Consider the following 72089-nt stretch of genomic DNA (forward strand, 5'->3'; position numbering starts at 1 on the left):
GCAGCACGTACTCCTCCATGCTTCCTTGCCGACTCAATTCTATCAATATTTTCTCCCCAAAGTGAATTAGGTTCTAAACATGTTCCACATATCTGTAACTAATATTCCCGAGGCACCACAACAAAGTTCCAGAAATAAATTAAATCACGTGAGAAAACAACTCTTATTTTACTGTGTTCATTATTATTTGATTTTGGATCTTATAGCGTATATCTCAAAATTGTAATAAAGAAAAATATAAGTCAAATAAAAATGGAAAGGAAGGATGATGGATGGAAAGAAGAATCACAAAGTATGACATATCTCAGTTTTTGAGTCAGTAAATTCTTATATGTCATCTGAAGACAACATCTTTCAAATCTAGATTCCTACTCTGAATTTGAAAATCAGCCCTAACCAGTTTGGCTCAGTGTATAGAGCATCGGCCTGAGGACTGAAATGTCCCAGGTTTGATTCCGATCAAGGGCATGTACCTTGGTTGCAGGCACATCCCCAGTAGGAGGTGTGCAGGAGGCAGCTGATTGATGTTTCTCTCTCATTGATGTTTCTAACTCTCTATCCCTCTCCCTCCCTCTCTTTAAAAAATCAAAAAAATATAATTTTTTTTTAAAAAAAGAAAGAAAATCACATAAAAGTTCCTATGTAAGGTAGGATAGTAAAGTCAGCTTGCTAGGCTGTAGTTCAACTCAATCTCAGCCTCTTTTTTTTGAAAAGTGAAGTGAGAAAATAATCTCAAAGAAATGTTTTCAAGACAAAATTAAGTCATTCATGTGAAGAAACAAGTAGCATCCCAATATCATAAGCAGGTTGTTCTGATTACTGTATGATTTTAATATATTTTCTCCTGGAAAAAAACAAGCAAACAACCCAATTAAGGTGAAGATCAGCAACATATGAATACAACATTTTGGGAAACTAAGTCAGTGCTTGATATGATAAGTGCTTTAAATTAAGAATAGCTGCAGGAATGCTGACTAAACATGGAACATTGTGGACACCATACAGGGAAGAAAAGTAAAAAAGGAATGCAGAAGAGAGTTGTTGAAAAGAAACTATTACAGAAACAAACAAATGTGAAATCACACATATTTGGAAATAAACAAAATCAAGTCTGTCTTTGAGGTGTGAAAAAGAACCAGATATTTAAATTTGCAACATTTACCTTTGGGCACACAATGACACTTAGTTCTGAGGACAGTGATCCATCACAGACAAGATGCTGGTAGGTTGAGGAGCCTTCTCAGGGCGCCCTTCACATCCTTGTTCCTCAGGCTGTAGATGAACGGGTTCAGCATGGGGGTGACCACAGTGTACATGACTGAGGCAACTGAGTTGTGTAGGGAAGAATGGGTCAGAGCAGAACTGAGGTAAACCCCCAGGCTTGTCCCATAGAACAATGAGACCACGGAGAGGTGAGACGCACAGGTGGAAAATGCTTTATATTTCCCTCCTGCAGAGGATATTCTCATTAAAGAGGAGACGATCTTAGAATAAGAAAAAATAATTCCAGTAAAAGGAAACACAACCAATAGGACAGCAGCTACATACATGAAAATGTTATTGATGAGGGTATCAGAGCAGGCCACCTTGAGGATCTGAGCCAGTTCACAAAAAAAATGTGGAATTTTTGTGCCCATACAGAATGTCATCTGCCTCATCAATAGAATATGAACAAGGGAGACCCAGAAAATGATGAGCCAAGACACAAGAACCAGAAAACCACAGAAGCGTGGGTTCATGATGACCATGTAGTACAGGGGTTGGCAGATGGCCACATACCAGTCATAGGCCATCACAGTCAGGAGGAAGTTGTCCATTCCAGCAAAAATCATAAAAAAATACACCTGAATGAGGCACCCAATGTAGGAGATGTTTTTGCTCTGTGCCTGGACATTCACCAGCATCTTTGGGATCGTGGTGGAGGTAAAACAGATGTCAACAAAGGACAGGTTGGTGAGAAAGAAATACATGGGGGTGTGGAGGTGGTAGTCAGAGCTGATGGCCGCAATGATGAGCAGGTTTCCGAGCACAGTGAACAGGTACATGGACAGGAAAACTCCAAAGAGGAGGGACTGCAGTTTAGGGTCATCTGAGAGACCCAGGAGCAGGAATTGTGACATTTCTGTGTGGTTTTCTGTTTCCATGCAGCTGGTGTGTCTTATAAAGAAAAAACCCAAGACAACATTCAATAAACAGCCAAGTGGCATCTCCGTTACTCATCACATTTTGATTCACCTTTGCATGAACATCGTACATGATCTAGTAGTCATTCCTATGCCAGTGACTCACTCATTCAAGTGGTAATCCAATTTTATTTAAAATTGTGTAATTATTCAAACTTTCTTTAATTTAGCAGAAATCTTTCTCTCTCTCTTTATGTTCCCCTCACTAATTCTATTATCCAAATTTGTGGACATATACCAATTTCTTCTTTCATATGAGCCTTAGAAAATAACTAAAGGCATTTAAGGTCTTTTCTTTGATAATATCATTTTGTAATAGTGATTAAAACATGTGTTTTCAACTCGTGTAACCTTAATTCTGTAACCTGATGCTTTGTATTGATGGCACAATTAACTCTACATGTGCCTTCCTGTGTTTCTTTTTAAAATGTGGTTACTGCTATTACCATCTTTCTGAGGTACAAAAATGCCTTTAATCACAGTAACAACTTGATAAAATATAGCTGTTATTATCATTATTAATCCATTCCTTCATCTCAATTATTATTTTTTTTGTTAAGCCTCATCCGAGGATATTTTCCCCATTGATTTTTAGAAAGAGTAAAAAAGAAGGGGAGAGACAGAGCGAGAGAAAAACAACAATGTGAGAGAGACACATTATTTGGTTGCCTCCTGCATGCTCCCTTGCAATTGAGGTACATGGCCTGGACCAGAATTGCACCGGTGACCCTTTAGTCAGTCGGCAAACGCTGTAATCACTGAGCCAAACTGGTGAGGGCTCAATTATGTTTGATATATAACTCTTCCAAAGTACAGTATAGAGCTGTGATTTAGAAAGTAGGATCTTGAGTCAGAATTCGTGGAATAGAATTTCGTCTACCATGTTATATGTCTGTGACCTTGACAAAGTTATTTAATGTCTTTCAGCTACTAATACCTCACCTACACAATGACATTAGGAAATGTTTTCCATATTGTAAGACAGATGAGTGATTAAATGAGGTGGTACATGTGTATAATTTTTCTAGTGTAGTCTCTGTGGCATACAGTGGACACTTGATAAAAGTGATTTCTGTTGTTAACATCACCATAAATCTGTCTTGCATGGTCACCATTTTTAGTATTTCTCTTAAACTGGGCAGTCATCATTATAAAACAACAGGTCTGCTATCTTTCTTTCTTTTTTTTTTATCACCACACAACACTTCTAATTAGTGAAGATCCTTATGGCTTCTTATTTCAGAGACTGCCTGCCAAGTAGATTCTTCCAAGAAGAGGAAGATGCATATGGACTACATAAATACTAGGGAAGAACAAAAGCACACTACCTTAAAAAAATAGAAAGCATGTGTGAGGTCATGTGTGCATGTGTACATGCTCTCAAATGGAGATGTGTTTATTAAAATCAGTGGAATTAATTGAAAAAATAATGTAATTCATGTAAAAGTATTCAAAGTGCCTATGCATGTAATCACCCTAAAAATTAAAAGGCAAATTTAAGATTTGAAAATAAAAAGGCAACCAGTCAAATGGGAGAAAATATTTGCAAGCAATATCTACAATAAAGCTGCTAATATCCAACATATATAAAGAACTCATTTAGCTCAACTACAACAAAAAAAACCTCAAGCAGTTCAATTAAAAAACGGGCAGACAATTTTCCCAAGAATACATGCAAATAGCCAATAGACACATGAAAAAATGCTCAACTTCACTAGCTATTAGGGAAATGCAAATAAGATCCACATTGAAATATCACTCATACCTGTTAGAATGGTCATGATCAATAAGAAAAGAAATACGTTTTTAAGACCATGTGGAACGTGGTATCAGAAAGGGTTTCAGAGAACCGTGAGATAGAGAACAGGTCCTTAGGGTCAGGAGGGACAGAATGTGTGAGTCCCACAGTTTGAGCATTCCACAATATTCCTTAAAGTGCCTCTCAGGTTGGTAATTTTAAGTTCATTTGTGGGTTATAAGTTGTAACTATTTTTGCTCACCATTGTCCTTTTAGGGACCTATCTGGTGCCTGGCACACAGTAGGTGCTCAGTGTATGTTAGATGTATAATAAAGTTTGAGACCAAAGTGTCAACTATAACACAAAAGGGAAATCTTCCAGTTCATCATGTAATTAATTGCTTTCCTCCTGCTAAATGAGGAAAACAGTGGCAATTTCTTAACTCAATACCAGCTGTTTTAAAACTGTAGACAATAGAAATCAACAGATAAAGAAACAAAACAAACTTATAAACATGGACAATAGTATGGTGGTTATCAGAATATTCTACATTAACTCACTAGAATAGTTGTGCTAAAATCATGAACAGACTAATGCAGTAAACTTCATCTTCAATTAGTTGCTATTCTGCTGTACATCTAAAGAGATTGGTAAAATGAGGGGGAAAACTTGCCTGAGTATTGACTATCAGAAATAATTATATTAATTGTAGCTAATATTGTGGACACTAAGGTGAAACAACAATAACTTCAATAGAGAACTACTAAGTGATGTCAGTGAGTCAGATCTGCTGCAAAATAGATAAGTAATACATTAAAGAGACTCACTCACATTGGGAACAGCATAGATAACACCTCATGCATAGATCTCCAGTGAGCATTTAATGAATAAATGATTGAACATGGAAATCAAGAAGAGCCTACAATTATGGGAAAGATTAGAATAAAGCTGGAGATACTCAGGAAAACAATTCTCATTGTGGAGATGTCTTGATTCTGAAGACAGAGAAGGAAACACCAAAAGCTGGAAAAGACAGGGTTCAGTGGAAACTAAAATACCTTCAAAGTACAGCGACTTCATTGTAGTAAGCTAAATAATACAGGACTGTCCCAGTCTAATTATTTCAGAGGTAAAGCCCAGTACCCACTTGTCTCATTTCCTTTTCATTCCAACAGCCCTCACTGGAATACAAGGACCTTCTCTGCAGGATACTACTGAAGCCTTCTGTTCTCCAAGGTCTGTCCCTGGGAAGCCCAGTTGAGTTTTTATTTGCCTGGATTCAGAGAATTAAGGAAAGCAGCAAAAGGTACAAGTTTAAAATTTCCAGCACCTCAAGGGTTGAGTTCTCAGAGCTCCTCATTAAGAAAATTGTTCTATTGTTGGTTCATCCTCCAAACAATTCAGATCCCAGGGGGAGCAAAGATGAAAGAATGGAAAAATTTTCTCTGATGCTGTGTCTGTATAAGCATCAAAGGTGGGAGATTCATTTATTTTCTCTGAGGAGAAACACTTCTTTCTTCGATTTGACTGAAAAGTGGCAAGGTGTCTCCTAAGGAATGTTTAATGGTCTCACACACCAATTTTCTCTGATGTTCTTCCTTTGAAGAACATTTGGAGTTTCATGGATTACTTGGTGTCCACAATATCAACAAAGCAAAGAGGTCCTTTCACAGGAGAAGCAGAGCTGTAAATAGTTTGGTTCTGTGGAAAGGACCTGTCAAACAAGGACTGAAAAATGTCCTTGGCATTTCCTGGTGAGATGAACCTGTGGACGTTAATGAGGGCTCCACTTACTACCTCTAAATATAGAACCAGAGACAGAAACAATCCAGGTAGAGGGGTTTGAAGAGTGAGAATTGGGGAGAAATAGGTGACAATATAAACCACTTATCATGTTTGTGGGAATGGGAGGAGAGAGTATAAAGCACAGTGCAAAGGCAGTGTGGAACATGAGAGGGTTTAAGAAAAATTTAACAGAACAGGTTCAGCTTAAAACAGAATGACCAAATTTAGTGCAGGCATTTGAATACACAGGAAGTGCTGACTACATAATCCACAGGATGCAGCCAATAGAAGTCACTGACAATCATAGTGTGCGTCATCTTTGATTTACTGGATCAACTTCTTGCATAAGTTCTTGAGAAGCTCTTCCATGGTTACAGTAGGTCTCTTTTAGGGGAGAGGTTGAGTGAGATGCATTAAAATACAGGATGATCAGTGGAAAGAATTATAGCTTCTGCTATTGTAGGGGGTATTAAAGCCACACTGATACTCAATGTATCTCTCCTCTGCTATCCATTCTCAACTCTCCTCAGCCTTAAGTATTATCTGTGTTATGAATGACTTACCTGGTGGGGTGATCCTAACACTCACCCCCTAGGGTTAACCACTGTCACCCAATAAATTAAATTTAGAAAATTATTCCTATGCTTTTTATTCTTTTTGTTGAAATGACAAAAGGAATTGCTGTTTTTCATTTCCTTCTCTCTTTTGTTTTTTTTTTTTTTGTACGATCCCATTTATAGGAAATGCCCAGAACAGAATAGACACAACTATAGGCAGGGCGCAGATTAGTGATTGCCAGGGCTCCGCTGGAGGAGGGTGCTGGGAGTGACTGCTTCACTCCTGGAGTTTCCATGTGGGGTGATGTGGGGTGATGAAAATGTTTTGGAACTAGACAGAGGTGATGGTTTTATAACACTTAAATGTCCTAAATGCCACTTAATTGTTCACAACTGTTCATTTTGTTACATAAATTTTATTTCAATTAAAAAAATACACGATTATAAAGGTTTCCAAACACTATCTCCTCACCAGGCCCCTGCGTGGTTTTCTTCTCTTCCACCCAATTAGAGTAGGCAGAGTAGGCCCCGCTGTTGGGGAGGCTAATCCAAGGCCCTGCGATGCTGATGCTGCTGTCCCCATTGTGGTCGTCACAGAGCCATCTCCTGAGTGGTAAGTCGTCCTCCAGGCTTCAGCAAGCTTGCTCATGGTGCTGGAGGTCAAGGCACTGTCCCTCTCTGAAGACACATCCGCCGGATCTTTTTCTTCATTTCTTCATTTCCTTTGCATATTGTTTGTTTCAGCTGTCAATCCTCATCTTGCAGGACATTGTTTCCCATCTCAACTGATCTGTTATCCATTTTCCTTCCATAGCTTTTAACACTTTTTGAAATTCTTCCTGCTTGCTTTTAAATTGGCTTAACTGTTCCTTCTTGTCTAAAAACCGCTCATAGTCGCGGCTGTCGAAGAAGACGGAATCACCTGAATGCACTTGGCACAGCTCAGCCACTGGCGGGTGGTATTGCACAGTGGACACTCTGCACTGCCAGGTACAGCCCCACTGCATCCACTGAGTCCATCAAGTCCCTGGAGAGTGGCCAGGGCTGCAGCCGGGAGCCTCTGGTGCCCTGTGTCCCTTCCCACTAGTGATAGCCTGAGAGCAGAGCCAGTCACTCATTTCCTTTTCTAAAGTGTTATTATTGGTAAACTAGAAGCCTAGTGCATGAAATCATGCAAGAGTAGGCCTTCCTTCTCCTGGCTGCCAGCACCAGCTTCCCTCTGGCACCAGGACCCAGCTTCCCTAGAAGCCCTGGCTTTGTCCAGAAGGTCACCCGGAAGAATGTCCAGTCTAATTAGAATGTTATGCTTTTATTATTATAGATTATTATAGATTAGAAAGCAATGGATTTTTATACATTGGTTTTATATCCTGCAAATTTACTGTATTTGTTTGTTGTTTCTAATAGTGTTTGGTGGAGTCTTTAGGGTTTTTAATATACAGAATCATGTCATCTGTAAAGTGTGACACTTTTACTTCTTCCTTTCCAATTTGGATGCCTTTTATTTCTTTCTCTTGCCTGACTGCTCTGGCTAGGACTTCTAGAAGTATGCTGAGTGAATGTGGTGAGAGTGGGCATCCTTGTCTTGTTCCTGGTTTTAGAGGGAAAGCTTTCAGCTTTTCACCATTGAGTGTGACATTGGCTGAAGATGTGTCATACATGGCCTTTATTATGTTCAGGCACGTTCCTTCTATTCCAATTTTATTTAATGTTTTAATTATAAATGGATGCTTTACCTTGTCAAATGCTTCTTCTGCACCTATTGATAAGATCATATGATTTTTATGCTTGGTTTTGTTATTGTGTACTACTGATCAATTAATGACAATGTTTGCTTTTGGGGGACAAGTATGCAGGGCAATGACATCATGCAGGGATTTAAGGAAAACAAATTCTAATGTTTTAAATCTCTATAAAATATGAATTTGGAAGCAAATAATGTTAAATGCTCATATTTTAAATATTAATGATAGTTATAATAGATAAAGGTTAATTGAACAATTTCTAAGTGCCTGACAGTATTCTAGGGAGTGTTACTACCACTAAGAACTGTAGAGATTATTATTTAATTGTTTCTAGGCTGTGATGAGGCATCAGTACATTTTACAATATTCACAGGTAAACATGATAATCAACTAGGACTGATATCCACTTGTCCAAGTACTTTAGGTTTAATTTAATTTCATTTAATTTCTTAAAACAACTCAATAAACTAAGTTCAATTATTATCCCCATTTTACTGATGTAGAAACTCCTTAGGTGTTTGTTACATCAATTTCTTTACTTTTCTCCTTTGTATTTTGTCCAAAATTAAATCATAGTGTGACCTGGCAAGAGAAATAATGATCAAAGTTGGCTTTAGCGAGTTGATTTAAGGAAAATTGTCTTTAAGAAAAATTAATTTAAAATAGAATTGGGTTAGCACTGGCTGGTGTGGCTCAGTTGGTGTGAGTTTCGTCCCAGACACAGAAAGGGTGCTAGTTGGATCCCAGTTAGGGGACATAACCAGGTTCTGGGTTTGACCCAATTTGGGCTCATGGGGAAGGCAACAGATCAATGTTTTACTCTCACATTGATGTCTCTCTCTCTCTCTCTCTCTCTCTCTCTCTCTCTCTCTCTCTCTCTCTCCAATAAAAGTATGTCCTTGCAAACTCAATTCTATTAACATTCTTCCCCCAAGTGATTTAAGTTCTAAACATGTTCCACAAATGTGTAACTATTATTTCTAAGGTACCCCCACAGACTTCCAAAAAAAATTAAATCATGTGAGAAAAAAACTCATTTTATTTTACTCACTATTACATGGGTTTGGATCTCAGAGGGTCTATCTCAAAATAGCAATACAGAATAGGAAATAATGGTCAAATAGCAAAGAAAGGAAGAGAGATGGATGGAAGGATCACAATGTATGACACATCTCAGTTTTTGAGGCAGTAAATTCTTATATGTCATCTGAAGACAACAGCTTTCAAATCTAGATTCCTACTCTGAACTTGAAAATCACACATCACAGTTCCTGTGAAAGGTAGGATAGCAAAGTCAGCTTGCCAGGTTGTGGCTCAATTTTAACGCAGTCTCTTCTTTTGAAAAGTGAAGTGACAAAATAATGTCAAAGAAATGTTTTAAAGATGAAATCAAGTCATTCATGTGAAGAGACAAGTAGAGTCCTGATATCCTAAGCACGTTGTTCTAATTACTGTATGATTTTCATATAATTTCATCTGAAAACAACAACAACCATACAATCCAATTAAGGTGAAGATCAGCAACATATAAGGACAAATTTTGGGGAAACCAAGTCAGCAGTTGATATGATAAGTGCTTTAAGTTTAAAGTGAGAAATCTTAAGAATAGCTACAGGAATGCTGACCAAACATAGAACATTGTGGGAACTATAGAGAAAAGAAAAGTCAGAAAGGAATTTCTGAGGGAGTTGCTGAGAAAAGCTAATACAAAAACAAGTGAAATCACACATGTTTGGAAATAGAAGAAATCAAGCCTATCGTTGAGGAGTGAAAAAGAACCAGATATTTAAATTTGCAACATTTACCTTTGGGCACACAATGTACACTTAGTTCTGAGGCCAGTGATCTATCACAGACAAGATGCTGGTAGGATGAGGACCCTTCTCAGGGCCCCCTTCACATCCTTGTTCCTCAGGCTGTAGACGAAGGGGTTCAGCATGGGGGTCACCACAGTGTACATGACTGAGGCAACTGAGTTTTGTAGAGAAGAATGGGTCAGAGCAGAACTGAGATAGACCCCCAGACTTGTCCCATAGAACAAGGAGACCACAGAGAGGTGAGAGCCACAGGTGGAAAATGCTTTATATTTTCCTCCTGCAGAGGACATTCTCATTAAAGAGGAGACAATCTTAGAATAAGAAAACAGAATCCCTGTGAGAGGAAGCACACCCAGGAGGGCAGTAGCCACATACAAGACGATGTTATTGATGAGGGTGTCAGAGCAGGCCACCTTGAGGATCTGAGCCAGTTCACAGAAGAAATGTGGGATTTCAGTGCCGACACAAAAGGTCAGTCGCCTTATTAGAAGAGAATGAAGAAGAGAGACCCAGAACATGATGAACCAAGATATCAGAACCAGAATGCCACAGAAGCGTGGGTTCATGATGACCGTGTAGTACAGGGGGTGGCAGATGGCCACATACCGGTCATAGGCCATCACAGTCAGGAGGAAGTTGTCCATTCCAGCAAAAATCATAAAAAAATACACCTGAATGAGGCATCCGATGTAGGAGACGTTTTTGCTCTGTTCCTGGACATTCACCAGCATCTTTGGGACCGTGGTGGAGGTGAAACAGATGTCAACAAAGGACAGGTTGGCGAGAAAGAAATACATGGGGGTGTGGAGGTGGGCGTCAGAGCTGATGGCCACAATGATGAGCAGGTTTCCAAGCACAGTGAACAGGTACATGCACAGGAACACTCCACAGAGGAGGGGCTGCAGTTTAGGGTCATCTGAGAAACCCAGGAGCAGGAAATGTGACACTTCTGTGTGGTTTTCTGCTTCCATGCAGCTGGTTTTTCTTATGAAGAAGGAGACAAAAGCAACATTCAGTAAACAGCCAAAAGGCATCTAAGGGAGTCATCAACTTTTAATTCCACCTTTGTGTGGACATCATTCATGATCTAGTAGTCATTCCAATGACAGTGATTCACTCATTTAAGTGGTAATCAAATTTTATTTTAAATTGTAGTAATTATTCAGACTTTCATTAAGTTAACAGAAACTTTCTCTCTTTTTATGCTCTACAGACTGGTTCTAATTCACTTATCTGAATTTATGAACATTAACCAATTTCTTCTTTTATATGAACATTTCAAATACATAAAGATATTTAAGGCATTTTCTTTGATAATCTCCATGTTTCTTTTATTTCATAATGGGAATTAAAACTTGTCTTTTCATCTCAAACATCCTCAATTCTGTGTGACTTGATGCTTTATATTGATGTCACAGTTAACTCTCCATGTGCCTTATTGCATTTCTTTCTAAAAATTTGGTTACTGCTCTTACCACTTTGTGTGGTTCAAAAATGTCTTTAATTTTTGTAAGTTCTCACTAAATACAGTAATTTTTATCATTTTAATTTACTCTTTCATTACAATTGTTTTTGATATGTAACTCTGTCTAAATACAGTATAGAGCTTTGATTTAGAAAGTTGGATCTTGAGTCAGATTTCCTGGAGTAGAATTTAGTCTACCATGTTACATATGTATGGCCTTGACAAAGTTATTTAATCCCTCTTACCTGCATATACCTCACTCACACCAGGGGAGTAGTAAATATTCCTTACAATGTAAGATGAAGATGATGTACATAATTTTTCTAGTGTAGTTTCTGTGACAGAAAGTGGACATGTGACAAAAGGGAATTTCTGTTATTAACATCGCAATAAATTTCTCTCGCATGGTGATCATTGTTAGTATTTCTCTTAAGCTTTGGCAGTCCTCATCATAAACTTAACTGGTTTGTTACCTTTATTTTTTACTGCCATGCAGCGCTTCTAATTAATGAAAATCCTTATGGGTTCCCCTTTCAGAGACTTCATGCCAAGTAGAATCTTCCAAGAAGAGGAAGATACATATAGACTACATTGGTACTAGGGGAGAACAAAAGCACACTACCATTTTAATAAAGTAGAAAGCATGTGTGAGGGCATGTGTGCACGTTTAAATGCTCTCAAGTGGAGGCGTGTTGCATTATAATCAGTGGCATAAACTTAAAAAAATAGGCTTCATTTAAAATTATTCAAAGTGTCGCCTGACCGGTTTAGCTCAGTGGATAGAGCGTCGGCCTGCGGACTGAAGGGTCCCAGGTTCGATTCCGGTCAAGGGCATGTACCTTGGTTGCGGGCACATCCCCAGTGGAGGTGTGCAAGAGGCAGCTGATCGATGTTTCTCTCTCATCGATGTTTCTAACTCTCTATCCCTCTCCCTTCCTCTCTGTAAAAAATCAATAAAATATATTTAAAATTATTCAAAGTGTCTATAAAGGAAATTATCCTAAAAATTGAAAAGCAAATTGAAGATTTGAAAATAAAAAGGCAACTAGTCTAAAGGGAGAAGATATTTGCAAATAATACCTCTGATAAAGGGGCTAGCATTCACAGTATATAAGAACTCATACAATTGAACAACAAACAGTATAATTAAAAAATGGGCTGCGGACCTGAACAGATACTTTTCCCAAGAAGACATACAGATAGCCAATAGATATATGAAAAATACTAAACTGCACTAGCGATAGGGGAAATGCAAATAAAGTCCAAATGTGATACCACCTCATACCTGTTAGAATGGCTGTTATCAATAAGAAAAGAAATAAGTTTTGAGACGCTGTGGAGAAAAGTGAAGGGTTGTGGGAATGAAAATTGGTGCAGCCTCTATGCAAAACAGTATAGAGATTTATAAAAAATATAAAGAATAGGTTACCTAATCACCCAGGAATTCCTTTTCAGAGTATCCAACTGAAAAATTTGAAAACACTTATTGATAAAGGTATATGGTTGCTCCAGTGGCGCAATCGGTTAGCGCGCGGTACTTATAAGATAAAGGTATATGTATGTATCTTTATGCTTATTGCAGCATTATTTAAAATAACCAAGACATGGAAACAACCTTAGTGTCCTTTGATAGATGATTGGGTAAAGAACATGAGGTGCATATACTTCTCAGACATTAAAACTATGAAATACTGCCATTTGTGCCAACATGCATGGATCTTGAGAGCATCCTGCTAAGTGAAATAAATCAGATGGAAATTGACAAAAACCATGTAACATTACTCATATGTTGGATATAAAATAGAAATCAACAAATGAACAAATAAATCAAACTCATATACATAGATAGCAGTATGGTGGTTACCATAGGGGGAGGAGGTGATGGGGGGGGGGAAATAAAGGAAGTAAAATGGAGTCAAATATTTGGTGATGGATGGAAACTAGACATTGAGTGGTGAGCACACAATATAATATACAGATGATGTATTATAAATTTTACTCCTAAAACTTATGCATTGTTATTAACCAATATTATCCCAATATTTTTAATTTAAAAAGAAAGTAAATGTTTCTATTTTCAATGATAAAAATGTTCCACTATTACTAATGTCTAGAGGATACAGATTAAATAAGGAGAGAAAAAATATTACTGAGGATCCATTGAGTTTGTGGAGATGGGTAGAAAAGTCTTCTCTAAAATATGAATACTTGAACTATGAGAGGAAGGATGGATAATTGTGAATTAGGAGGACTTCAAAAAACACTGAGAGAACCGAATATCCATTTGCACTTGGGTTGGTGAGCTTGCTAACAGAAGGGATTTGAGAGACCAGTGAGATAACAAACAGATAATTGGGGTCAGGGAGGGCAGAGTGTGTGAGGCCCACAGTGGGAGCATCCTGTACTATTCTTTAAAGTGCCTCTCATGTTTGTCACTTTATGTTCATTTGTGGGTTATAAGTTGTAACTGTTTTTGCTCACGATTGTCATTCCAGGGACTTATCAGGTGCCTGGCACTTAGTAGGTGCTCAACATATACAAATGTTTGATGTGTAATACAGATTGAGACCAACAACATCACCTACAAAAAGAAATCTCCAAGCTCATCATATAGTTGGTTTCCTGTTGCTAAATGAAGAAACCAATGGCAATTTCTTAATTCAATAAAGAACAGTTGTTTGAAAGCGGCAGATAACATGATATTATACATTAACTCACGAAAATATTTTTCTTAAATTCACTAAAAGACCAATACAGCCAGTTCCAAATTCAATTACTTGATATTCTGTTGAACATTTAAGAAGCGTAGCAAAATGAGGCGAGGAAATTAGCCTGAGAACTGAATGACAGAAATAATTATATTATTTGTAGATAATATTGTGGACACTGAGGTGAAACAACAATAACAATGATATAGAACTATTAAGTTTATCAGTAAGTCAAATCTGCTGCAAAATAGATAGGGAATGCAATAAAGACACCCAATCATATTAATAACAAAATAGACAATACCTCAGGCATAGTAGATCTCCAGTGAGTAGTTAATGAATAAATTGTTGAACCCAGAAATCAAGAAGAGCCTACAGTTATGGGAAAGGGTAGAAAAGAGGTGGAGATTCTTCGGAAAACAATTTTTATGGAGGAGAGGCTCTGGACTCCAAAGAGAGGGAGAAAAAATGAGAACAAAACTGTAAAAGACAGGTTTTGGGGAAACTAAAGTACCTTCAATGTATAGGGACTTCATTGTAGTAAACTATATAATACAGGACTGTCCCAGTCTAAGTAATCCAGAGGTAAAGCCCAGCACCCACTTTGTCTCATTTTCTTCTCTTCCCACCAGTGCTCTCTGGAATACAATGACCTTCTCTGAAGAATATCACTGAAGCTTTCTGTACTTCAAGGTCTGTCCAATTGTGTTTTTATTTGGCTGTGATCAGGGAATTAAGGAAAGAGGCAAAGGGAACATGTTTAAAGTTTCTAGCATCTCAAGGGTTGAATTCTCATAGCTTCTCATTAAGTAAATTGTTCTATTGTCTGCACTCTCCAAACAATTCAGATCCCATGGGGTGCAAAGATTTAAAAAATGGGAAAACTTTTCTCTGATGCTGTGTCTGCATAAGCACCAAAGGTGGGAGATAAATTCATTTCCTCCAAATGAACAGGCAAACCTCAGAATAGGAGAAAATATTTGCAAATCATATATCTTATGAGAGGTTAATATCCAAAATATGTTAACAACTCATAAAACTCGATAGCACAATCCAAAGGATCTAATTGAAAAATGGGCAGAGGATTTGAATAGACATTTTTCTGAAGATGACATACAGATGGACAAGAGCTACATGAAAATGTGATCGGGTCAAGGTGGGGGCACAGTAGGTGCAAGGTACACTCATCCCGTCCCAGGAAAAAACTGGAATTACAACTAAAATATAAAACAATCAACCTGAATAACCAACTTAAGAGTAGCTGCACGGAAGTCTTATAACCAAGGATTTACGGAAAAAGCTCCATCCAGACTGGGAAAAAATGCATCAGGCAAGAAGGGAATGGAATGAAATATACAAAGTCATGCAAAGGAAGGGTCTGAATCCAAGAATACTGTACCCAGCAAGGCTATCAATCAAAATTGAGGGTGAAATCAAGAGCTTCATAGACAAAAAAGGACTACGGGAGTTTATTACCGCCAAACCAGCAATGCAAGAAATGCTAAAGGGTCTGCTGTAAAAAGAAAAAAATAAGAAACAAAGAAGGAACACGAGGGTAAAGAATAAAAATGGCAACAAACAAGTATCTATCAATAATAACTTTAAATGTAAATGGATTAAATGCCCCGATCAAAAGAAATAGGGTAACTGAGTGGATAAGAAAACATGACCCATATATCTGCTGTCTACAGGAAACCCACCTCAGAAAAAAAGATGCACACAGACTGATGGGGAAGGGATGGAAAAAGGTTTTTCAGGCGAATGGAAATGAAAAAAAAGCCTGGGTAGCAATACTTATATCTTACAAATTAGATCTCAAATTGAAGGACATAAAAGATAAGGAAGGCCACTTCATAATACTAAAGGGAGCAATCCAACAAGAAGAAATAACTCTGGTAAACATATACGCACCCAATATAGGAGCACCCACATACATAAGAAAACTTCTGGAGGAGATCAAGGGAGAGATTGACAGCAATACAATCATAGTAGGGGACTTTAACACCCCACTATCACCATTGGAAAAATCCTCTAAACATAAAATCAGCAAAGCAACATCAATCCTAAATGACTCACTAGATCAGATGGAATTAATTGACATCTTCAGAACATTTCACCCCAAAGCCACAGAATATACATTCTTCTCAAATGCACATGGGTCATTTTCAAAGATAGACCATATATTGGGTCACAGAAAAGTCTCTTCAAATTCAAGAGGATAGAAATCATATCAAGCATCTTCTCAGATCACAATGGCATAAAACTGGAAATCAACTACAATAAAAACAATCCAAAAAAATCAAACACATGGAGACTAAATAGCATGCTGTTAAACAATGACTGGGTTACCAGAGAGATCAAAGAAGAAATAAAAATCATCATGGCAACAAATGACAATGAAAACACAACAATCCAAAACCTATGGGACACAGCGAAAGCAGTCTTGAGAGGGAAGTTCATAGCTCTACAAGCCTACTGCAAAAAATAAGAAACAATGATACTAAATTACCTAACCCTACAACTCAAAGAGTTAAAAAGAGAGCAACAAGAAAAACCCAGTGTAAGCAGAAGGAAGGCAATAATAAAGATCAGAGCAGAGAAAAATGACATAGAGACCAAAAATAACAATACAAAAGATCAACAAAACCAAGAGCTGGTTCTTTGAAAGGATAAACAAGATTGATAAACGTCTATCCAGGCTCACCAAGAAACAAAGAGAGAGGACCCAAATAAACAAAATCAGAAATGAAAGAGGAGAAATAACAACAGAGCCCACAGAAATACAAAGGATTGTTAAAAAATACTATGAACAACTCTACTCCAACACACTAGACAACCTGGAGGAAATGGACAAATTCCTAGAAAAATACAACATTCCAAAACTCAATCAGGAAGAATCTAAAAATCTCATTAGGCCAATAACTATGGAAGAAATTGAAGCAGTCATCAAAAAGCTTCCAGCAAACAAAAGCCAGGGGCCAGACGGCTTCACAGGGGAGTTTTACCAACCATTCAAGGAAGAACTAAAACCTATCCTCCTCAGACTACTACAAAAAATTCAAGAGGAAGGAACACTTCCAAGCTCATTCTATGGAGCCAGCATCACCCTAATACCAAAACCAGATAAAGACAACACAATGAAAGAGAATTACAGGCCAATATCCCTCATGAACATAGATGCCAAAATCTTCAACAAAATCTTAGCAAATCGGATCCAGCAGTACATCAGAAAGATCATACACCATGACCAAGTAGGTTTTATCCCAGGGATGCAAGGATGGTACAATATCTGCAAATCAATAAACGTAATACATCACATAAACAAATTGAGAGATAAAAATCACATAATCATATCAATTGATGCAGAAAAAGCATTTGACAAAATCCAACACCCTTTCTTGGTAAAAACTATCAACAAGGTAGGAATAGAAGGATCATACCTCAACATAATAAAAGCCATATATGACAAACCCACAGCCAACATCATAATCAATGGGCAAAAACTAACACCATTTCCCCTAAGAACAGGAACAAGGCAGGGATGCCCCCTCTCACCACTCCTGTTCAACATAGTACTAGCCATTGTGATCAGACAAGAAAAAGAAATAAAAGGCATCCAAATTAGAAAAGAAGAAGTAAAACTGTCCTTATTTTCAGATGACATGATACTGTACATAGAGAACCCTAAAGACTCCATCAAAAAATTATTAGATGTAATAAATGAATTCAGCAATGTAGCAGGATACAAAATTAATGCCAAGAACTCTATGGCATTTCTTTACACCAATAGTGAACTTAAAGAAAGTGAGACTAAAAAAGCAATCCTATTTACCATCACACCAAAAAAAATTAAGGTACCTAGGAATAAACTTAACTAAGGAAGTAAAAGACTTATATGCAAAAAACTACAGGACACTGAAAAAAGAGATAGAGGAAGACATAAATAGATGGGAGAACATACCATGTTCATGCATTGGTAGAATCAACATCATCAAAATGTCCATACTATCCAAAGCAATCTATAAATTCAATGCAATCCCCATTAAATTACCAACAGCATATTTCACAGATCTAGAATGAATGTTCCAAAAATTCATCTGGAATAAAAAAAAACTTCGAATAGCTACAGCAATCCTGAGAAAGAAGAACAAAGTAGGTGGGATCTCAATACCAGATATCAAGCTGTATTACAAAGCCACTGTTCTTAAAACAGCTTGGTACTGGCACAAGAACAGACATATAGATCAATGGAATAGAATAGAGAACCCAGAAACTGACCCAAACCACTATGCCCAATTAATATTCGACAAAGGAGGCAAGAGCATACAATGGAGTCAAGACAGTCAATAAATGGTGTTGGGAAAATTGCACAGATATATGCAAAAAGATGAAACTAGACCATACACAACTCACACTATACACAAAAATAAACTCAAAATGGATAAAAGACTTAAATGTAAGATGGGAAACCATAAAAATACTAGAGGAATCCACAGGCAGCAAAATCACAAACATCATGCCAAAGGAATTTCTTCCCTGATACTGCTCCTAGGGCAATGGAAACTAAAGAGAAAATAAACAAGTGGGACTACATCAAAATAAAAAGCTTTTGCACAGCAAAGGAAACCACCAACAAAACAACAAGAAGGCCCACTGCATGGGAGAACATAGTTGCCAATGATATCGCCAATAAGGGTTTAATCTCCAACATTTACAGGGAACTCATGCAACTTAACAATAGGAAGATAAACAATGTAATCAAAAAATGGTCAATGGACCTAGATAGACACTTTTCGAAAGAGGACATACAGAAGGCCGAAAGACATATGAAAACATGCTCAAAGTCACTAATTATACGAGAGATGCAAATCAAAACAACAATGCGGTATCATCTCACACCTGCCAGAATGGCTATCATCAACAAATCAGCAAACAACAAGTGTTGGAGAGGATGTGGAGAAAAAGGAACCCTTCTGCACTGCTGTGGGAATGCAGACTGGTGCAGCCACTGTGGAGAACAGTATGGAGTTTCCTCAAAAAACTAAAAATGGAACTCCCATTTGACCCAGTGATCCCACTTCCAGGAATATATCTCAAGAAGCCAGAAACACCAAGCAGAAAGGATATATGCACCCTTATGTTCATAGCAGCTCAATTCACCATAGCTAAGATTTGGAAACAGCCTAAGTGCCCATCAGCAGATGACTGGATTAAAAAACAGTGGTACATCTACACAATGGAATACTACACTGTGGTAAAAAAGAAGGAATTCTTGCCTTTTGCAACAGCATGGATGGAACTGGAGAGCATTATGCTAAGTGAAATAAGCCAGTCAGAGAAAGATAAATACCACATGATCTCACTCATTTGTGGAATATAGAGAACAACATACACTGATGAACAGGGATAGATCCAAAGACAGAGAAACAGTGATCAGACTATCTCCAGAGGGAAAGTAGGGGAGGGTGGGGGTAAGGGGAGGAGATCAACTAAAGGACTTCTATGCATGCATATAAGCCAAACCAATGGACACAGACAACAGGGGGATGAGAGCATGAGCGGGGGGCGGGGGGGGGGTGTGAGGGGAGAGGGGGGATGAGGACACATTTGTAATACCTTAACCAATAAAGAAATTAAAGATTAAAAAAAATAAAACATAAACTTATTGAAAAAAAACCCACAATCATTAGCCAGACTCATCAAGGAAATAAAAAGTGGATCCAAATAAAGAAAGTCAGAAATGTAAGACAAGAAGTAACAACTGACTCTGTGGAAATACAAGAGATAATAAGACAATATTACAAACAACTGTATAGCAACAAATCAAACAATCTGGATGACATAGATAAATTCCTAGAAACATACCATCTTCCAAAACTAAATAAGGAAGAATATGGAAATCTAAATAGACAGATAAAAGTAATGAAATTGAAGCAGTAATGTGAAAAGCTCTCAACAAACAAAAGTCCTGGAACTGATGGCTTCACAGGTGAATTTAACCAAACATTTAAAGAAGAACTAACACCTACCCTCAAACTATTCCAAAAACATCAAGAGGAGGGAAGATACTGAAGCTCATTTTACAATGCCAGCATTACCTTAATTCCAAACGCATTTAATGACATTACAAAGAGAGAAAATCATAGCCAATATCTCTGGTGAACATAGATGCTAAAATCCTCAATAAAATATTACCCAATCTAGCAATACATTGAAAAGCCCATGCATCATGACTAGGTGGGATTTATTCAAAGGATGCAAGGTAGGTACAATAAATACAAAAAAGGTGATACATATATCACATAAATGAAATGGGATATAAAATCACATGATCATATGAATAGATAAGGAATAAAACATTGGATAAAATCCAACACCCATCTATGATATAAACTCTCAGTAAAGTGAAATAAAGGGAACATACCTCAACACATTAAAGGCCATATATGACAAAATCAGAACCAACATTATACTCAACAGACAAAAACTAAAAGTGTTTTCCTTAAGATCAGGAAGAAGACAGGGATGTTTACTGTCACCAGTCTTATCAGCATACTACTGGAAGTCCTAGCCACAGCAATCAGACAAGTAGAAGAAATAAAAGACATCTGAATTAGAAAGGAAAATGTAAAACTGTCATTGTTTGCGGATGACATGATACTGTATAGAGAAACCTAAGGATCCACCAAAAAAACAACTAGAACTGATAAATAAATGCAGTAAATTAGAAGGGCAAAAATAAATATCCAGAAATCAGTTGCATTTTTATATATCAACAATGAACTATTAGAAAAGAAAATGAAGAAAACAATCTGATGTACAATTGCATAAAAAATCCCTAGGAATAAATTTAACCAAGGATATAAAAGACCTCTACTCAGAAAATTATGAGACACTTAAGAAAGAAATTGAAGAAGATACAAATAAATGGAAGCATATACTGTGTTTTTGGGTAGGAAGAATTAACATCATTAAAATGTCCAAATTACCCAAAGTAATGCATAAATTCAACATCATTCCTATCAAGATATCAATGGCATAGTTCACAGAACTAGAAAAAATATGGAAGTTCAAAAGATCCCAAATAGATAGAGCAATCTTGATAAAGAAGAACAAAGTTAGAGTAATCATGCTACCTGATATCAAATTATACTGCAAGGCTATAGTAATCAAAACAGCATGGTACTGGCATAAAAACAGACATAAAGGTCAATGGAACAGAATAAAGAGCCCAGAAGTAAACCCATGCTTTTATGGTCAATTAACACTTGACAAAGAAGGCAAGAACATACAATAGAATAAAGATAATCTATTCAAAATGGTGTTGAAAAAATTGGACAGATATCTGCAAAAAACCCCCAAAAAACCCAGATCTCCTTCTTACATTGTACAGAAGAATAAATTCAAAATTGATTAAAGACTTTAATTTCAGACTCAAAACCATAAAATTCTAGAAGAAAACATAGGCAGTAAAATCTCAGACATTTTTCGGAGCAATATTTTTCTGATATATCTACTCAGGCAAGGGAAATAAAAGAAAAAAAAGAGAAACAAATGGACTACATAAACCTAAAAAGTTTTTGCACATCCAAATATACCATCAAGAAAATGAAAAGACAACCCCCTGAGTGGGAGAACATATTCACCAATGATAGGTCTGCTAAGGTTTACTAACCAAAATTTATAAACAACTTAACTCAACAGCAAAAAAACAAGCAAACAAAAAAACTAAACAATCCAATTAAAGGTAAAGGACTTGAATAGACAGTTCTTCATAGAGGACATAAGATGGGCAGTAGACATGAAAGGATGCTCAATGTTACTAATCATCAGATAAATGCGAATCAAAACCACAATGAGTATATCACTTCACAACTGTCAGAATGGCTATCATCAATAAATCAATGAACAATAAGTGTTGGCCAGGATGTGGAGAAAGGGAATGCAGGTTGGTACAGGCACCAGGGGAAACAGTATGGAGTTACCACAAAAAATTTAAAATGAAACTGTCTGATGACCCAGTGATTCCACTTCTGGAAGTGTATCTGAAGAACCCCAAAACACTAATTTGAAAGAATACATGCAACCTTTTGCTCATTGCCACATCCTATAATAAAAGTATAGTATGCAAATTGTCCCCTCAACCGGGAGTTCATCCAGGAGGTGGGGCTGGCCAGGGGAAGAGAGGGAGGCCCCTGCAGCAGCAGGAGGCTGGGGAAAAGGAAGGAGTACTGGCCAGCAGCTGGCAGCCTCTAGGGACCATACCAATGCAGGAATTTCATGCACGGGGCCTCTAGTTATTTATAATAGCCAAGGCTTGGTAGCAGCCCAAGTGCTCATTAATATATGAGTGGATAAAAAAGCTGTGGTGCACTTATGCAATGGAATATTACTCTGTTATATCTTTTTTAAAAAAGGAAATCTGACCCCTTAGTTATTTTTTCTTTCTTTTTTTAAATAAAATGTTTTGTAGCAAGAGAGTATTATGCTAAGTGAAAAAAAGTACCATGTAAGTCAGAGAAAGACAAGTAATCATATAATTTCACTTTTATGTGGAATCTAATGAACAAAATAAACTAACACACAAATTAAGAACATACTCACAGATACAGAGAGCAGACTGACAGTTATTAAAGAAGAAGGGGGAGAAGGAGGTGGGCAAAAAAAGTGAAGGGATTAAGGAAACAACAACAACACACAACCTCATACACAGACAACAGAATAGTGGTTACCAGAGGGAAAGGGTTGTGGGGGGAAGTGGAAGAGGGTAAAGGGTCCCGGCATAAATGGTGATGGAAGGAGACTTGACTTGGGGTGGTGAACACACAATTCAATATACAGATGATGCACTACAGAATTGCACACCTGAAACCTATATAATGTTATTAAGAAATGTCACCCCAATAAATTCAATTTTAAAAAAGACAAAAAAGACACAATGACTGCAGCCCTACATTTAGAACACAGACATCTGTGAAATTCCCTGTAGGATTTAAGAAAATTGTCAATTGGGTATATCAAAATAGATGGTTGTCTAATGTAACAACACACATAATTTCTACAGAAAAAGTAGAACTGTGGATGTCTTTCAAAATAAGAAAAGAAAAACCACATCTCAACACATGAAATTCAAAAGTTCTTATTGAAAAAATGAGGGCGTTTTTATTTAGAAACATAAATCTTAAATGAGAAATAGAAATTAAATATTATCCTGGGTATAGGAAACATAATTATCCCTACATAGAATGATCAAGTCAATGAATGTGTAGACATACAAATTACACATTGCTTTTATTAATTGAAACAAAATTGTTTGAATTTATAAAATCTCTGCAACTTGGAAGTTGGAAATGAGAAGTACAGGGGAGCTTTCTCCTGAGAAGAGGAAGGGCCCAAACCCTTAAAAAGTGCATTCCCTTTTCCTCTACTATTAACAACAGCAAGTCCTCAGAGATTGGGATAACTCAGACCATTTGACTATTTATGAGCTCTGTGCATTGAGCTCCCAGGGCCAAGCAGCAATAGATAAGCAGCTGTGCCTCCAGTCCTTCAGGTTCCCGTCTCAGTCCTGGAGGCTTCACATCTGAGTCTTCTCCTCTCGCATCCACTGCATCAGGAGCCCATGACTAACTCTGACGCCCTGCCAGTCTTGATGGAAGCTGAACCTTCATTGCTTGCCAGGCAGGACAGGGGCAGTGGATTCCCACTCCTTGGTCAGACTCCAGCAGAGACAGAACTGCCCAGTGAGTACTGTGGAGGCGATGGATGGAGAAGGGATTGCCAGGAGCATTTTTTTTTCATCATTAGGACAAACAGGGGAGTTGGGACAAACAGCTGGGAGGGCACCCATATAGAAAGGTTCAGATATTTGTGACCTTATAGGTCAATGAAGGTGAACCTTTTGAGCTCGGCGTGTCAGCATTTTGAAAAACCCTAACTTAACTCTGGTGCCGTGTCACATATAGAAATTTTTTGGTATTTGCAATCATAGTAAAACAAAGACTTATATTTTTGATATTTATTTTATATATTTAAATGCCATTTAACAAAGAAAAATCAACCAAAATAATGAGTTCATGTGTCACCTCTGGGTGATAAGGCTTCCAGACACTCAGTGCTGTCTTTTCAATAATTTCCCTCCTTCCAGCAATGCCTCCTCTCCTGGGGCTGGCAGAGGATAAAACAGTGTTTGTGTGCATGTATGTCAGGGATTTTCTAAGAAACCTATCATTTCCCATTTAATAAAATCCACAGATTTAAATACAAAGAAAAATGGTGGAGATTTTCATAAAAATAAAAAAAGATAGGAAAAGGAAAGTAAATCTTATTGTGTGGACTGAGACACATTTTAGGATGTCCACTCACTCCATGAGTGAATTACCTGGGACAAGATAGGCTTCTACCTCTCTCTGCCATATAATAGGATAAAATGTCCTTCATTTAAAATTTCCTGGGATTGATTTTCATCAACAAACCCAGTATTTCAATGTGATTTAAAACATGACTGAACATTTATTTAAAGGCAAACTTCTGTTTGCTGCCACATATTTGCCAGAGATGGGTGCTATTCTCCCATTCTATGTAAGAGATAGCAGCACAGACAGGTGGAAGGATTTACACACACTTCTCATTTAGTGTGTGACAGCTGTGGGACTCAGACACAGGCCTCCTGATTCCCAGCCAAGGGCTCTGTCTCCTCCACTGCAGCACAATGATTGTTTCTTTCAAAACAAGGGCACCACCACCAATTCTTTCTCTTGGGATTTAGTGAGTTCATCTGTGGTTTGCAAGGACCTTTTTGAATGTAGGATCGTAGGGTTTCCTATGGATAGTAATGCATTTTTCAGCACATTTTGTAAACCCTAGATATCAAAACATCATTCCTTATACAAGATGGGTATTTTCATGGCTCTATCCTGAAAAGACTATTGCTAGTCAGACTTCAGGGAACTTTCTAATTTTATACCTTGGTAATCAGAGCATGTAGTTGATTTTGTCTAATTATTGGGAAAACTAGTGTAAGTAATAGTAAAATTGCTCATATATCAACATTTTCAACTTAAACAATGATCTTTTATGCATATGTCTTTAGAAAATTCTCACTTGTGTGATATGGAGAAGAGGCTTTAGAATTTTCTTAGTGCTATCGTCATAAAAAAATTGAAAATAAAATCAAGTCTATTCCTCAGGTAACACCAAGCATCATTTAAAATGCTGAAATCTATTTATGTATTTCACAGAGAGACTTGAAGTGCAATGATGTGGTAAATGAGAACTTAGGGAATAGTATATGTAGTATGAGCATATTGAGGTAAGTTATCAAGAAAACTGCTTATGAATACATAACTCAATACTAATGTTATAAATATATTGAAATGAAAATGCATCCACCAAATTCATGACAGTATTTGTCTTTTAACAACTGAAGTGCAGGGGACGATCATGCAGGGATAGCAAAATACTCTCAAGTTTTATCAATAATAAGTATGAGTTCTGCCTGGCCTGTGTGCACAGTGGATTGAGTGGATTATTTAACTAGAGGCCAGGAGATCACAGTTAATTCCCAGTCAGGGCACATGCCAGGGTTTCAGTCTCAATCCCCAGTAGGAGGTGTGCAGGAGGCAGTGGATCAATATTTCTCTTCAGTGTTTCTATCTCTCTCTCTCTCTTCGTTCCTCTTTCTCTAAAAAACCAATAAAAATATATTTTAAAAATATGAGTTTTATAGCATATTTTGAATATTTACATTTTAACATGATAACTGGATAAAAATGTACTGATAATAGTAGGTAGTATTAATACAACATTTATTAATAGCCTGGCAATGGTTCCCTACACTGGCTATATGTTAATATGCCCAAAGGACTTATGTGCAGAAATTCTGGTTTAATTGGTTCTAGGTTATAGCCAGCCCATCATTAAATTTTAAAAGATGGATAGATAATCATAATGATCAAATACCATTGATAACCAATGTTTAAGTATTTTATATTTATAATTTAATTTTATTTTTTTACAACAACCCTATAAGGTCAGTTCAATTAATATACCTATTTTACAGATGATCAAACAACTCAAATGTTTGCAATAGTAGTCTTTGTTCTTTTATCCCTTTTAATTTTTCCTAAATTTTAAAAATGCAAAAATAGTTTATTATAATATTGCTTACTTATGTAAAGTTAGGTAGTATTTACAAAATGGAAATGATCAGATATATCCATAGAGATCTAGCATGTCACACAAAAGAATAAATATTTTGACAAAGGCCCTGACTGGTTTGGCTCAGTGGATAGAACGTCGGCCTGTGGACTAAGGGGTCCCGGGTTCGATACGAGTCAAGGGCATGTACCTTGGTTGTGGGCACATCCCCAGTAGGGGTTGTGCAGGAGGCAGCTGATCGATGTTCTCTCTCATCGATGTTTCTAATTCTCTATCCCTCTCCCTTCCTCTCTGTAAAAAATCAATAAAATATATTAAAAAATTATTTTGACAAAGTAATACTTCAGTAATTATATCATATTTTGACCTGACAAAAGAAATTATCTGAGTTGCCTTCAGGGGGCTGAATTTAGGAGAAATGCAATCCCTCTCTAAGGAAGAACTGGCTTGGAAAGCTCTTAAAATGGCATAAAAACGCCAAAGTAAGATTTGAGACCTGGCTTTGGTCCTAAATTTCTCAACTGTTCATTGGAGAGTTGGTTTTGATGAGAAATCAACCCTTCACAAATGTTTGTGATTAGAGACAAATTTAAGAAGTTTTACCAATCCATTCCGAACCAAAACAAAAAAGTGCAAACTCAATCTCAAATGTTTCTTTGAGATTCTGTATCACTTATGGAAAATAACCTTTCAAAAAAGAAAAGTAAGTACAGAGTATTCATGAAAGTTATTATTTAACTAGAGGCCCGGTGCACAAAATTCATGCATTCAGCAGGGTGGCTGGGAGGGGAGTCCTTTTGCCCGGATTGTGAGAGGGCGCAGGCTAGGCTGAGGGACCCCACCAGTGCATGATTAGGACCTGGGAGGGATGCAGGAGGTTGGCCAGCTGGGGAGGGACCATTGGAGGGCCCCACGGCTTGTCTGGCCCATCTGGCTCAGTCCCGATCGACCAAACCCCAGCAGCAAGCTAACCTACCAGTTGGAGTGTCTGCCCCCTGGCGGTCAGGGCACGTCATAGTGATCAGTTGAGAGGCCTTAGCATATCATTAGGATATTACGCTTTAGTTGGTTGAACAGACAATCGGATAACTGGATACTTAGCATATTAGGCTTTTAGTATATAGGATAATTGATGCATTCTAAATTAATACCATCTACAGGATCAGTGGTGCTGTATGATTTTGTGCATTTAACACAAACATATTTTTCAAAATGTAAAGTCCACCAAGAACAAATAATTATATGTGAGTTATATTTGAGTGGACTTTGACCAGACAATTTACACATTTAAGTGCTTACTTAAATGGAAAATGGATTTCATACAACCAAATAAACATGAAAACCTTAATGATAACTGCCATATCAAAGTGCTATCTGATTATGAATATTTTATTTTAAGTTAGAATACAGTTAATGTGGTTTTAGCTCCTCTATACTACATTCCAAGTTAAAAGCATTTCTTATACTGCATTTGGGTGAGATAAAGTACATTCAATCTCTTAGTATCTTTCAATTACAATGATTTTTGTCTTAGAAAAGAATATTTCTCATTCCATATTTTCCCTTCAAAAGTGAAAGGCTGATATTTTACTCTGTTCATGGACTTATAGTCTCAAAATGTTCTTTTATCTCTAATATTTATTGACCCAGTGTCTCTGAAGTGAGCATATATGGAAACAGGTGAATAGCCCAGACATTAATAAGAAGAGTTCTAAAAAAGTTAGCAACTGAGAAATGTCGCTGAAGGTAATAAAAGGAGAGGGTGTATGCTCCTCAATTGTAAATACTTTATTTATGAATTGCTTGAATCCAAAATATGGTCACCTGTACACTTGTTCCATTTATTTAATACTCTCTTCTTTTTCAAAATGTGTCCTATCTGTGTAGAACCACAGAATCGGACAGCTGACTCTGAATTCCTCCTCCTGGGACTCTCAGATGATCCAGAACTGCAGCCTCTTCTGTTTGGCCTGTTCCTGTCCATGTACCTGGTGACCATGCTAGGGAACCTACTCATGATCCTGGCTGTCGTCTCTGACTCCCACATCCACACACCTATGTACTTCTTCCTTTCCAATTTGTCCTTGGCTGACATCAGTTTCAGCACCACCACAGTTCCCAAGATGCTGGTGAACCTCCAGACACACAGCAAATCCATCACCTATGCAGGCTGCCTAACTCAGGCTACCTGTTATTCTCTTTTTGGATGTTTGGACAGTCTACTCCTGGCTGTTATGGCCTATGACCGGTTGGTGGCCATTTGTCAGCCCCTACACTATCTGGTCATCATGAGCCCCCGCCTCTGTGGGTTGTTGGTCCTGCTGTCATTTTCCATCAGCCTTTTGGACTCCCAGCTGCACTACTTCCTTGTGTCACAACTTAGCTTCTGTGAAGATGTGGAAATCCCTCATTTCTTTTGTGAACCTTCTCAACTCTTCAAACTTGCCTGTTCTGACACCTTCACCAATGACATATTGATCTACTTTATTGGAGCCATCTTTGGTGGTGTTCCACTCTCATGGATCCTTTTCTCTTACTATAGAATTGTGTCCTCCATTCTAAGAGTCCCATCAGCAGGTGGGAAGTATAAAGCTTTCTCTACCTGTGGCTCTCACTTGTCAGTTGTTTGCTTATTTTATGGAACAGGCCTTGGTGTGTACCTCAGTTCAGCTGTCTCATCTTCCCTGAAGAAGGATGCAGTGGCCTCAGTGATGTACACTGTGGTCACCCCCATGCTGAACCCCTTCATCTACAGCCTGAGGAACAGAGACATCAAGAGTGCCCTATGGAGGATGATCAGAAGACTAGTCTGATCTCTATACCTGTGCTATCATTTTTGTTCATAGACTGGAAAAGGAGCAAAATCAAACAACAAGAAATTCTGAATATGTCCTTGCCAGTGTGGCTCTGTGGTTGAGTGTTGACCTATGAATCAGAAGGTCATGGTTTGATTCCCAGTCGAAGCATGTGTGTCCGGGTTGACAGCTCAATACCCAGTGTGGGGCATGCGGGCAGCAGCCGATCAATGATTCTCTCTTATCTTTGATGTTTCTATCTCTCTCTCACTTCCTCTCTGAAATCAGTAAAAATATATTTTTAAAAAAAGAAATTCTGAATGTGTAGTCACATAGTGTATACTATGTACCTATATGGCTCTTTGCTTTCTGTCTACATAATTTTTCCTCTTAGCACAGCTGTAATGGAATTGGGAGATTAATTTGGACTCCTTACTTAAATCATTGCTCCTCTAGGATTATGCATAGGGCATCAGTATACTTTTCTCACTTTCCTTATGTACTATCCAAGACTCTTGGTTATGAGCAGTCTTGTTTCAATCATTATAAATAGATACAGATAGACAGCTTTGTGGGAGGGTGTTGGGGTGGTAGTGGGTGGAGGGATTGAAGAGAAAAGAAAAACAAAAGAGGGAGAACTCATGGACATAGACAACAATGTGGTGATTTGGGTGATGGTGGAGGTGGAAGACTGCATAGAGGGGATAAATGGTGATGGAAAAAAGAAAAGAAAAATCATAGCTCTCTCTGTTATTTATTCTTTCTATACTTTCCTCATGACTCTTCTCTATTTTTTCATATTTTTGCTCCTTCATCTTGGTCAGATTCTTGAGAAAATGGGGTGATTATTTTATTTCTTGTTCAAACCAGAATATCTTGAAATTGAATAGTTTAATTACATGTTTGAATAAATTCTTATCAACAGGAGTTTCCTAGCAAAACTGGGATATATGATTCCCAATATTCCTTATAATTCTTTTCTCCATTCTATCTAACATCTCCTCCATCAATTACATAGCCCAATGTGGGAAACTGCCTACTGTCTTCACTGGCAGAGAAGTGTAGACAGAGAACCCGGAAGGCTAGTGACCCTTGAAGCCCTAGCAAAGGTCAGGGCAGTGCACCCATTGTTAGTCCAGACAATGGTAGCTGAAGCAACTTCCCCATTTATTATTATGTAAATCCTTGCTGATGGGCTAGTCTGCCTGTCACTGGAAATTGCCTGTCTAAGGGCTATGGGTGGATCCCAAACCAATAGAAGGTTGGTGCGGCCTGAGCACCAGTGGAAGTCCTTCCTCTTGAGTTGGACTTACCTGCCTGACCTCCCATTATTTCCAAATTATCTCTTGTCTTTTCTCTTTCATTTGTGTGTGGCTCCTCTTCCAGATCCTGAACCCTGAACCACGCGGGACGTGGAGGAAAACATTTACAGCCCAACATGAAAAGACAAACACTGTATAATTCCACTTATCTGAGGCACCTAAAGTAGTCAAATTCATAAAGGCATGAAATAGAACTTTTGTTTCCAGGGTCTGTGAGAAGAGGGACAGGGAGTTAGTGTTTAATTGGGAAATAAAGAGTTTCATTTTTGCAATATGAAAAGAGTTCTGGAGATGGATGGTGGTGATGGTTGAACAGCAATGTGAATGTACTCAATACCACTGAACTGGACATTTACAATGGTTTTGATGGTAAATTTTACGTATGGTTATTTTACCACAATAAAATAAAAGATGTCCTATTAGGAATGAGGGACCAGTCGCTCCAAATGTTGGGTGTACCACTTACCCCTGAGCATCAACCTCCATAGGGATCTGCCTCAACTTCAGAGAGCCATGTTAACCAAAGTCACGCCTCCTTCTGAAGCAGTCCACATTTTGGCACCAATTCCAGCCAACAGTAAAAAATCATCCTCAACCCACACCTTCTTGGTGATTTTAGAGGCCTTTGGTGGACTTCAACTTGGTTTGACTTCCTCCACAGCCCCTTCTTGCTTCAAAGAGTTTGCATAACAACAGAGACTGAGGGAAGAGTCCCTATAAGACTGTTTTCACTTCAGACAACAGCCACAAGTTCGGGAGTCCCCAGGGCCACCCTCACTTCAGACCATTTGGCCACAAATTCAGGGACTCCCTCACATTCAATAATTTGCTAGAATGACTCACAGTGGGGCAATTTCCTCAAGTTTAATAATTCACCTGAATGAGTCACAGAAATTAGAACAGTGCTACACTTATGATTACAGTTTTATTATAGCAAAAAAATACAAGTTAGAACTAGTCTAAAGAAGATGCACATCTGGAAATATCTGAAATGTTCCATGTATAAAGCTTCTTGTTGTTTTCACTCCATGAAGTTCTGGTCCATTACCTCGTCCTGGCTACAATATGAGATAACACTCACAGAATTGCCAACCTGGTATCACACCTGAGCACTAGTGGCCAGAGGTTTTATTTTATTATTTTTAATCCTCACCTGAGGATATATTTATTGATTTGAGAGAGCAGATGGAGAGAGAAGAGAAAGAGAGAGAGAGAGAGAGAGAGAGAGAGAGAGAGAGAGAGAGAGAGAAATATTGATTGGCTGCCTCCATAGGTGCCCAGACAAGGGATTGGACCCATGACCTTTTAATGTATGGGACTATATACTCCACCCAACTGAGCCACACTGGCCAGAGCAGACAGAGGTTTTATTGAGACTTCATTATGTAGTTGTGATAAATTAAATTATTGCCCATTTGGTGGAACTCAGTTTCCAGTCTTTCTGCCCAGGGCTGATGTCAGTTGGCCTAAAGCTCCATCTCTCGATTTACATGGTTGGCCTTTTTGGCATGACCAATCCCCTTGTTGAGTCATCTCATTAGCATAAAACTCTCAGATATGGTCCATAGGGCCCACCACAAATAAGCAATCGATGACTCCTATCACTAGGGAAATTTCAAGGGCTTAAAGGTTACTTCCCAGGACCTAAGACGAAGGTCATTTTTCTCTGTAAGTGAAGCCATATTCACGACAACTGATCTGCTCTTCCACAGGTGTTGATTCCAGGAGCACTGGCTGGTAAACACCCTGCATGCTAATCACTGTCACAGAGTCTGCTTTGCAGGGAAGCCAACTGGGGATATTTTCTTACTAATAAAATTATTTGGGAAACTTTTAAAGACAATTCCAAGGAATTATTTAAATAGTCAGCAATGATCTGCAAATTTCAAACCCAGGATTGTGTCAGAAATGGGAAATTTCCAGGAGAGGAGATGAAGTATTGAATTTTGGGCATTAGGAAGGTACCCATAGAAAATCTTAATGAATCTAGAAATCCAAACTCAAAGATATTAGAAAGAAAGGGAGTGAGAGTTTGAAATAATTAGGTAACATAATATCTGAATAAGTATAATACTTCAAAAAGTTTATTTTAAAATAGGAAACCCTAGCAGTGGTCGGCAAACTCATTAGTCAACAGAGCCAAATACCAATAGTACAATGATTGAAATTTCTTTTGAGAGCCAAATTTTTTAAACTTAAACTATATAGGCAGGTACATTGTTATTAACTTAATTAGGGTACTCCTAAGGCTTAGGAAGAGCCACACTCAAGGGGCCAAAAAGCTGCATGTGGCTCGCGAGCCACAGTTTGCTGACCTAGGGCAGTGATGGCTAACCTATGACACGCATGTCAGAGGTGACACGCAAACTCATTTTTTTGGTTGATTTTTCTTTGTTCAATGGCATTTAAATATGTAAAATAAATATCAAAAATATAAGTCTTTGTTTTACTATGGTTGCAAGTATCAAAAAAATTTCTATATGTGACACAGCACCAGAGTTAAGTTAGGGTTTTTCAAAATGCTGACACGCCGAGCTCAAAAGGTTCACCATTACTGGCCTAGGGTGTAAATAAAATATGAGTCAAGAATGATAATTTATTTGGCCTCTGTCATCCTCTTCAAACTTCTAGATGCCCTGTGGCCCAATCATAAGCACCTGCCTGCCCCTGATTTTTGTTACAAGTTTGACCAGGTTCCCTTGATTCCTCTGTAGTTTAGATTTGGAAGGTATTGAGAACAGGGTTAATGACACTGTGTAATACTAAAATTATTCCTGTTATCCTGAGAAGAGAAGGTTTCTGAACAATCAAGGAACATTCCTAGGCTTATCCATTAGAACATAGAGATACACAGACCGGTGGCATCAACTAGTGGAAGGAACTTTAACTCATGCTGGCAGACATCCTACTTAACTCTCTTCTTGTTTCCACTGTTAACATTCACTAGCATATTGCTGCTCAGATTTTCAGGTGAGAAAGTTATAGCTATTAATATTATTATTAATCTATTCTTTCATTACAATTATGTTTTTATATAACTCTTCCAAAGTACAGTATAGAGCTGTGATTTAGAAATAGAATGTGAGTCAGACTTCCTGGAACAGAACTTGGTCTACCATGTCACATCTCTGTGACCTTGAAGAAGTTAATCTCCCTCAGCTACAGATACTTCACCTCCACAATGAGAGCATTAAATATTCCTTACATTGTAGGACAGATGTGTGATTAAATGACATGATGCGTATAATTTTTCTAGTGTTGTTCCTGTGATATAGAGTGGGCATGTGATAAAAGCGAATTTCTGTTCTTAACATCACAATAAAGCTGTCTTACATGGTAATCATTTTTAGTATTTCTCTAAAACTCGGGCAGTCATCATTGTAAATACAACAGGCCTATTATTTAGTTATTTTTTTTTATCACCATGCAGCACTTCTAATTAATGAAGATCCTTATGGTTTCCTAGTTCAGAGACTTCCTGCCAAGTGGATTTTAGCTGCTGATGTTGGCGTTCAATAATGGCCTCTCCCTGGGAATTATAGGGTATTCCTGTAATGTGCTGAATTTTCCACTTTTTACAAAATTGCTAGAAATGACAGCTTGTGTAAGCAGGCCCATTATCAGTTTTAATAATTTTTGAAATTCCCATGATGGCAAAAGCAGCTAGGCAATGATTAATAATCTCTTTTGCCATTTCCCCTGTAGATGCAGTAGCCCATAGGACTTTTGAAAAGGTGTCTACAGAGACATGCAATGCCCCAAGGCATCCAAAGGTGTTACATCCATTTGCCAGATATGATCCCTTAGTAAACCTCTAGGGTTGACTCCTGTGTTAGGCCTTGAAGTAGATGTAACATGCAGGTGGGACATTCTCTGATAATCTCTTTTGCCTGCTGTTGAGAGATTGAGAATTGTCTAGTAGCATTTTGGCAGGCTTATATAAAGCTGATGAGACTCTGAGGCCTGTTTTTAATAAAGCAACCAATGATCAGCATGTGCATTTCCTTTAGTTAATGGGCTGGGTAATAAACTGTGAGCCCCTATGTGAGTAATATAAAAAGGATATTGTCTCTGTTGTACAATCTGCTGAACTTGTTTAAATAGTAAAAATAAACTTTGGTCATTGAGCCATTTTAAACAAGCAGTATCAATTCTATTTACTAAATCTGCAGCGTAAGAAGAGTCAGAGATAATATTAAGAGGCTTTTGAAAATTCTGTAATGCAGCCTTAATAGCTTCTAATTCAGTTCTTTGTACAGAAGTATGACTAGTTGGGATGACTCAGTCAAAATTCATTGTATGATAAGCAGCTTTGTCTTTAGACAATTCATCAGTAAAAACAGTTAATGCTCCAGGAATATGTTCCTGCCTAGTATTTTTTGGTATAATAATAAGGGTATAATATAGAAATTGTAATAATTTGTCTTTTAGTAGGTGACAACTAAGTTCCCCTGAATATACACTCAGTCCAATTTGCCAATTTAAATCAGTCTGAAATAACATTTCTAATTGCTTCCCAGTGAGGAGAAGGTAAATGCATTAGGGTTCTTCTCCTCTAAGCTGTCCGCAGAGCTTTCTAAGTTGAAATATCAATTGAGCCATAAGTTCTGTATATGTAACTGCAGTTTCTTAGAGGATTGATGTCCTAGGTGGACCCATTCAATAATAGCAAGAGAGTTTTTATTTTGGAAGATGGCTCCAGTGGGACTATTTGCAGTAGGATTAATCTGTCCCAATAAAGGCAATTCAGGCAGTACTCGTGCCACTTGGGCTAAGGAGATTGCCTGCTCAATTCTTTATAACTCCTTTTTAGCTTCATCTGTCAATACTCAGGGTGAGGAAAGATTAGTGTTACCTGTAAGTATATTAAATAAATTTGTCATCTCTCCTGTGGAGATTTTTAGATAAGGTCTTAACCAATTAATGTCCTCTGATAAATTTTGAAAGTCATTTAAGGTTTTAAGGCAATCTTTTCGTATTTCTACCTTTTGAGGCCTAATACATTGGTTTTCAATTATGGTTCCTAGATATTTGAAAGGCATTTTTTTCTGTACTTTTTCTGGAGCAATTTTAAAGCCCAATTTAAGAAATTCTTTTTCTAATTGAGAAAACATTGCTTAAGTCTGTTCTTCCCATGGACTTGCTAGGAGCAAGTTAACTATGTAATGGACAATATAACACTGGGAATATTTGTCCCTTAAAGGCTGAATAGCTTGAGCTACATATTTTTGACATAAAGTAGGGCTATTGGCCATTCATTGAGGCAAAACTTTCCATTGATATCTTTTCATAGGCTCTATATTATTAATAGATGGTACTGAAAAGGCAAATCTTTGTTTATCTTGCGGTGCCAAGGGAATGGTGAAGAAACAATCCTTAAGATCTACTACTATAAGAGACCAATCTAGAGGGATTTGTGAAGGTGCTAGGAGTCCAGGCTGTAAAGCTCCTGTGGTGTGCATAGTAGCATTAACAGCTCTAAGATCATGTAACAATTGTTATTTTCCTATTGCCTTCTTAGGGATTGTAAATATAGGAGTATTCCAAGCACTATTGGAAGGTTATATATGACCAGCCTCTACTTGTTCCTGTATTAATTCATGAATATGACTTAATTTCTCCTTGGTTAATGGCCACTGATCCACCAATATACGTCTATCATCTTTCCATTGTATAGGATCAGCATGGGGGTGAGGAGATTGAGCAGTGACCACTCCTAAAAAGGCTGACCTCCTAATCCTTGTCTTCCCGTGTTTCCTTTGGCTTGAATGGGTTCTTTAATCCCCTGATTATCTTTTCTTAAACCTTGACCAGCTTGATATCCCATCTGAGTTATTAACTGTTGTTTCTTGCCGGCAATAATACAAGCTTGTAAACCTTCTAAAACATCTCAGCCCCATAAGTTGACTGCAATTCCAGAGACTATCTAGGGCTGAAACCATCCTATTTGTCCTTCCTCATCTTGCCACTTTAACACTGCAGCACTGCGTTGCGTGTTATCAGGAATTCCAACTCCCATAACAGAGCCTATAGCTTCTACCGTGGACCAACTTGGAGGCCAGAATTCTTGACTGATAACACTAACATCTGCTCCAGTGTCTACTAAACCTTTAAACAGTTTTCCCTCTATTCTTAGATTGAACATAAGATGGGCCTTGCTAATTTTCTGTATCCAATATATATCTGAGCTTCCAAATCCTTGTGTTCCTTGCTTCCTATTTATAACTTCACCTTGCTGAATATAAGGTAAAAGAAGGAGCTGAGAAATTCTTTGTCCTGGAGTAATTAGCGTATTACGTTTGGATTCTAAAATTACCTTGATTTCTCCCTCATCGTCTGAATCTATGACTCCAGGAAAAAGTCAATCCTTTTAGAGTATTTTCACTTCTCCCTAAGACGAAGCCTGATGTTCCTAGTGGCACAGGTCCCCAAATTCCTGTAGGAACAACTTGTCTAGCTATATCAGGGATTGGGTTTATTGTTACTGTGCTATTGAAATCTAAGCCTGCACTTCCTGGAGTGAGTTGAAGGAAGGAATCTACTTTGGGCCTGGCAGGGTGGAAATTCCCCTTATTTAACAACAGGGCGGGGGACCCCCGCTCTGGCCATTTCCCTGCGGCTGGCCATTTCCTATGTCTTGATTTAATGGCTGGCCATTTCTATGAAATAGAAATCTACATTGGCTAGTCCAATGATTCCCCTTCTGACACCTGGGACATAGACCTGCCTTACCTAAATTGGGAGGCGGAATGCTCACGCCTTCTCCTAGAGTGCCACCTCCTGTCCTTTTTGGTCGCTTGCATTCCTTTTTAAAATGTCCTTGTCCGCAATTGTAGCAATTTTTATTTCTCATTGTTATTGTGGCAGCTAATAAGCTTGCTTGAAAAAAAATTTGAATCATTGAATCATTTCTGTAATGGTACTATTTTTTCTTAGAGGCGTTAGACATTTCTTACAATCAGCATTTGGCATTTTCATAAGCTAATTGCTGAGTCAAAATGTCTCCTGCTGTCTCATGTTGAATCTGCCATCTCACTGATAGAGTGAGGCGAGCTACAAAGTCAGAGAATGATTCAGTGGGCCCCTACATGCATTTACTGAAGGCTCCCTCAGGTTCCCCTTTTGCTGGTGAAGTCCACCAGGCTTTTCTTCCACAAAGTCTAATTTGCTCATATGCCTGTTGGACGTATTGGAGCTGATTCTGGACGTCACTAAATTGCCCCTGTCCTGCAAGCATTTCAAAGGTTATGGGAACATTCTGTCTGAGATTTGAAGAAGCTTGTTCTTGACATTTCTCTAAAAATTCTCCTTCCATAGCAAATAATCTCCTCCATCCAGAGTTGCACAGGCCAGAGAATACCAATCATGAGGAGCTAGGAATGCATCAGAAATGTTAGTTATGATTTCTCTAGTAAATGGAGCATTGGGGCTATTCTGTATCACACTATCACGCAAGACCTTTATCATTTTAAAGTCAAATCCTTCATGCTGTCTTATTATTTGATTTGGGAATTGTGGGTTAGCTACCTGTATAATAGGAAAAGCAAGTCTATCCTCCACTGTCATGTCCTTTAATCCTTCTTGGATAGCTCTTTGCATAGGTGATTCTATTAGAGGCGATTTAAATGTTTCAGGATCAGGACATGAAGGCCACTCCTCCAATTTATCTTTCTGCTCCTCTTTAGGAGCGGAGGGTGCAAAGGGAGGGGGATTTTCTCTCTGAAAGGCTCTAACAAATGCAATACCATTTTCCACCAGGAGAAACAATTTGGAGGCAAACTTTTCCCTTGCTGCTGAGCTTCTTCAAGTTCTGACCTAATCTTTCCCAACATACAACATCCAATGTACCCTCGTCAGAAAACCATGGATTATATTCTATAATAATCAGTAGAAATTGTAAAAGAGGACCTTCTGACATTGCAATTCCCTTATCCTTGAGCATGCAAGCCAAAAGTCTACAAGCAAGTCTCTCCCCTTTCAACAAATTCTGTCCCATTATGATCTGGCTGAAACAAAAGAAATTACCCGAGCACTTAAGGATCTGTGGGCTTCATATCTGACATGAGTTTTGCATGCAATTATTCTTCCACCACTGATCGGTGATTTGTTTTTCCCCTCTGGCACATACTTTTTCTCCAAGTCCCAGTTCAAGGGCGCCAAATGTGAAGCCACGGCTCACATGGCCTTGGTTCAAAGACTTGGAGAAAGGGCTGACACACAAGTTAATACACAAGACAAGAAATATAAATTTGGAAATTATGGGGGAAGCCAGTTGTGAGCTTGGTACAAGGGACCAAGTTCCACTGAGTCTCCTTTCCCATCTGTTTTTATTTACTAGAATACACAATTGCCTTTTAGGAATGCAAATAGACATATCAATGATAATGTTTAGTAAACAGTAAGATTATCAGGTTGGGGGTGTTTGCTTTAGGCCATTGAGTCAGCAGTAGGCAACAAAATGCAGATATTCAGCCCTGTGAATATCAAAGAGCCCCATTCATCCTTCTGACCAGGCTTCTCGCATTTATATTAATTACTGTTGATCTTGGTTCCCAGCAAAATTTAAAGCATTTTCCACCTGTGGGTCTCACCTCTCCATGGTCTCATTGTTCTATGTGACAGGCCTGGGGGTTTACCTCAGTTCTTCCCTACACAACTCAGTTGCCTCAGTCATGTACACCCTGGTCACCCCCATGCTGAACCCCTTCATCTACAGCCTGAGGAACAAGGATGTGAAGGGGGCCCTGAGAAGGCTCCTCAACCTACCAGCATCTTGTCTGTGATAGAGCTCTGGCCTCAGAACTAAGGGTATATTGTGGGCCCCAAAGTTAAATGTTGCAAATTTAAATATCTGGTTCTTTTTCACTCCTCAAAGACAGGCTTGATTTCTTCTATTTCCAAGGCATGTGTGATTTTGCTTTTGTTTGCTTTTGTATTAGTTTTTCTCAGAAATTCCTTTTTTATTTTTCTTCCTTATATACAGTAAACAGTATTCCATCTTTGGTCAGCATTTTTTCAACTATTCTTAAGATTTCTCATTTAAACTTAAAGCATTTATCATATCAAGTGCTTACTTAGTTTCCCAAAAAGTTGTCCTTATATGTTGCTGATATTCACCTTAATTGTGTTGTATCCTTTTTTTTCCAGATCAAATTATATGAAAATCACACAGTAATCAGAACAGCATGATAATGCTATCAGGACTCTTCTTGTTTCTTCACATGAGTGATTTAATTTCATCTTAAAAATATTTTTTGAGATATTTTCTCTCATTCACTTTATGTTTCAAAAAGTAAATTGAAGTTGGACAGGACTGAAGTTGGACTACCACCTGGAAAGCTGACTTTACTATCCTACCTTTCAGAGGAACTGTGATGTGATTTTCAAGTTCAGAGTAGGAATCTAGATTTGAAAGATTTTTTTTCAGATAACATAGAGAAATTTACTGCCTCAAAAACTGAGAAGTGTCATTTTTTTGTGATCCTTCCTTCCTTTCTTTTTTTTTATTTGACTTATATTTCACATTATTGCAATGTTGATATACACCTTCTCAGATCCAAAGCCATGTAATAGTGAGTACAGTAAAATAAGAGTTGTTTTCCTCAAGTGATTTAGTTATTTTCTGGCACTCTGTAGGGATGCCTCAGAAAGAATAGTTACACATTTGTGGAACATGTTTAGAACCTAATTCTTTTGGGGGGAAGAATGTTGACAAAATTGATTCTGCAAGGCAGCATGGAGGAGTGCATGCTGTTAACATTCCTCCCATGTTCTCTGACATCCTCTCACCATTTCCATTTCATAACTGCCAACATCCAGTACCAGCTGGAACCTACTTTGCCCAATATGTGGTAGCAGAACTGACAGGGAATTATGTCCTATCAGAGACAGCTCTTGATGGAGTGGTGTAGAGGATAGCATGTCTTTCATCCTTTATTTGGAATAATGCTGAGGTTTATGCTTTGTACCATTTACAGGAATTTCCCCACAAGATGAAATCTCTGTTTATTCACAATGGTAGTTGCTATAATGCAAGCTTCATTCAATATATTTTCTTTTGTGTATCAGTTCCCTTCTCTCCCATCTATGTTCCTGTCCCCTTCTAATAAAGTGTTTGAACATAAACCCTTGACTCAGCATCTGCTTTTGCATGAACAAAAATCAACACAGGGGCTAATAAGGTGATGTATTAAAATAATATCATGAAAGGAATTAGGGACTTTGGAGAAAAAATAGAAACTAATTGTTTGGGACATAGTAAGGACTGTACAATTACTCAAAAAACTTTATATAAAGGAAAGACTTATTTGATGTGACTTTAATTAATCTTATTTTCATTTTGTTTAATTCAATGTGTGTTTATTGTCTACTCTACAAACTGAGGAAGAAACCAGAGAGACACAAATGATTGCACTGTGGAGTGATGAGCATAAGAATGTTGGTATGTAGCAGATCCTGTTCAAAAAAAAGTTTTGAGCTCACATTGAGTAATTCCAGAAAAAACTCTTTAAAATTTATCTTTTAATACTTTTATTGAGATAATAGAGGCCCGGTGCACAAAATTTGTGCATGGGTAGGGTCCCTAGGCCTGGCCGGTGATCAGGGCCTATCAGGGCCGATCTGGGCCTTCCGGCTGCCAGCCAGGGCCTTCCTTCCAGCTGCTGGCTGGGGCCAACTGCCCACTGAGGCCTTCCTTCATTCCGCACCATCCCCTGGTGGTGAGCACATGTCATAGTGAGCGATCAAACTCCTGGTCTCCCAGTCGAACTCCCGAGGGGACACTTTGCATATTAGCCTTTTATATATATAGATAGTTTACACACACTTACTAAGATAATTTACTAAGTTCGATTACCTTAGTAAATTTCTAGTGTTATGTATTCGTTAACAAAATCCAGTTTTACAATATTTTTATTGCCTCAAAACTATCTTTTTGCCCACTTACAACTAATTACACTTCCACTTTAGCATAGGAAACCCCTGATCACTTTCTGTCTTTATACATTTGTGTTTTCTACATATTTCATATAAATTGAATCATAAAATATGTGGCCTTTTGTATCTGGCTTCTTCTATTTGGTGCATGTTTTATAGGGTTATTCAAGTAGAAGTATGTGTCAATATTTTATTACTTTTAATTTCAGAATAGGCTTCTATTGAATATTTATGCCACATTTTGCTTATCCATTTACAGCTGATGAACATTTAGGTATTTCCAGTTTGGAGATGTTAATAATGCTGCTGTGAACATTTGTGCACATTTCATTGTACTGATACACATTTTCATTTGTTTTGGGTAGATACCTTGGAGTGCAATGACTAGGTCATATGGTAAATTTATGTCTAATTTTTAAAGAAACTGCTAAGGTTTTTTTAAAAGTAATTACACCAGTTTTACATTCCCACGATGAATTCATGAAGGTTTCATATTTTCCACATCTTCACAATACTTAGTATTCATGAAAAACTGCTAATAGGAGAATATGCTTGAGTATTAAATAAAAAAATGAGAAGAAATTTAACTGAGGAATATGTTAGGTAACATTCAAGAGACATTCAAAAGTATGACAATAAGGAAGATATATGGAGCTATGGCTGAGTTACTAAAAATAGGTTAGATACATAGATAGATATCAGACCCTTGAGGTCATTATAACTTTTTCATTTGTTTATACAGCAAATGAAATTATTGCTTCTATTCTAGCCCTAAGGCCTTCTTCTCCATGCAAAGACTCTATTGACTAGAGATTGCTGTTTTAGGTTCATTCTGTCTGAACCTGAGGAAAACCAGGGTGTTCCCCTCACTCCATTTTTATCTGCATTTTCTTTTTCTTGAATCTTCTCGGTCATGGTAGATCAGTAGTTTCCATCCTGGAGTGGTTTTTCTTTTTAAAACAATATAGCACACATTTGAGTATCAGTTGTGACCTTAAGACCACCTACGTATCAGATGTTATGGAATGTCCTACTGACCCTCTTTTTGTTAGTGTACCTCATTCACTGTCTTCCATCACAAAAGACCAATAGAAATCATAGAAGAGGTTCTCCCAAAGCTTATACAAAAAAAGTTGACCAAAGTAAAAGCAAAATCATCAAATATAAATAAATTGAACCACATCCAAGTAAAAAGCTTCTGCACAGCAGTGGAAGCCATCAACCAAATGAATAGGCAAACTAACAGAACAGGAGAAAATATTTGCAAATCATATATCGTATGAGGGATTATTATCCAAAATATGTTAAAATCTCACACAACTCAATAGCAGAATCCAAACAATCTAATTTAAAAATGGGCAGAGGATCTAAATAGACATTTTTCTGAATAAGACATATAAATGGCCAAGAGGTACATGAAAATGTGATCTGTTCAAGATGGCAGCAGAGTAGGTGCAAGGTACACTCACCTCCTCCCAGGACCAAACTGGAATTACAACTAAAATATAAAACAATCAACCTGAATAACCAGTTGAAGACTAGCTGCGCAGAAGTCTTTTAACCAAGAATTTGAAGAACAAGCTATATCCAGACTGGTAAAAAAGTGTGGAGACATGAAAATGGCTGTCCTCACACTCATGGGCAGAGGCTGATATTCTAGAGGGATTACTCAGCTGGAAAGATTTCTGCTGAGGATCATGGGGATCTCAATCTCATGCCAGGTTCTGCAGCCCAGAGAACCAGAGCTTGGGAGAGGTTCACACATAGCAAGTGGCTATGAAAATCATCAGGGATTCTGTAGGCTAGGGAGAGATGAGAGTTTTACAGGTGCCCTCTAAAAAGGCCAATACACACAATCTCATTCATAGACATTCACCCTGGTCTGTGGAGGAGGGAGAGCAGATTGGAGTAGAGTCATATGAGGAGAGACTGGGGTTTGTGGCTCTGGAAGAGAATTAATGGGATAGCAGCTGGAACCCCTGTACTGAGTCACTCTCCTACACTTTAGACACCATCTGTCTAGAGTGGAGCATGCCCTTCCATGTGGCATTAGCATGAGGAAAAGCAATAGCCTACATCCTCTAGACTCACCCTGTGGAGGTCACACCCTGCTGAGATGTTATCTGCTGGGCTGGAGTAATAGGTCTAGCAGAAACCCAAGGTGTCAGTGACTAGTTGTGTGGTCTTGGGGGTGGGACCACAGCCCACACTTTCCCACGAACCTGACTGGCACCTTCACTGCATGGGACATCCACTAGCCCCACCCTACTAATACTCATAGTGTTAGTGACCCCAACCGTCTGAGCTTGAGCTTCTGACTAAATCTGACATAGATTGAGTTGTGTGACTCTAGGATGGGGGCTATTTTTTTCTCTGCAAGCCAAACCAGTGCAGAACCTTCCCTTTACATGGCAAAATTTTGGTCTGTGTAAGCCTGTGTGAACTTTGCTGGTCTTACCCTGATGACTCCATAAGATTCTATCCCACCAAGGTCTGTGGGCATATGTCAAGAGACAGCTAGACCTGGTATGCCCTGGGACTTTTGTTGAGTGGCCTCGGACTGAGCACTAGCACCGAGTTTGACCTGCATCAATCTGGTGCACACCACTTGTTCCTACGTGGTGACTGAGTACGTACTTCATGCAATTCAAGTATTGCCAAAAACTCTTTCAGTGACTGAGCATAACAGAAATCTGGCAGGTGGCGATAGGCAAGGGCAGATCTCAGGAGGGAGCCTTGAGCCTTCTACTGACCAGCCCCTGGACTTACTGCTGGTGAAATCTGGCCTTGATGTGCAACTTGGTCTTTATCATGCACACAAAGGCCCAGGAGGGGCAGCTACAAACTGTCGATCATTTTGTAGCTCCAAAAAAGTTGCTCAGAGACAGTCACAGACAGTATCTGACAATAACCTGCAACAGAGTCCCTCCCAAGAGATGTCAAACAGACACACCCATGGCCAGCTTCAGACAATATCCAACTGAGCAGGATCCAATTAGCTTCACAAGCTACATATCCAATGGGAGATCTCAGCAGGCACCAGACCCTGCTGAGGCAAAATCTGCTTTGTGTGGTCAGCATTTGCACAGCAATTCCTACACATGGTTGATCCTCATGGCCCGCCAGCCTGAGGGTCCTCCACATAGGCACAAGCCAATAGCAATCAAGACTCAATTACAACAGCAGAGCTCCCACAACCTAAACAAGGGAGTTTTCTGGAGCACCCACTTCAGGTAATCAAAAAGACTGTGACACTGGGTCCCACAGAACACCTACTACATAAGACTACACTGCCAATACTAGGAGACATAGAAGATCTACCTTTCATAGAAAAAACACACACAAAGATGCAGCCAAGATGGGAAGACAAAGAACATGCCCCAAATGAAAGAACAGAAGTTGCTGGGAAAAGTGCTGAATGAAATGGACGCAAGCAATATACCAGTTCTAGTTCAAAAAATGGTTATAAATATGCTTAAGGAACTTAGTGAGAACTTCAATAGCATGAAAAAGGACATAGAAACCATGAAAATGAAACAGTCAGAAGTGAGAAATGCATTATCTGAAAGAAGAATACACTAGCAGCTAATGCTCAACCACACCAGCTGGGCGCCAGATGGATTTTCTTTTTTTTATATCTTCAGAGCATTTCACCCAAAACCAACAGAATATACATTCTTTTCAAGTGCATATGTAACATTTTCTAGAATAGACTACGTTACACACAAAACAAGTCTCAATAAATTTAAGAAGATGAAATCACATCAAGCATCTTCTCTGTCTATATGGTATGAAACTAGAAACATATTAAAAAAAACAAATGGAGACGTGGAGGCTAAATCACATATTATCAAACAGAGAATGGATTAACAATGAGATCAGGGGAGAAAACGAAAGATACCTTGAAACAAGTGACAATGAGAACAAAGCAACCCAAAATCTGTGGGACCCAGCGAAAGCAGTCCTAAGAGGAAATTCATAGCAGGCCCACCTGAAGCAAAAATAAAAATCTCAAATAAATAATATAACTTTACACTTAAAGGTACCAGAAAAAGAACAACAAACAAAAAAGCCTAATATGAGTAGAAGAAAGAAAATAACCAAGATTACAGTAAAAATAAATGAAATGGGGTAAAAAAAAATACAAAAAAATCAATGAAACCAAGAACTAGTTCTTTGAAAAGATAAAGATTGACAATTTTTAACCAGACTCATCAAGAAAAAAAAGTGGACCCAAATAAAGAAAGTCAGAAATGAAAGACAAGAAGTAACAACTGACTCTATGGAAATACAAGAGATAATAAGACAATATTACAAACAACTGTATGGCAACAAATTAAACAATCTGGATGACATAGATAAATTCCTAGAAACATACCATCTTCCAAAACTAAATAAGGAAGAATATGGAAATCTAAATAGACAGATAAAAGTAATGAAATTGAAGCAGTAATGTGAAAAGCTCTCAACAAACAAAAATCCTGGAACTGATGGCTTCACAGGTGAATTTGACCAAACATTTAAAGAAGAACTAACACCTAACCTCAAACTATTCCAAAAACATCAAGAGGAGGGAAGACATTGAAGCTCATTTTATGATGCCAGCATTATCTGAATTTCAAAAGCATTTCACGACATTACAAAGAAAGAAAATCATAGCCAATATCTCTGGTGCACATAGATGCTAAAATTCCTCAACAAAATATTACCCAACTGAATCTAGCAATACATTGAAAAGTCCATGCGTAATGACTAAGTGGGATTTATTCAAAGGATGCAAGGTAGGTACAATAAAAACGATGTGATACATACATCACATAAATGAAATGGGGTATAAAATCACACGATCATATGAATAGATAAGGAATAAAACATTTGATAAAATCCAACACCCATCTATGATATAAACTCTCAGCAAAGTGGAATAAAGGGAACATATCTCAACACATATATGACGAAACCAGAGCCAACATTGTACTCAACAGGAAAAAACTAAGTGTTTCCCTTAAGATCAGGAAGAAGACAGGGATGTCCACTGTCACCAGTCTTATCAACATAGTACTGGAAGTCCTAGCCACAGCAATCAGACAAGTAGAAGAAATAAAAGACATCTTATTTGGAATGGAAAATGTAAAACTATCATTATTTGCTGATGAGATGATACTGTATATTGAGAAACCTAAGGATTTCACCAAAAAAAACTACTAGAACTGATAAATAATTGCAGTAAATTAGAAGGGCAAAAATAAATATCCAGAAATCAGTTGCATTTTTATATGTCAACAATGAAATATTAGAAAGGAAAACAAAGAAAACAATCTGATTTACAATTGCATAAAAAATCCATAGGATAAAAAATTTAACCAAGGAGATAAAAGACCTCTACTCAGAAAATTATGAGACACTTAAGAAAGAAATTGAAGAAGATACAAATAAATGGAAGCATACACTGTGTTTTTGGGTAAGAAGAATTAGTATCATTAAAATTTCCAAATTACCCAAAGCTATGAATAAATTCAACATCATTCCTATCAAGATACGAATGGCATAGTTCACAGAACTAGAACAAATATTTCCAAAATGTATATGGAAGCACAAAAGACTCCAAATAGATAGAGCAATCTTGATAAAGAAGAACAAAGTTAAAGGAATCATGCTACCTGATATCAAATTATATTGCAAGGCTATAATAATCAAAACAGCATGGTACTGGCATTAAAGCAGACATAAAGGTCAATAGAACAGAATAAAGAGCACAGAAGTATGCACTCTTTATGGTCAATTAACACTTGACAAAGAAAGCAAGAACATACAATAGAATAAAGATAATCTATTCAAAAATGGTGTTGAAAGATTGGACAGATATCTGCAAAAAAACAAAACCAGACCTCCTTCTTACACTGCACAGAAGAATAAACTCAAAATTGATTAAAGACTTTAATTACAGATTCAATACCATAAAAGTCCCAGAAGAAAACATAGGCTGTAAAATCTTGGACATTTTTTGAAACAATATTTTTTCTGATATATCTCCTCAGGCAAAGGAAATAAAATAAAAAAATAAAAAAACGAGACTACATAAAACTAAAAAGTTTTGCATAGCCAAGTATATCAACAAGGAAATGAAAAGACCCACTGACTGGGAGAACATATTCACCAATGATAGGTCTGATAAGGTTTACTATCCAAAATTTATAAACAACTTAAACTACTCAACAGAAAACAAACAAACAAAAACAATCCAAATAAAAAACAGGCAAAAGCCCTGAATAGACAATTCTCCATAGAGGACATAATATGGGCAGTAGACATGAAAAGATGCTCAATGTTACTAATCATCAGATAAATGCAAATCAAAACCACAATGAGTATATCACTTCGCACCTGTCAGAATGGCTATCATCAATAAATCAATGAACAATAAGTGTTGGCGAGGATGTGGAGAAAAGGGAATGCAGGTTGGTACAGGCACTGTGAGAAACAATATGGAGTTATCACACAAAATTTAAAATGGAACTTTCTGATGGCCCAATGATTCCACTTCTGGAAATGTATCTGAAGAGCCCTAAAACACTAATTTGAAAGAATACATGCAAACTTATGCTCATTGCCACATCTATATCATAAAAGGCCTGTGGTCATGATGCTGTAACAGCATCATGACCACAACCTGTCACCAGGAGGTGCATGGAGCACCTCCTGCAGGCCGGGACTCGTGGCTTGCATGGGGCTGGCAGGGCTCATGCAGGGCTGGTCTGGGGTCCTGCCAGGGCGAGGCACACTGGGCCTCTAGTCCTATATAATAAAAGCATAGTATGCAAATTGTCCCCTCAATCGGAAGGTCATTGAGGAGTTTGACCAGGGGGCAGGGCCTGCCAGGGGAAGGGAGGGAGGCCCCTGCAGCAGCAGGTGGCTGGGATAAGGGAGGGAGTACCAGTCGGCAGCTGGCAGCTGCTAGGGACCCTAACTATGCAGGTATTTCATGCACTGGGCCTCTAGTTATTTATAATAGCCAAGGCTTGGTAGCAGCCCAAGTGCTCATTAATATATGAGTGGATAAAAAAGCTGTAGTACACTTATACAATGGAATACTACTCTGTTATATTAAAAAAAAAAAGAAATCTTACCCCTTGGTTATTTTTTCTTTCTTTTTCTTAATAAAAATTTTTTGTAGCTAGAGAGTATTGTGCTAAGTGGAAAAAAAGTACCGTATATGTCAGAGAAAGATAAGTAATCATATAATTTCACTTTTATGTGGAATCTAATGAACAAAATAAACTAACAAACAAATTAGGAACATACTCATAGATACAGAGAACAGACTGACAGTTGTGAAAGGAGAATGGGATCAGTGGGTGGGTGAAAAAAGTGAGGGGATTAAGAAAAAAAACAACAACACACAACCTCATAGACACAGACAACAGAATAGTGGTTACCAGAGGGAAAGGGTTGTGGGGGGAAGTAGAAGAGGGTAGAGGGTTCCGGCATAAATGGTGATGGAAGGAGACTTGACTTGAGGTGGTGAGAACACAATTCAATATACAGATGATGATTTGCACACCTGAAACCTATGTAATGTTATTAAGAAATGTCACCCCAATAAATTCAATTTTTTAAAAAAGAAAAAAGACATAATGACTGCAGCCCTACATTTAGAACACAGACATCTGAAATTCCGTGTAGGATTTAAGAAAATTGTCAATTGGGTATATCAAAATAGGTGGTTGTCTAATGTAACAACACACATAATTTCTACAGAAAAAGTAGAACTGTGGCTGTCTTTCAAAATAAGAAAAGAAAACCACATCTCAACACATGAAATCTAAAAGTTTTTATAGAAAAAATGAGGGTGTTTTTATTTAGAAACATAAATCTTAAATGACAAACTAAAAATTAAATATTATCCTTAGTATAGAAAACATAATTATCCCTACATAGAATGATCAAGTCAATGAATGTATAGACATACAAATTACACATTGCATTCATCATTGAAAAAAAAATTGCTTGAATTTATAAAATCTCTGCAACTTGCAAGTTGGAAATGAGAAGTACAGGGGAGCTTTCTCCTGAGAAGAGGAAGGGCCCAAACATTAAAAAGTGCATTCCCTTTTTCTCTACTATTAACAACAGCAAGTCCTCAGAGATTGGGATAATGCCGAACCATTTGACTAATTATGAGCTCTGTGCATTGAGCTCCCAGGGCCATGCAGCAATAGCTAACCAGCTGTGCCTCCAGCCCTTCAGGTTCCCATCTCAGTCCCGGAGGCTTCACATCTGAGTCTTCTCCTCTCGCATCCACTGCACCAGGAGCCCATGACTAACTCTGCCACACTCCAGTCTTGATGGAACCTGAACCTTCATTGCTTGCCAGGCAGGACAGGGGCAGTGGATTCCCACTCCTTGGTCAGACTCCAGCAGGGACAGAACTGCCCAGTGAGTACTGTGGAGGCGATGGATGGAGAAGGGACTGTCAGGAGCTTTTTTTTTTTTTTTCATCATTAGGACAAACAGGAGAGTTGGGATAAACAGCTGAGAGGGCACCCATATAGAAAGGTTCAGATATTTGTGACCTGATAGGTAGATCTGAATACCTGGAGGGAAGCAACTGAGTCGCATTCATTTCTGATCCCCCAGGGCCTATACTCTGCAAAGCAGAGAATAACAATCTCTGCTAAATATTGAATAGACTCTTCCTTGGATCTCAGAAACTGTGCGTGGGTGATAAGGGTTCCACAGCCCAGTGCTGTCTTTTCAGTAATTTCCCTCCTTCCAGCAATGCCTCCTGGGGCTGGCAGAGGATAAAACAGTGTTTGTGTGCATCTGTGCCAGGGATTTTCTAAGAAACCTATCATTTTCCATTTAATAGAAGCAACAGCATTTAAATACAAATAAAAATGATGGAGATTTTCATAAAAATAAAAAATAAAAGAGACGAAAAGAGAAAGGGAAGTAAATCTTATTGTGTGGACTGAGACACATTTCAGGATGTCCACTCATTCCATGAGTGAGTTACCTGGGACATGATAGGCTTCTACCTCTCTTTGCCATACCTATAATAATAAAAGCATAATATGCAAATTGATGGAACAACCGAACAGCAGAATGACTGTCTGGACGACCACACTATGACGTGCACTGGTGCCAGACCAGCCAAGGCAGGTGCAATGTGATTGGTCGGGGGGGCCCGCCATTGCCCCACAATGGCCCCTCAAAGGGAGACCCAGGCCACCGGCCAGCAATCAGGGGCCAGGCCACCCTCTGCAGGGTGATCGATGGGGATGTGGCTCGGTGATAGATTGCCCAACAGAGGGAGGCCCAGGCCATTGGCTGGGGGGGTCGATCAATCGGGGAGGGGGCTCTGTTGGGCAATCACCTGGGTGTGTGGCAGCGGACTCTGGCAGTGCCAGGCCAAGGTGGGTGCGGGAGGGGGGTGGGGCTGCAAGGCAGCCAGGGCTGTGAGGGCCCCAGCAGCTGGGGCTGTGAAGTCTTACCCTTGCACAAATTTCGTGCATCAGGCCTCTAGTAATAGAATAAAATGTCATTTTTCAGCCTTTCCTGGGATTGTTTTTCATCAACAAACCCTCTATTCCAATCTGATTTAAAAACTGTCACTGAACGTTTATTAAGGGCAAACTGTTTGGTGCCACACATTTGCCAGAGATGGGTGTTATTCTCCTATTTCTATGTAAGAGATACCAGCAGAGAGGTGGAAGGATTTACATACACTTTCCATCTAGTGGGTGACAGCTGTGGGACTCCTGATTCCCAGCCCAGGGCTCTGTCTCCTCCACTGCAACACAATGATTGTTTCTTTCCAAACAAGGGCACCACCACCAATTTCTTCTCTTGGGATTTGGCAAGTTCATCTTTGGTTTGCAGGGACCTATATTGCATGAATATTGCAGATTGTAGGGTTTCATATGGATAGTAATGCATTTTTCAGCACTTTTTATAAACCTGAGATATGAAAATGCCATTCCCTATACAAGATGGGTGTCTTCATGGCTCTATCATGAAAAGACTATTGCTAGTCAGACTTCTGGGAACTTCCTAATTTTATAACTTGGCAATCAGAGCATGTAGTTGATTTTGTGTAATTATTATATTGGGTAAACAAGTGTAGATAATTAATAAAAACATTGAAAGGAAAATGCATCCATCAAATGACAGAGTTTGCCTTTGGACAACTGAGTGCAGAGGAAGATCATGCAGGGATAGCAAAATACCCTCAAGTTTTATCAATAATAAATGAGTTCTATAGCATGTATTATTAAATATTCATATTTTAATATGGGTAATGGGTAATATGGTATTGATAGCAATTGATAGCATTAATACACCATGTATTAATAGCCTGGCAATGGTCCTCTGCATTGGCTATATGCTAGTAGACCCAAAGGACTTATGTGTAGAAATTCTGATTTAATTGGTTCTCAGTTATGGCCAGCCCATCATTAAATTTTAAAGGATGCATTTTAGAAGGTAATTATAATAATCAACTAGTATTGATAACCAATGTTTAAGTATGTTTATATTTATAATTTAACTAGAGGCCTGGTGCACGAAATTCGTGCACGGGAGCAGGGGGTCCCTCAGCCTGGCCTACACCCTCTCCAACCCAGGACCCCTCGGGGCTGCTGGCATCTAACCGCTCATTTGCCTGCCAGCCTGATCCCTCTAACTGCTCTCCCCTGCTGGCCTGATCCCCCTAACTGCTCTCCCCTGATGGTCTGATCCCCCCTAACTGCTCTCCCCTGCCATCCTGATCCTCCTAACTGCTCTCTCCTGCCTGCCTGATCACCTCTAACCGCCCTGCCAGGGTACCAGGCCTCCTTGAAAGCTTGTGTCTCTGCTCCTCCGACCCGGGCGCCGAGGCGGGGCATGGGGCTGCTGGGTGCTGGCCCCCTTGAGGGTTGCCATCATGGCTTTGTCTGGAAGGACGTCCGGAAGGTCGTCTGGAAGATGTTCAGTCTAATTAGCACATTACCTTTTTACTAGTATAGATGCCACCTTGCCTAAAAATGCAGGTTGTTAGCAGGTTGTCCTATCATGGAAGGGGAGCCTGCAGTAGCATCCTGGGTTCTGACCAGGGCTTATGCACTCACGCTTTATCTCAGCAGATGAGATTCCTAGAAGAAGACTCTTGGATGTACCTTGAACATTTCTATCAATTTTGCCAAATCATCCTCCAAAAATGTTGAACCACTTTAAACTCCCACCAGTAACCATGCATGTGCCCTGTCCTACTTTGATGCCAGTATCATTGATTTCCCCCTAGAAGCTTCCCTCCCCTCAGCTGGGACTGCTTGGCACTTGAGCCAAACTCACTGTTCAGCCCGGGACTTGATTTTCCAAGATAGAATTATGGAGGAAGAAAAATAGTTTTCCTCTACCCTTCTGAGTTCTTAGCGGAGGCCCTTGTAATGAAAGACAGATTACCAAGAGAAAAACTAAAGTTCATTAACATGTGTGCACCTCGTGTATATGTGGGAAATCCCAGGGAAAAATGAATAACTCCCCAATAGAATCCAGATTTAAATACCTTCTTCCTCGAGAAAGGGGACGGGATATGTAGGCCTCTTAGAGGAGAGTACATGATTTTTAGGAAAGATGAATGGGGGTGGGGGAGAAAGTTTGGGTGTGATGTCAACTTCTAGTCTCCTGTCCTGTGACGGGAGTCAGTCTTCACTGGCTGATGGCACTTTTCCCATCAAGGGAAGCTTTTGGGGGGGTCTGATTTTAGGCAGAGCAGGAGACTTCAGTGAGAACCTCTCCTTGCATTTGCTGTTTTCAAGCATCTGCAGGTCAAGATCATTAATATAACAACATGGCATATGTTGGGGTGGCCTGTTCTCTGACCTTCAGAATAAACCCAACAAAAGCTTGTTTTCTCTCTTAGATGATTTGCCACAGTACTGTTATTCCCTGGAGACAGTATTCTGACCAGACCTTCCTGGGAGTGGTCATAACATACCCTGTGCTTATAGAAAGGTGTGGGCCATATCACTAAATAAATCAGGGTCAGTTTTCTCATTTTGTGGAAAGGGAGATAAAGTTATGATAGTTTATCTCCCTTTCCACAGGTTTCCTGCCGGTTTGTGTCTCTGCTGCATCCCCAGTGGCCCCAGCACCTTTGCAGCCTTGGGGTTAGGGGTTTCTGGGTGCCAGGCCCCCCTATGGGCTGTGTCTCCGCTCCTTCAGCCCCAGCGGCCCCAGAGCCGCCACGGCTGTGGGGCTTGGAGCTTCTAGGTACCAGGCCTCCTTGAAGGCTTGTGTCTCTGCTCCTCCAACCCGGGCGCCGAGGCGGGGCATGGGGCTGCTGGGTGCTGGCCCCCCTGTGGGCTGTGTCTCTGATCCTCCAACCCCAGTACTGAGGCGGGCCTTGGGGCTGCTGGCTGCCAGCCCCCTGTGGGCTGTGTCTCTTCTCCTCCATCCCGGCGGCAGCTCTGACCAAGCAGGCCCAGAGGCCCTCCACCAGCAGGTTGGGGCAGAACACCTGTGTCGTCACCATGGCGATGACGCAAGAGTCCTGGCCCAGAAGCTGCCATCTTTGTCATGGAGTTATGGCTAATTTGCATATTACTCTTTTATTTGAAAGGATTTTACTTCTTACAGCAATCCTATAAGGTCAGTTTAATTAACCCTTTGTGGTCCAATTTATTTTTGGAATTCAAACAGTCTGGTCCAAATTAATTGACGGGATTGGATGTTGAACTGGTTTGCGGTCGAAATTGGACCTGCTCCTAATGTCTGGTCTGTCGAGTCAGCCTCCACGTTGGACCAAAAAGGGTTAATATAACCATTTTACAGCTGAACAAACTATCTAGGTGTTTGTAATAATAGTCTTTGTTCTTTTCTCACTTTTGATTTTCCCCAAATTACATCATTTTTATGCAAAAAAATAGTTTATTATGCTATGGTTTATGTAAAGTTAGGTAGTATTACAAAATATAAATGATCAGATATATCCATAGGAATCTAGCATGTCACACAAAGGAATAACTATTTTGACAAAGTAATTCCTCAGTAATTGCCTCATGTTTTGACCTGTCAAGAGAAATGACCTGAGTTGCCATCAGGAGACTGATTTAGGAGAAATGCAATCCCTCTGTAAGGAAGAACTGACCTGGAAAGCTCTTTAACTGGCATAAGAAGGACAACTTAAGGTTTGAGGTCTTGTTTGGTCCCCAATTTCTCAACTGTTCATTGGAAGGTTGGTTTTGATGAGAAATCAATTCTTCAGAAATGTTTGTGATTAGAGACAAATTTAAGAAGTGTTACCCATTCACTACAAACCAAAACAGTAAAGTACAAATTCAAACTCAGATGTTTCTCTGAGATTGTCTATCACTTATTGGAAATAACCTTTCAAAAATAAAAGTAAGTACAGAGTATTCATTAAGTTAATTATTACTTAATCATCTTCAGGATCAGTGGTGCTTTATGATTTTGTGCACTTAACAAAAACATACTTTTCAAAATATGAAGTCTACCAAGGCCAACTATTTATAATTTGAATTATATTTGAGAGGCTTTGACCAGACAACCCACATATTTGAGTGAGCACTTATCTCCATGGAATATTGATGTCTTAAAACCAAATAAAGATGTAAACTCTTAAAGATAATTGCCATGTAAAATTCTATCTATACTAATAAAAGAGTAATATGCTAATTAGACAGGGAGACCTTCCAGGAGACCTTCTGGACAAAGCCATGGTGGTGGGGCCGAGGCAGAGGTGGTTAGGGGTGATCAGGCCAGGAGGGGAGGGCAGTTGGGGGTGATCAGGCCGGCGGTGGGGGGGGGCAGTTGGGGCAAGCAAGCTGGCAGGGGAGGGCAGTTGGGGGTGAGTAGGCTGGCAGGGGGGGGGAGGGGAATTGGGGGCAAGCAGGCCAGCAACGGGGGACAGTTGGGGGCGAGATGGCTGGCTGGGGGGGCAGTTGGGGGTGAGCAGGTCAGCAGGCAGAGTGGTTAAGGGCAATCAGGCAGGCAGGCAGGTGAGCAGTTAGGAGCCAGCGGTCCCAGATTGGGCCACAGGTATCTGGCCTAAACTGGCAGTGGGACATCCCCTGAGTGGTCCCAGATTGGACAAGGTGCAGGCCAGGCTAAGGGACACCCCCCCCCCCCAGTGCACAAATTTCATGCACCGGGCCACTAGTCTGATTCCAAACATTTTATTTTAAGTTAGAATACAGTTAATGTGCTTTTAATTCTTCTTGATTACATTCCAAGTTAAAGAATTTCTTATACTGCATTTGGGTGAGATAAAGTACTTTCAGTTGCTTCTTAGTGTCTTTCAATTGGAATGATTTGTTTCTTAGAAAAGAATATTTCTCATCCCATATTTTCCTTCAAAAGTAGAAGGGTGATAGTTTATTCTGTTCATGGATTTGTAATTTCAAAATGTCATTTCTTCTAATATTTTTTGACCCAGTGACTCTAAAGTGGGTGTATATAGAAACAGGTGAATAGGTCAGACATCAATAAGGAAAGAGTTCTAAAAAGAATTAATGACTGAGACATGTTGCTGAAGGTAATGGGGCAATTGTATATGATCCTTAAGTGTAAATAATTAATGTGTGAATTGCTTGAATCCAATATATGGATGCCTGTGGACTTGTTTCATTTATATAACTCTCTCTCTCTCTCTCTCTCTCTCTCTCTCTCTCTCTCTCTCTCTCCTTTCCAAATATGTGTCCTATCTGCATAGAACCACAGAATCAAACAGGTGATTCAGAATTCTTCCTCCTGGGCCTCTCAGATGATCCAGAACTGCAGCCTCTTCTGTTTGGGCTGTTCCTGTCCATGTACTTGGTGATCATGCTTGGGAACCTACTCATGATCCTGGTTGTCATCTCTGACTCTCACCTCCACACACCTATGTACTTCTTCCTTTCCAATTTGTCCTTGGCTGACATCAGTTTCAGCACCACAACAGTTCCCAAGATGCTGCTGAACCTCCAGACACACAGCAAATCCATCACCTATGCAGGCTGCCTAACTCAGGTTACCCTTTTTCCTCTTTTTACATGTATGGACAGTCTACTCCTGGCTGTAATGGCCTATGACCGCTTGGTGGCCATTTGTCAGCCTCTACACTACCTGGTCATCATGAGCCCCCGCCTCTGTGGATTGTTGGTCCTGTTGTCATATTTCTTCAGCCTTTTGGTCTCCCAGCTGCACTACTTGATGGTGTCACAACTTAGCTTCTGTGCAGATGTGGAAATCCCTCATTTCTTATGTGAACCTTCTCAACTCTTCAAACTTGCCTGTTCTGACACCTTCACCAATGACATATTGATCTACTTTATTGGAGCCATCTTTGGTGGTGTCCCACTCTCAGGGATCCTTTTCTCTTACTATAAAATTGTGTCCTCCATTCTGAGAATCCCATCATCGGGTTCAAAATATAAAGCCTTCTCCACCTGCAGCTCTCACTTGTCAGTTGTTTGCTTATTTTATGGAACAGGCCTTGGTGTGTACCTCAGTTCAGCTGTGTCATCTTCCCCAAGGAAGGATGCAGTGGCCTCAGTGATGTACACTGTGGTCACCCCCATGCTGAACCCCTTCATCTACAGCCTGAGGAACAGAGACATCAAGAGGGCCTTATGGAGGATGGTCCAAAGAATAGGCTGATCTCAATACTTGTGCTATCATTTTTGGTTCATTGGACTGGGACAAGCAGCAAAATCAAACATGTGCAACTAGAAATTCTGAATCAGCAGTCACACAGTGAAGATGTGCCTATATGAGTCTTTGATTTCTGTTTACAGACTTTTCCCTCTTAGCACAGCTGTAATGAAATTGGGAGATTACTTTGGACTCCTACTTAAGTCATAGCCCCTCCAAGATTATGCATAGTACATAGGTATACCCTTCTCACTTTCCTTATGCATTACCCAGGACTCTCAGTCATGTGGAGTCTTGTTTCTATCATTATAAATAGAGAGCAAGTAGACAGATATGGGGGGGGGCATATTGGCAGTGTGTGTGTGGGTTGAGCAATAAAGAGGGAGAACTCATTGATATGGACAACAGTGTGGAAATTATGGGGTGGAGGGGTGTGGATGGAGATGATAGAGTGCATATGGGGGATGAATGCTGATGGGAAAAATAAAAGAAATGAAAAAGGGAAAATAATAGCTCTCTCATTCTTGTTATTTATTCTTTCTGTACTTTCCTCATGATTCTTCTCTCTTCCATATTTTTGCTCCGTCATGATCTTGGTCAGATCCTTGAGAAAAATGTGTTATCTATTTAATTTCTTGTCCAGACCAGGGTATTTTGAAATTGACATGGGACAGCATCAGTACTGAGTTTGAATAAATAGTTATCAACTGGGACTTTCCTAGCAAAACTGAAATATATGATTCCCAATATTCCTGATAATTCTTTTTCCCCCATTCCCTTTAACATCTTCGCCATCAATTACATAGCCAGGCATGAAAGGGCAAATACTGTATAATTCCACTTATATGAGGACCTAAAGTAGTCAGATTCATAGAGACATAAAGTAGAATAGTAGTTGCCAGGTGGCAGCAATAACTGTGAGAAGCAAGGTAGATAGATGATTGAACAACAAATCCACAATGGCAACTGGGGTCCAAGAACTACAGGGATCTGTGGTGGTGGCAACATATCATAAAGGAGCAGACAGCAAATGTATTGCTTAACTTGAGAGAACCAAAAATATCAAGGGCAAGTTAGAAAAAGTCACATGTCAGCTACCACAATTGAAAACCATTTATTCATCTTCCAATTTCCAAACCCAAGTCTGTTCTCAGACTCAAATCCTGGAGATCAATGGGGATTCTGTTCCTGCTTTTTGGAAGCCAATTATATGGTTCTTTGAAAGGGTAATATCCCTCAAGAGCACCACTTGGTGATAAGATGAATTAGTGGATGATTCCAAGGAGTGGGCAGTGATTCATCTTTACAGAGATGAATATTTACACATTTACATTTGCTTTTTCTGTCTGCATTCCTTAACAAATACCACCACCCAAAGACTAAAACATCCAATTTCTTTATGGTGAAGAAGATATGCAAATAAACATGACATATCAGGAGATCCAGATGTCCTAACATACCCTGTATCCCCCAAAGCCTCTCAGCATCATATACATAGAATGGTAATTCTGTGGCTCAATTATTTCCCTTCTAAATTATAATACAGTGCTCTGTCCTGAAATCATATTTAGAGATATGTCCTTTTTCAGCCAGATTTTGTCATTGTTTGGACTCTTCTATTTGAGTCTTGGTGAATTCACCTACAAAATTAGACTAGACAGAATAACTTACTAGCACCTGATCAAATATAATATTCTGGGTCCTATAGTTTTCCCATCTTCACTGATACATTTTTATATCTTATTTTGAAAATAAACTAAGCAAACATATGGAGAAAAGTTCAACCTCACTAATAACCAAATAAATAATGAATCCATTAGAATATTTTCTGTTGGACATATAACATTATATGATAAACTCTGAGACATGATTTAAGTCCTATGAGGGCAAAGTTTTAATCTTTTTTTCTTCTTCACTGCTATATACCCAACACCTACAACAGCATGGCACACCAAAAGTGCTCAATAATTATTGTTGAATGAGTGACTCTAGTAAGATTTAACAATGGTTCTCAATAAAATGCACTATGTTGTAATTCTTATTCAGCTGATTCTTGAAGTGGCTGGTCTCAACCTGCAGGCTGGAAATCCAAGCTGAGGTGCAATATTGGATAAGTAAAAGGAGAGTATGAGAAGAGTAGAACTGAGCATAACAGAGGAGTCACCATAAGAGGTTAAGACAGAGCTTAAAAGGCAATTGTAACCAAAGTCACTTACAGAGAATTGGATGAGCAGCAAAATCCAATGTGATTAAGAGGTGGGATTTCCTTAGCCAACTGTTGCTACCACTGTCAGCCTAAAATCCCCAGACGAATGTTCCCATTTATTGAACATAGAATGTTCTCCAAAGAACTTTTTGCAGGGCCCTCTTCATGTCCCTGTTCCGCAGGCTATAGATGAAGGGGTTCAGCATTGGGGTGACCACAGTGTACATCACTGAGGCAATCATGCCCCTCCAGGAAGATGCATTAGAACTGAGATACACACCAAGGCCTGTCCCATAGAATAAAGAAGCCACGGACAGGTGGGACCCACAGGTAGAAAATGCTTTATATTTCCCATCTGCTGATGGGATTCTCAGGATTGAGGAGACAATTTGAATATAGGAGAAAAGGATGCCTGAGAAGGGAATAATGCCCAGAAGGCCAGCCACCATATACAGCACGATGTGATTGATGAGTGTGTCTGAGCAGGCAAGCGTGAGGGCCTGAGCAAGTTCACAGTAAAAGTGTGAAATCACCAAGTTGGTACAGAAAGACAGCCGCAACATCAGCAGACTCTGGATCAGGGAGTATGTGAAGCTGATGAACCAGGACACAAGAGCCAGCTGGCCACAGAGATGGGGGTTCATGATGACTGGGTAGTGTAAGGGGTGACAGATGGCCACAAACCGGTCATAAGCCATCACAGTGAGGAGAAAAGTGTCCATACCTCCAAAAACCATGAAAAAATACATCTGGGTGATGCAGCCTGCGTAGGTGATGGCTTTGCTGTGTGCCTGGATGTTCACCAGCATCTTTGGGACGGTGGTGGAGGTGAAACAGATGTCAACAAAGGACAGGTTGGAGAGGAAGAAGTACATGGGGGTGTGGAGGTGGGGGTCAGAGCTGACGGCCAGGATGATGAGCAGGTTCCCGAGCATGATGACCACAAACATAGACAGGAACAGCCCAAACAGGATGGGTTGATGCTCTGAGTCTTGGGAAAATCCCAGAAGTAAAAAATCTGAAACACTTGTTTGATTTCCTGGTTCCATGTTGCTGACACATCAGCTAGATGTTTGAGGAAAGAAAATAACATGAAATAGACACTGGGCAGACTCTAGATTACTTCTACTTTAAAAATTTTTTGAAGTCAATCACTGGGCATAAAAGCCTTAACTACAAAATTTAGGAATTCATTATTCTTTTTTTTTAATATATTTTATTGATTTTTTACAGAGAGGAAGGGAGAGAGATAGAGAGTTAGAAACATCGATGAGAGAGAAACATCGATCAGCTGCCTCCTGCACATCTCCTACTGGGGATATGCCCGCAACCCAGGTACATGCCCTTGACCGGAATTGAACCTGGGACCTTTCAGTCCACAGGCCGACGCTCTATCCACTGAGCCAAACCAGTTTCGGCAGGAATTCATTATTCTGCTATTGGTTATATGCACTATTTTGTAATGTTGATCAACCCTTGCCCATTATCCTCTGGAACACTCATACATCTTCTTCATCTCTGGCTTAGCATTATCTCTAAACAGCTAAGAGCAACTTTGGGCCTCAGAGAAGAAATGGTTGTACTCAAACACAAATGTGGAGCATGAGGTCTGGTGAAGCTCAGTGACTTGATCTGGGTTGTTTTCCTTCTCTGGGACTCAGAAAAGGGTCCATGTCTCAGAGGCAGGAAAATTTGACAGTATCTCAAATATCTGGACAGAGTATTGGAGGATGAGGAGAATTTAGGTTTACTTCTCTAGGAAAAGAAAAAAAAGAAAAGAAAATATTTTCACCAAATAAGGAACCACATTCACAAATGCTTAATGCTTAATCTACCAGGGACCAGTCACACCTTGTAGGAATAGAGCCAGATGCTTCCTGGACATTTGTCATTTGACCAAATACCCTTCATCTGTGAAGTTAAGAGATTGGCTAAAATGCACAAGGAAAGCCCTAACTGGTTTGGCTCAGTGGATAGAGCATTGGCCTGTGGACTGAAAGATCCCAGGTTCAATTCTGATCAAGGTCATGTACCTTGGTTGCAGGCACATCCCCAGTAGGAGATGTGCAGGAAGCAGCTGATCAATATGTTTCTAATTCTCTATCCCTCTCCCTTCCTCTCTGTAAAAAATCAATGAAAATATATTTTTAAATGCCCAAGGAAAGAGCAGATTTCAAGGCTTAAACCATTACAGGACCCTAAGGCACAACTACAAAGGTCATGCAATACACAACTTTGAGTCATGTCACCTACACTATTCATTGAATACTGGGGGAAGGATAAATTGCACCAGGATTTTCACATATGAACCTGAAAGGATGAGATTCAGATTTGGCACATCCATGCTAGCGCTGCTTAGAATGGGCTGGGAGCATGGAGACACTCATCCAGAGCCCATCTACCCTCTGACTCTCTTCACTCCAAGTCCTAAGGGTCTTATAACCAAGGAATGGGTCCTATAACCCGGGACAAGGAACAGCATAACAGCATACATGGATCTTCAGTGTTCCGTTTTACCTGGTTATAAGTATTTTTCTGCACGTGCTATTCCGTAATTCCCCTAACCACAAGAGAGACCACCATTGGCTGTGATCACTGTCAGTCTTCTTTAGTATAAAAATCAAAGTGGGAGGGTGGGGGTTCAAAAGGGACAAACTTACTGTACTGCATTTATGAAAGTTACTAAAAGAGTAGATCTTAAAAGTTCCCATCACACAGACACACAAAAGAATGTTTGTAACTATTTATGGTAAAGGATGTTAGCTAGACTTATTGTGGTGATCATTTTGCAATATATACAAATAATGAATCATTATGTTATATGCTTGAAACTAATATAATGTTACATGTCAATTATATCTCAATTTTTAAAACCACAAAGCAGATAGTGACTCTAGGTGGTATAAAAATGGCCATATCAGATGCAATTTTTAGCAATGGATGAATATCTTTGTTTGACCCATTGAGGGAGTGGCGGTTTGCAATAATCTCTGGTGGTTTCTGATCAATTGAGAGCAAATTGTAATGACACATTTCTAAAGTATGATTGCTTGTAAAAGGTTCTCTTGCCTTTTGCTAAGTGTGGCTTGCTGTCTCGCACTTGATTTTTTTTTTTTTTTTTTTTTTTTAGCAGAATAGGAGTGAGTGTGTGGGAGCTACCTGGGATTCTGAATATTCCCTTGACTGTGCTGTGTGTTAAAAGCATCAACTGCATTGGAAAAGGGGAAACCATTTCATTTCTTACTAGTCTATTGCAGGGGCTTCCTTCCTGGTCTCCAGTTTCACCTTAGATTCCTCCATACAACTGTTTGAGATTTTCAAAAGAGAAATCTGATGGTATCACTCCACTGCCTAAAATATTTAGAATGCCTTTGTGCCACCTTCTGAGAACATACAGACTCCTTGGAGTATCAGGGCTCCACTCTGACCCTTCAGCTTATTTCTCACCACTTCTTAGCTTTTTTTTATTATTGTTTAAAGTATTACAAATAGTAGTACATATGTCTCCTTTTCCCCCTCATTGACCTTCTGCTGGCCTCTCCCAGCCTTCGGCACACTAGTGTCTGTGTCTGTGTCCATTGATTATGCATGTATGCATACAATTCCTTTGGTTCATCTCTTACTCCTCCCCCAACCCTCCCCTGCCTTCCCGCACTTCTCAACTTTTATACTAAACTAGAGGCAGGGTGCACGAATTTGTGCACTCTTGGGGTCCAGCAGGCCTGCCCTGATGGGGGCCATTGGGGGTGGACCAGCTGGAGTAGGGGGGCTTGCTGGGGGGGGCGGGGCCTCTGAGGCGAGGGGCTGTGGGCAGTTTTCAGGCCAACCCCACCCCCAATCAGGGTGGGGGGGGGCCTGCTGGGGGACGGGCCAGCCAGAGGGAGGGGCCACGGGCGTTCTGGGCGTTCTGCTATTTGGTCTATTTGCATATTACTCTCTTATTATATAGGAATTCCGACCATTCTGAAAAGCTTTTCTTTGCCCAGATGGGCCATATTCCCCTATGTCTCTGAAACTTTTCAAGACCTTCTCCCTCTGCCTAAACCTCCCTCTACTTGGTGCTTTTGAGTCCTACCTACTTAGGTAACTCCCAACCTCCCTATTCTCAACAGTAGTGAGTTCTTAGCACAACAGGGACTCTCCATATTGGTTGGTGGCAGATTTAACAAATGGATGAGCCTACAAAACAATATTTTCCCATTGCTGCAGCTCATCATGTGGTCCCTGCATGTGCATTACTCCATAAACTTTACCACTTCTTACCCTCAAAGAGGTTTCTATGTGGAGAGAGGGTAAGATATTGATGGAGAAAAGGTAGAAAGGGCGAGGGAAAAGGAACATAAAGTATCTGCTCATTAATTTGCCAGGTCCTCTTCTCAGGCCTGGGCAATATTCATTCCCAATGTTGACCCTCCAGGTCCCAGTTTTCTCTTGTTCTTGCATCTCACCTGGGATCTTCACCCATAGTAGCATCAACTGCTTTTCCATAGCCTTTGTCTGAAATACCTACATATGCATTCCTGACTTTCTGTCATAATTATCCAGAGACACAAGCAAAAGGTGACTGAGAGGCTAAACAGGGAAATGACAAGTGTACAAACATGTCACAAAGAATTAACTGTCACACAGTTATTTTCCAGGGATTATAAATGAAGACATTCATCATCTTCCAATTCCCTTCCTGGAAGTCCCTCAACATTCCTACTCTCAGTCCTTTCACTTGTATGTGAAATTCTAACTACTCTTCATCCCTGTATGAGGAGCCATTGCCTCCTGTGTGTTCCCCCCTCAAATAATTGAATATACACTTTGCAAGAGAGCTATACAAGAAAGTGAATAACAATACCCATTCTTTTACCTCAGTACAGGACCCCCAGGGTCTGGGAATGAGAGAGCCAGAAGATAGGCAGACACTGGCAAATGCCCCCTCTCTCTCTATCTCCTCAGTGCTGCTTTAAGCATCACCTCATGTCTGACCCTCATCCTTTTGGACTCATATGCAAATATCCTGGTGCAGTTTCTCTCTTTTTACAAGTACACCAGGTCCTCAGATAACATTATTTCATTCAACATTGTTTTGTTATAACATTGATGAGATGCTATAGGAACTTAACTCTTGTTTGTACAATTAGATTAGCCTATGGTAAAATTGGTGTTGTTGCATGTTGCTTCTTCACAGTCCAGGAACCTATTGAGGAAATTAAGAGAGGACTTAGTATATTTCATGAGCACCATGGAGGGTAGTATTAAAATTCTTTCCATGATCTTTGCTGATTTGAGAAGGGGTCATCCTCTGAAGCGGAATGTGTTCTCAGATGCTCATTGCTTCCTGGGAGGAAGAGATGAATAGCCAATAGGAACCCTCCAGGTTTAAGAAAGATGTGTGTTTATTGAAAGGAAGAATGTAATTATTTGGCCAAAGAGATTATTTTATGCCTAGGATTATAAAATATTGCTTCCTTGAGCCAAATAAAGAGATTGAGACAATGAAAAATATTCAATTAAAAAAATCATGGGCATGAGGGAGAGAAATTAATGAGACTGCATATTTTCTAATGGACAAAGCCGGGGGGCTGGCTACTGCAGGGTTTTTTTCTGAGTTTCTTGGAATTCAAATCCACTACAATGATTTTCCCCCCATATGTCCCACCTGGAGTTGCAGAAGCAACTGAGATATGCTTTAAACGGGTCATGAAATGAGTAATCACATTCATCTTAAGAAAGAGTTTCCCACACAATAGAAACCTTTTACCTTATGACCAGAGGTTAGAAATCAGAAGTGGAGAATACAGCTATTTGTCACGTGTTCTTCTTTACCCATGCACCAAATACATATGTCCTATTCTGTTTCTAGAATCTAATGTCAGTGAGCAATTCTGTTGAGCCATGCTAGGAAGTAGAGAACTGAACCAGGCTGTTTGTCAGGCACAGAAAAACTTCTGGAAGCCACTTGGCAAGGAGGACTTCTTTGGGACATGGTCCTTATCCCCAGGGAGCCCGCCTTCCAGAGATGGATGCACAAATGGGTCATCGTAATACAGTGAATCAAATCGTAAGATGAAGGCATCGGGAGAGAATAGTACCTAGAGGATCACCAAATCAAGCCTGGACTGATGGAGTCAGGGAAGAATTCCTGAAGGAAGAGATCGCTGGGCAAGTAGTTATACAGGTGGATTACTGAGTAGGGTCCTTCCTTGCTGAGAAGAGAGCAAAGGGGAAAGTCTATAAGCAAGAGGCAGCATGGGACAGAGTGCTTTTAACAATTTTCTGAAGCATTCAGTGGGAGATGGGAACAGTGAAGAATTAGGTTAGAAAGGTGACCTGGGAACCTTGAAAAGAAGAATGAATAAAGAATGGGGGTTGTGGGGGAACTGCAACCAAAGGAGTGATGTGATTTGTATCACAATTTTCCTTTGTGTCTTGAGTGAAAGATGGATTTAAAGCCAACAAAACTAAGAGCACAGGGAATAGGATGGGGAACTCTCACATCATTAGAGTTGAAGAGCCAACTCACTTGTTTTAAAGAAGAGGAACAAAGACCAAAAGGGGTGAAGAAATAATTCTGATCTTGCTAATGTTTCCATATCCCTGATTAAGGATGAGACCTGACACCCAAATGGAATCAAGGGGAACTATGGGAAAGGGACATGTGATTTTTAATGTTTCCTAGAATTCCCAGAGCAAAAGGGTAAGATGTCAATAAGGGACAAATGTTGGACCTTCCTATATCCTCTCTCACCCACCATACCCCAGTCTGTATACACTGTGGTCCCAGATACTAGGGACCTCAGATTCTTCCCTCTTGAAGGTCCCTAATAACAACAAGGATAAGGGTGCATACAGGAGGATGGGAAGGAAATACAATTTTTTAGAAACAGGAGATGTTCCCAAGTAAAGGAGGTGGCAAAGAAGAATTATGAAAGATTTGTCTAGGTTGAGTGAAGATGGAGGCTCTGGAGCTCTTGGACCAGGTAACAAGAGAAAAGAAGAGATCTAGAAACTATAAAGGACCTAACTCTCTATCAGCACCTGGGGCATCCATTTGTAAAACAAACACTGGTAACTATACCAATATATAGTGTGTTTCTGGAAAGTGCTATGGTGTCAGGGTGGACTGGGGTTTTAGCCTTTTCCTCCCCCTTCCCATAATTTCCACCAACCATCTAATCAAATACTATATAACAGAAATAAACACTCCTCATGCAATGGTAACTTCAAACAACGAGTCTAACCATTCACCCTCTCAAGCAAGTAACCTCTAGAGCTCATTCTCCATAGACAGCATAGGGTTTCCCCTGCCCTTTGTTTAACAACAGTCAATACACTATTCACTCCACCACCTCATTTCCCTCTTTCCTACAAAACTTACTGGGCTCTGCAGGCTTGGCAATGTGGACCCACCTTAGGGGCCAACTTCCCTGAATCTTGTTCTTTCATGGAAGTTGGTGATGAAGAAAGGTCTGTCCACCAAAAGAGCAGGGATACAGAGCCAGGCATATGGTGCAGAGATTTGCAGATTTCTTCTGGAGAAGGCATGAGTGTCTTGAGTGTAGAACATGAGAGCCTTGCTTACTATAAGCTGATGTTACAGGTTTGTTGCCCTGGGGGCAGAATCCCCTCTGAAGCTTGTTAGACAAATTGATCAATGGATCTTTGATTCCCTTATCAGGTTGACTCCTCAGGGACAGGGGTCACAAAGGAAAAGGTCTCTGTCTTGCCAATTCCTTGTCCCTGGAGACAAACAAATGGACCAGCTGTGATTTTTCCCCATTTGGATCTCTTTTCTCTGGAAAGAGTCACTCTAGTCTTTCTTGGATCTCCTCTTGGGAACAAGTGTCATCATTTTAGGACTTGTCGTTGCCTCACTGGAGAGATATTTGAGTAGCAACAGGTCCCAGGATTCACTAGGGTAATGGTTCTCAGTCATTAGCTTGCACTAAGATGACCTTGAGGATTTGTTAGAAAAGATTTCAGAGTCCCATTCCCCAATATCTGTCTTGGTAGACCTGAATTTGGATCTGATGATTAGAAATTTTCACAACCAAATTTTGCTGGTCCCTATGACAATCCACTGAGAACCATTGCCCATTATGAGTAATGTTTCATAATTTTAGCTTTATCAAAACTATCAATTGAGGCTCTTGTTAATATATATATTTTCCCAAACTTATACTTCTCCTCAACTCATCTAGTTAACATCTCCAGGCGGAGAGTCTGAAAATCTACTTTTAAAAGAAAATGGCAATGGTTTTACTTTATTTTATTTATATGTTTAATATATATATATATATATATATATATATATATATATATATATATGCCAGTTTATTCATTTTTAATATACAGTTTTGTGGCATTAAGTATATTAACAATATCATCCAACCATCAACACTATCCATTTCTAGACCTTTTTCATCATCCCAAATAGAAGCTCTATACCCATTAAACAACAACTGCCCATTCTTCTCTTCCCCCAGCCTATTGAAACCTCTATTCTAATTTCTGTCTCTATGTATTTGCCTGTTATAGGTACCTCATAAGTGAACTCATAGAATACTTATTCTTTTGTGTCTGACTTACCTGACTTAGCATAATATTTTCAAGTTTCAACCATGTTGCACATATATCAGGATTTTATTCCTTTAAAAAATCTGAGTACAAATCCTGGAAAGGCCCAGTGATCCCTATCTTGCCCTTGTCTTGTCCTTAGGAGAAGACGGAAGAGGTAAAGAGTGAGACCATTAGATTAGTGAATCGGAAAGATTTTGATAGGCACCTTTCACCTAGGTGTCATTAGTTAGCCAAATATTTACTGAATGATTTAGACCAAGTATTGTGGAAGATCCCAGTGTTTAATGGTAAATAAGACACCATATTATTCTACCACAAAATCAAAACAGATCACTGGCTAATGCCATGAGAGAGTGGCAGATATGTTTTTCAAAGAGTAATTAGGGTTGAAATGGCAATTCCCCTAGTAGATGTCAGATAGATATTTTTCTTTATTAAGTCACATTAAAATTATAAAAGTGAGCAAAAATATATACTGATGGTAGACTTTTTTTTTTAAAATATATTTTATTGATTTTTTACAGAGAAGAAGAGAGAGGGATAGAGAGTTAGAAACATCAATGAGAGAGATCGATCAGCTGCCTCCTGCACACCCCCCACTGGGGATGTGCCAGCAACCAGGGTACATGCCCTTGACCGGAATCGAACCTGGGACCCTTGAGTCCGCAGGCCGACGCTCTATCCACTGAGCCAAACCGGTTCGGCCTGATGGTAGACTTTAAAATGAGAGAGAGGAAACACTGGTACATATCACAGGGATCTAAGATACTCAGGCATGTCTAAGTACTTCTCTCAGAAGCCCAAAATGTGTGACCTTCCAATAACAAACCATCAGGATAAGTGCAGATATCTTGGCATCAGGGAAATAAAGGCATAAGTTTACTAAAAAGAAAATTATACCTCATTGTTCACAGAGCCAACACCCAGGCTATGTAAATCAATTGCAGAACATCAACCTATAAATTTTCAATAAACTACATAAATAGTCTGAAACAAGGGGCTTCTGGGGGGGTATTTCTGTACTTTAAACAGCACATTATGAATTTTTACATAGCTCTATTTAATTCCTATTTTGGATACAAGTTAATATCATAATTCCAAGTAACTCTGGAAATTGATTTAGAGCTACTGAAGACCAGTTGCAAATTAATCTTTTATTACATGCCTATCAATAGGGAAATAACTAAATAAAGCATGAAAATTCATACTATGGAATCCTATGTAGCACATTGATAAGGAAAAATAGCAAACAATATAACCAATATGATCCCATCTGTTTAAAAATCACAGTACAAAATTACACATTTTCTGTGATTATAGGTTTATGTATAGGGTGTCCCAAAATTCAAGCAAGATTTGAATTTTGCGTGAGCATTAACAACAACAACAACAACAAAAAATAAAAGCCTAATTTTACTTGGTTTATTGAATCAGATTCTTTTTTTTTTTTTAATGATGTTTACTTTGAATTTATATTAGTTCACACAAACACTCCATCCATGCTTTTGTTCTGGCCCTCTGGTCCAATTTAAGAACCCATTGTGGCACTCAAGTCAAAAAGTTTGCCCACCCCTGCTCTATAACATTTCTTATAATACTAGTTTGGTGGTAATAAACTCCTTTATCTTTTCTTGTCTGGGACACTCTTTATTTTACATTCAATTTAAATGCTAGCCTTCCTGGGTAGATTAGTCTTGGTTGTGGGTTCTTTCCCTTCATCACTTTGAATAATTCCTGCCAGTCCCTTCTGGCCTGAAAAGTTTCCATTGCGAAAACAGCTGACAGTCTTATAGGAACTTCCTTTTAGGCAACTGCTTTTTTCCTTGCATTTAAAAACATCTCTTTATCTTTCTTTATCTTTATTTTATTTTTGCTTTTTGTTGTTATTTTGCTGGAGTCCAACCCCAGCAGGTCCAGGGGTCCCCAAAGGTGTGGACGGAGTCGGCGAAGAAGGAATGACATGGAGACGGAGTTCAGTTGATCAGCAGCCTAGCCCGGATCTCTAGCCAAGTTCTCCAGCCAAGTTCTGGTCTGGATCTCCAGCCAAGTTCTGGTTAGGATCTCCAGCCAGGTTCTGTGTCCATGTTGTCTTGCTAGGTTCTCCAGCCAGGTTCTCCAGGTTCTCCAGCCAGGTTCTGTAGCCAAGTTCCCTCGCTAGGTTCTCCAGCCAGGTTCTGTCCAGGTTCTCCAGCCAGGTTCAGTCACCAGGTTCTAGTCAGGTTCTCTTGCCAATTTCTGTAGTCAGGTTCAGTCCAGGATCTTTTGCCATGTTCTCTCGCTTGGTTCTGTCTCTAGGTTCTGAGGCCAGTTTCTGTCCAGGATCTTTTGCCATGTTCTCTCCAGCGAAGTTCTTCTGTCTCTAGAGAACGTTCTGTGTAGGTTCTGTGCCTCCTGGTTCTGTCTTCTTAGTTCTGTCTGCTGCTGTCTTGTTACATCTAGGGGAATCCTGTTCCAGGGGTTCCCAAAGGTGTGGACGGAGTCAGCGAAGACTATCCACCCTCTTCCTACGGTGGAGTCCGATCCGTCCCGAGTGCGGGGCGCTTACCTAGGGGTCCCTGTTCGGGCGTCAGATGCCGGGGTCCAGCCCCAGCAGGTCCAGGGGTCCCCAAAGGTGTGGACGGAGTCGGCGAAGAAGGAATGACACGGAGACAGCGTTCAGTTGATCAGCAGCCTAGCCAGGATCTCCAGTCAAGTTCTGGTCTCGATCTCCAGAGAGGTTCTGGTTAGGATCTCCAGCCAGGTTCTGTGTCCATGTTGTCTTGCTAGGTTCTCCAGCCAGGTTCTCCAGGTTCTCCAGCCAGGTTCTGTAGCCAAGTTCCCTCGCTAGGTTCTCCAGCCAGGTTGTGTCCAGGTTCTCCAGCCAGGTTCAGTCCAGGTTGTCCAGCCAAGTTCAGTCACCAGGTTCTAGTCAGGTTCTCTTGCCAATCTCTGTAGTCAGGTTCAGTCCAGGATCTTTTGCCATGTTCTCTCACTTGGTTCTGTCTCTAGGTTCTGAGGCCGATTTCTGTCCAGAATCTTTTGCCATGTTCTCTCCAGCGAAGTTCTTCTGTCTCTAGAGAACGTTCTGTGTAGGTTCTGTGCCTAGGTTCTGTCTCTCCTGGTTCTGTCTTCTTAGTTCTGTCTGATATATATATATATATATATTAAAAAGAACCAAAGTGACCAGGTTACCAATTTAATTATGTGCCCATTTAAAATGTGAAAATCTCAGGGATATCAGACCTTTTTTCTCTCAAAATTGTAAACTTTTGTAACTAACCAAGAAATTAGAAATGAATTAATAATATAGGAAGAAAGTACAAAATTGGCAAAAATATGCTTAAATAAATTTCTATAGTGATATAGTTTTTGTATGTTTGTTTTGCTTTGTTTTTTAATTCCCACTGAAAGATAATTTTTCCATATCTTTTTAGAGAGAATGGGAGGGAGTGATGGAGTGGTAAGGAAAGAAACATCAATGTGAGAGAGACACATTGATTGGTTGCCTCCTGCACGCACACTTACCAGGGATGGGGATCGAACCCATGACCCTTATATGTGTGGGCTGACATTCTCACCACTGAGCCACACTGGGCCAAAGCATGTAGTGATACAGTTTTATAATAATTTCAAACTTTCAATGTTATTCAGCCACAAGAAAAAACTAAATCCTGCCATTAGCAACAACAGAGATGGACCTTGAGGAAATTATGCTAAGTGCAGTAGTAAGTCAGAGAAAGACAAATATTGTATGACCTCCCTTATATATGGAATCTTAGAAAGACTCAGAAATAGAGAGTAGAATGGTGGTTACCAAGGTGTGGGGTAGAGGAAATTAGGAGATGTTAATAAAGGGTTCAAACTTCCAGTTATAAGATGAACTAGAGGCCCAGTGCACGAAATTCATGCACTCAGGGGGTCCCTCAGCCCGGCCTGCATCCTCGCATGGTCCAGGAGCCCTTGGGGGATGTCTGAATGATGGCCCCCTCTGGTGAGGGGGCCTAAGCTGTCAGTCAGACATCCTTAGCACTGCCGTGGAGGCGAGAGAGGCTCCCACCACCGCTGCTGCACTTGCCAATTGTGAGCCTGACTTCTGGCTGAGGGGAGCTCCCCGGTGGGAGTGCACTGACTACCACAGGGCAGCTCCTGCATTGAGAGTCTGCCCCCTGGTGGTCAGTGTGCATCATAACCGGTTGTTCTGCCATTTGGTTGATTTGCATATTAGCCTTTTATTATATAGGATAAGTTGCCCATAGACATCCCCAGTTCCTTGCCACATAAGCTTCTCCAGTGGACAGCTGACAACATGGCAGCTATCTTCCATCAGAGTGAGCTGGTGTGAGAGTAAAATAAGGCTGGTAGTTTAAAGCCTGAGTCTATGTACACGTTAATGTGGGAGTGACAGCCCAACATTTTTTGATATTTTATTCATTTCATGTAAGTCACAAGGTCCAGACCAGAGGGAGAGGGGTATATACAAGGGCATGAGT

General features: G+C 39.5%; 5 protein-coding genes across 5 annotated transcripts; 2 read left to right on the forward strand and 3 right to left on the reverse strand.

Moving 5' to 3' along the window:
* Positions 1 to 1205: 1205 nt before the first annotated feature.
* On the reverse strand, positions 1206 to 2144 carry LOC308519555 (olfactory receptor 7D4-like; the record flags this gene model as incomplete). The annotated part of the gene is made up of 1 exon (XM_081091576.1): positions 1206 to 2144. The coding sequence occupies one exon, from the start codon at positions 2142 to 2144 to the stop codon at positions 1206 to 1208; it is 939 nt and encodes a 312-aa protein (XP_080947702.1).
* A 7714-nt stretch (positions 2145 to 9858) lies between these two features.
* Positions 9859 to 10827, reverse strand: LOC308519565 (olfactory receptor 7D4-like; the record flags this gene model as incomplete). Its single annotated transcript, XM_081091590.1, has 1 exon — positions 9859 to 10827. Exon 1 carries the CDS (start codon positions 10795 to 10797, stop codon positions 9859 to 9861), a length of 939 nt encoding a protein of 312 aa, XP_080947716.1. The 5' UTR covers positions 10798 to 10827.
* A 17199-nt stretch (positions 10828 to 28026) lies between these two features.
* On the forward strand, positions 28027 to 28971 carry LOC308519550 (olfactory receptor 7E178-like; the record flags this gene model as incomplete). Its single annotated transcript, XM_081091572.1, has 1 exon — positions 28027 to 28971. The coding sequence occupies one exon, from the start codon at positions 28027 to 28029 to the stop codon at positions 28969 to 28971; it is 945 nt and encodes a 314-aa protein (XP_080947698.1).
* Positions 28972 to 55904: 26933 nt separating this feature from the next.
* LOC308520174 (olfactory receptor 7E178-like) lies at positions 55905 to 56849 on the forward strand (the record flags this gene model as incomplete). The annotated part of the gene is made up of 1 exon (XM_081092711.1): positions 55905 to 56849. The coding sequence occupies one exon, from the start codon at positions 55905 to 55907 to the stop codon at positions 56847 to 56849; it is 945 nt and encodes a 314-aa protein (XP_080948837.1).
* Positions 56850 to 59165: 2316 nt separating this feature from the next.
* On the reverse strand, positions 59166 to 60098 carry LOC308519559 (olfactory receptor 7D4-like; the record flags this gene model as incomplete). The annotated part of the gene is made up of 1 exon (XM_081091580.1): positions 59166 to 60098. One exon carries the CDS (start codon positions 60096 to 60098, stop codon positions 59166 to 59168), a length of 933 nt encoding a protein of 310 aa, XP_080947706.1.
* Between the last annotated feature and the right edge of the window lie 11991 nt (positions 60099 to 72089).

Source organism: Myotis nattereri (assembly GCF_964212035.1).
Source record: "Myotis nattereri genome assembly, chromosome: 5".
In the NCBI taxonomy this organism is placed as follows: domain Eukaryota; kingdom Metazoa; phylum Chordata; class Mammalia; order Chiroptera; family Vespertilionidae; genus Myotis; species Myotis nattereri.